Source organism: Symphalangus syndactylus, chromosome 2 (assembly GCF_028878055.3).
Source record: "Symphalangus syndactylus isolate Jambi chromosome 2, NHGRI_mSymSyn1-v2.1_pri, whole genome shotgun sequence".
Taxonomy (NCBI): Eukaryota; Metazoa; Chordata; class Mammalia; order Primates; family Hylobatidae; genus Symphalangus; species Symphalangus syndactylus.
The window spans coordinates 142,287,442-142,359,530 of record NC_072424.2 but is presented as its reverse complement, the minus strand read 5'-3'; the positions used below and the strand labels follow the sequence as shown (position 1 = coordinate 142,359,530).

The window sequence follows — 72,089 nt, the reverse complement described above, 5'->3', positions numbered from 1 at the left end:
AAGGTTACACATGGAATAAATCTAAAGGAATATTGACTATATAAAACAATCATAATTTTATTTGTGTTTAATGTTTAATCTTCAATGGCAAAAATCATAGAACATAAACATTTAAAATTTTCTAAATTTCAGCCCTGAATGTGGAAAAAACACTGATGTGTGTATATATATATATATATTAGATTTTACCAATTTATGCATGCTAATAAGGTAACCAATAAAATAATGAAAGGGTAGAGTGATATAATAAAAGTAATTAAAAATTTTTATTTTATTTTACTGTTATTTTTAGAGAGAGGGTCTCACCCTGTCACCCATCCTGTCACCCATCCTGGAGTGCAGTGGCATGATAATAGCCTGTTGCTACCTCAAACTCCTGGGCTCAAGTGATCCTGCCACCTCAGCCTCCTGAGTAGCTGGAACTACAGGCCTGTACCACCACAAAAACATGAATTTTGTTTTTATCTAAAACAAAACAAGAAAGAGAAAAAGAAATATAGAACACAAGGAACACAGAGACTTAAAAGAAATGTCAGTAATTTAAATGTAGATGCAAATAGATTAAATTCTTCAATTAAAATGTAAAGTTTATCAGACTAAATTAAAAAATCCAGATAAATATAACTTGCAAGAGTTACTCTTAAATACAAAAGTCACATGAAGCTTGGAAGTAAGGAAAAATAAGCAAATCAAACACTACCTCAAAGAAATCTGGTATAGCTTAATAATATCAAAGTATACTTCAAGGGAGGTAAAATTAGTATAACATGGAGAATAATCTTTTATAAAGTTATATATCACCTTACTAAGAAAGAGATCAATTATGAATTTGAATGAACCTACCACTATCATTTTACATCATAATATAATGATAGAACTAAAAGAAAGGAAAAAAAATCATAGCCAAGTTGGAGTCCTTTAATGTACCTTTCTTATTATATAACAGAAAGATGAGATTAAACAAAATCAGTATGAATTTGAAAGATCTGAAAAATATCAATAAATTTGATCTAATTGACGTATAGAGAACGCTGCATAGAACTGACCACATGCTGGACCATAAAAACTCTTTCAACCTAAGAATGAAAATCATTCACAGCACATTGTCAAAAACAGCAAAATTAATCTAGAAATCAATAAGAGGTAGGCAAGTAGAGTTCTGAATGTTAGAAAAATAATTAGTATGTTTGTAAATAACCCATAAATTAATTAAGCAATGACAATGGAATTGATAAGCTATTTTGAACTGAAGATGATTAAATATGCCATATTTAAGATTGCTAACATGAAAAAGACAGCATATGAAGGGTTGGCATAGCTGTGGTGTAACTGGTCATTTCACAAACTTCTTATAGGAGCTGATGTTTTACAGTTTTAAAAATACTTTGTATCAACTAAAGTTGGATATATTTATACCTTATTACTCAGAAATCTACGATTTACCCAACACAATTTCAGTAATATGAACCAAAGACATGTAGAAGCATGTTCATAGCAGAACTGTTCTTACTAACTAAAAAGTATAAAGATCTAGTTGCTAATTAGATAAATAATGGCCTAAGCTGGACACAGTGACTCACACCTGTAATGCCAGCCATTTGGGAAGCTGAAGCAGAAGAATCGCTTGAGCCCAGGAGTTCGAGACCAGCTTGGTTAACATAGCAAGAACCTGGCTCTGCTAAAAATAAAAATTAGCTGGGCGTGGTGGTGCACACCTGTGGTCTCAGCTACTCGGGAGGCTGAGGCAAGAGAATCACTTGAGCCTGGGAGGTTGAGGCCGCAGTGAGCTGTGATTGCACCACTGCACGCCAGGCTGGGCAACAAAGCAAGACCCTGTCTCAGAAAATAATAGAAAATAAAAAAATATTGATGGCCTATTCACACAATGATATATTATACGACAACAACAAATAACAATGATAATCATAAATATATAGTTGAGTAAAAGAAGTCACATACAAAAGATTACCAAGTCATTAATAAACATATTTAAAAGGTAAAACTCATTGATAGTGTATGAATTAATAGGGTGATTCCTTTGGAAAGGTAGTAGGGGCAGTAAAGATGCTGAGGATAGCTCTGGGTGCTGGTAATATTCTATTTTTCAAATTTCATGGTTATCAGAATGTATTCACTTTATGAAAATTCATTTAGCTGTACATTTATGATTGTTATACTTCATTATATTAAGATGAGATCAAAAAGTTCACCCAAAATTATGTAATGCAAATAAGTATTTTGAACAATACTTTTTGGTTAAAAAATGAGAAAGCCAAAATGTCATTGCATTTTGATATTTTTATTCAAAGTATTAATTATATAAAAATTTTTTTTTACATCAATTACCCTCATGTGGACACATGTATAAAGTTTTTCAATGTTGATACTAACTAAGGTTTTTGAGAAACTGGTAAAAGTTTCAGTTTTATTAAAGCATAGTGTCAGTATTATTAAATTGTCGTAAATAAATGAGAGAATTGTTAAAATGACCATAAAGTTTAAATGTTTAAGTATTACGTGTTGAAAAAATGACTTGTCATTAATAAAAGGACAGCAACATTTAAACCTGGTTAGATAAAAAAATAAATATTCAGTAGAATTAAGTGGGTCATATCTGATTAGTCTAAAATTTAGATTTGTTTTCATTTTTATATTTCTGTTGTTTACTGTGCTGTATTAACGATGAGTAACAGGTTATTTGAATACTTATAAAAGCAAAATTTGTTGAAGATACAAAATATTTGGTTAGTGAAGAATTTAAGAGATTTTGAAAAACTCCAGAAGGATGTAATAAAACTAGATAACTAAACAATTTGTTGTCAAATGAAACGTAATATACACAGTGGAAGATATAATACACTATAAGAAATATTTTAATGTACATCCACTATTTTGTAATGACTGTAATCACTGAAAAATTAAATATTAATATACACTTGTACAGATTATCCTTAACTTGTGGTGGTTTGAGTTATGATTTTTTGACTTTATTACAGCGTGAAAGCAATATGTATTCAACAGAAAACCCATACTTCAAATTTTGAATTTTGATCTTTTCCTGGGCTAGCAATATGCAGTAAATACCCAGCTCCCAGTCATCCACAGGACCATGAGGGTAAACAACTAATAGTGATGCCAAATGATTTTGCCCAACTCTAGGCTAGTAAATGTTCTGAGTATGTTTAAAGTAGGGTAGGCTAAGCTATGATGGTCAGTAGGTTAGGTATATTAAATGCATTTTCAACTTACAATATTTTCAACTTACAATGGATTCATCAGGTTGTAACCCCAACCTAAGTCAGGGAGTAGGTGTACTTATTTCATTCTCAATATTTTATTTAGATAATTAGGGAGTACCTATTATGGTCTTTAGATTCCATATCTCTCATATTTCAAAATTATGTGGAAGGATCAAGGACCAGGAATAACCAAGACACTCCTTGGAAAAGAAGAACACACAGGACAAGATTTGTCCTATTATATATTCACCTCGTTGTAAAGCTGTATTGCATTTTATAGGCAGTATTGAAGTAGGGATCAATAAATACATCAGTGGAAGATAAAAGAAACATATTCCAGAAACAGATTCATGCATATGTGAAAACCTGATAAATATCAGAGCAGTTGTGTCATATCAGTGGTAAAAATAGTTAACACAGAATAAAGGGAAAGCAATTGACTATTCCAGTAAGAAATGAGAAACAGACCCCATTTCAATTGATAAGCAAAAATTTATTCCATACTGACATTTGAATATAGTCTTGATTTTAGATAATAGTATTATAATGACATCAATATTCTGGTTGTTACACTATGGATTTATAAGTTATACTATGGATTTATAATATGTTAACATTAGGGAAATGTTGAAGAAGAAAATAAGTGAACTTTCTGTGTTGGTTTTGTAACTGTTCTGTAGCTCTATAATTCTTTCAAAATAAGAAGTGTTTTTTAAAAAGGTAGTACAGATAATGTGATCAGTAAAAATTGAATTCCATGTTGATCATGAGTTTTAATGTGAATAGCAAAATTTAATATTCTTTTGAAAATAATATATAAGAATACTTTTAACACCTTGTACTTGGAAAAAATTTCTTAAATAAGACTTAATAAATACAAACCATAAACAAAAATACGGATAAATCCAACTACCTTAAAAAACAAGATTTTCTGTATATCATAATTTCTATCTCATTACCACAATTGTTACAATATTTTTAAGAAACAGAGGTTCAAGAGGTCAATGACAGCTCATAGAAAATAGTTACTTAGATATGGAAATCAAATTTAATCTCATTTCTGCCTAATTCCACATTTTTTTCCTTTGGGTGTTATAGTTTTCTCCTTCTCAAAAAATATATTTTAAACAATAAGATAATTAACCTATAATTGTAAAAGAATGTATGGATAATATAACCTGCATTAATGGCGTAGTTGTATGCTCACACCTACCTAAATTTACAAGAGAAGACAGCTTTTAGTTTATTAGAATCCATTTTTTCTTTGGTTTTGACATTTTGAAATGAGGCATAAATAAGGATATCCTTATATAAAAACATGTCATGCATATTGCAATTACAAATATAGATTGGTACAAGTATGTTGGATTGGTGACATACCATGAAAGGTGTGGCTATTGATATTAAGATTTTCTGAAATTGTAAACAACTTTTAGCAAAAGTCTGAGCCAAAGTATATGTTTTATTTAACTTACATGATAATTGTATTTCTGAATAAAACCATAAATATTAAATCCCAGCAAAAAACACTTTATGTTTCAAAAGAGTATTAGGTTTTATGCTCAATCATCCACCAATAGGAATATTAATGGGACATTTGATTTTCCAGTAGAAAAAACTTAAAGAACTTTTTATTGTACAGGCCTGTCCTATGAATTTCAGTATATCTAACTGATGGGACCCAACCAATTATATTCAGTGCATTGCTTTTCTTTGTGACAATGCAAAATCATTCATAGGAGGGGTCTTCAAAAAGTTTGTGAAAAAATGCATTTTATGAAAAAACTAAGAAGAGATTCTAAAATTGTTTGGACCCAAATAAACTCATACTAACTTGTTATAACATGTCTAAGCAGGATCTAGTTTGAGGCACTAAGAAGGATAAGACATCAGTTTGAAAAGAGCCCCTATCAGAGCAACATGAATTCTGCTAAAATTAAAGAACACACATAAATTTATGGTGATGCTAAAGTGGAAAAATGGTAAAATCATTGATGTTTTACAAAAAGTTTATCAGGGCAATGCCCTAAGGAAATCAACAGTTTACAAATGGATAACTTGTTTAAAGAGACAAGAGGATGTTGAAAATGAAGCCCATAGTGGTAGATCATTCTCATCAATTTGTGAGAAAAAAAATCATTTTGTTCATGCCTCAACTGAAGAGAACAAAAGATTCACAACACAAACACAAGCCAACACCATAGACAGCTCAACTAGTGCAGCTTGCACAATTCTGACTGAAAAATTATAGCTGAGCAAATTTTCCAATTAATAGGTGCCAAAACCATTTCACCCAGATCAGTTGCAGACAAGAGAACTTTCAGTGGAAATTTTCAACAAGTGGGATCAAGATCCTGAAGCACTTCTTCAAAGAATTATAATGGGAGATGAAGCCTGGCTTCACCACTACAGTCCTGAAGACAAAGCACAATCAAAGCAATGGCAACTGAGAGGTGGAAGTGGTGGCATCAAAGCAAAAGCAGACCAGTCATGAGCGAAGTTCATGGCAATAGATTTTCTTTGTTTTGTTTTATAAGCTTAAGGTATTTTGCTTGTTGACTTTCTGGAGGGCCAAAAACAATATCATTTGCATATTTTGAGAGTGTTTTGAGAAAGCCAAAGCTTTTGCAGAAAAACACCTGGGAAAGCTTTACCTGAGACTCCTTTTCCACCACCACAATATTCCTGCTCATTCTTCTCATCTAACAAGGGCAATTTTGTGAGTTTTAATGGAAAATCATTAGGCCTCCACCACCAATCATTACCATCCCAATTTAGCTCCTTTCAGCTCCCTTTTGTTTCCTCATCTTAAAACATAAATCTGTAAAGTGTGCTCACTTTTCTTCAGTTAATAATGTAAAAAAGACTGTGCTGACATGTTTCATTCCCAGGAGCCTCCACTGGTATTATTGCTCACAAAAGTGTTTTGAACTTGATGACGCTTAAGTTGAGAAATAAATTTATATTTTTCCCTTTTATTTATTAATTCCATTTTCCACAAACTTTTCAAAATCCCCTCATACATTTTGAAATAATTTAACACCTTATTGGGAACCACTGGCTAATTTATATCAAGCTTCAGATTAGTGTAGTCAGGCCTGGCAGTTTGATGTTTGAAACAACAGAACAACAGTTCCTTGTGTTTGCTGGTTGTTCTACCGCCTTCCAACAACTTTCCAAAAAACTCTTCTCAAAAACTTTAGAAGGTAACCATCTCTTCATCTTAGACAAATGTAAGTTAAAAAGGTCTAGTGCACTTTTGGAGGCTGAGGTGGGCAGATCTCTTGAGCTCAGGAGTTCAAGACCAGCCTGGGCAACATGGCGAGACCCTGTCTCTACAAAAATACAAAAATTAGCTGAGTGTGATGGCACATGTCTGTGGACCCAGCTCCTCAGGAGCTTGGAGGATCACTTGAGCCTAAGAGGGAGGTGGGAGGATCACTTGAGGCTAGGATGCAGAGGCTGCAGTGAGCTGAAACTGCACTGCTGCACTCCAGCCTGTGTGACAGAAAAAACAAAACCAAACAAAATTCTAGAGATTTGCCCCAAGTCAAACACAATTAAACAGCTAGGTAAAATGGATCTCTTATTTAGTTGTGAGTTTTTATTATGACAACCAGTGGGAAGTTCAGCCTTCTAAGATTTTGGTATGGAGTGGATCCTTTCCCATCACAATGTGCCATTTTCTTAGCTGAATTCAGCAAAGGATGGCGTGGCAGTGGCCGTGGCTCTCTGCAGCCTCCTGCCTTGGCTCTGCCACAGGCATCCATGGGCAGCAATTGTTTCTCCCTTGCCTGTATTTCACAGGGCAGCCAGCCGGTCTTTGAGATGTGCACCCAGCACTTCTTGAAGTCTGTGTGATATATTAAGGAACTTTGTTCACTGTTGAAGGCAACCATCTGGTACAAAGTGCTGACACATTTGTTCTGACAGCACACTGGGAAGAAACCTACCAGAGCTGCTGTGGGGGAGATGAGGACAGGCGCAGCTAACAACCCTGCAGCCCCATGAGGACACATGGGAAGACTCTATGGGAGCTGAGAAAGACCAAAAACACTCCTGTGCAAGCACTCATGGTTGAGAGACCTGAAGTATCAGCAAAAGCACAAAGTGCTTCTCTCACCCAGGGAATGTGGGGAGATGTGGGACAGTCCTGGGGAAGCATACACAAGCGTGTGCAATCTCAGCCCTCTCTTTTGGAACAAACAATTACCTTATAAAAAGACAGTATCAAATTCTATTATTAGAGACCCCCTCTTATCTTCTTTTGGAATAAGCTAAGAACTAACCCGTTATCTGGTTGTTAACAACACAATGGTGCCACAGGTGAGAAGTTATATATTAGGGAGGCCCAGACAGGCTTACATGGAAATAACACCTAATCAGGCACAGAAAGGGGGTGTAGTAGACAGAATAGCCTCACCTACCCAAAAATGTCCACATCAGAATTTCTGGACTCTGAAAATGTTATGCTGTATAGCAAAAGGAAATTAAAAATGCATATGGAATTAAATTTGCTAATCAGATATCATGAGATGGGGAGACCATCTGGACGATCTGGACAGTCCTGATGTGGTCACAAAGGTCCTTTGAGTGACAGACAGGCAGAACAACAAGTTTCAGAGTGGTGCAGCTTGAGAAAGACTCCAGCAGCCATTGTGGGTGGCTTCGAGGATGGAAAGGGGCCATGAGCCAAGGAATGTTGACAGCCACTAGAGCTGGAAAAGGCAAGAGAATGAATGGACTCCTAGAGCCACTAGAAAGGCATGCAGCCCTGCTGAGACCCATTTGAACTTTGGACATGCAGAACTGTATAATGACATCTTTGTGTTGTTATAAGCCATAAAGCTGTAATAATTTTCTACAGCAGAAATAGGAAATATAGGGTGGATTAGCTAGTGCCTTTTTACTTTATTTGTGTGATGGCAGACTTAGAGCAGCAGATCGATAAATTTAGCAGCAGTGACTTAGTGATGAGAGAGAAAGATGTTTCATGGCTGCATGTCTTTGCATCGTATGTTAAATTCTATCCTAATTTGAGCTCTCCCAATGTAGAGGTAATAGGGACTAGAATCAAACAGTTTCTTTGGAAGTAATTCCAGTGTTCTGCTGAGATGAAATTATGAACAGTGCCCAGGTACACTGATTTTGGCTATAGTATGAAGGATTTTGTGCCACGCATTGCATTTCACATTTGTCAAAGGCATAGTAATTTTGAGAAGGGAAGATTCAAAGAATAATGCTTTAAAGAGGCATATGAGATTAACTGAGGGGAACTGAGGCCAGCTAATGTCCTTTGCTTTACTTATTCATTTACCAAATGTGTTTAGGAGCTGTACTCAGTGTAGAGACAATAAAAAAAATGGCCAAACTTAGTTTGTGTTCTCAAGAGGTTAATCGTCCATTGAATGAGACAATCCTATGGATGATTAAAAGATGACATAGCAAATACTTCCCTGGAGGCATGGACAGGATGTGGGGAAGCAGGGCAGGGTGTTGGAGTGTCCCTGGGGAAAATGACCAGCAATATTTCGCTGTGTGATTATCTCGCCTGAGTATTCTTATTGCATACATGAGCACTCTATTCTTGCAACAAATGTCATATTGGACTGTTTTAATTATTTACTTGTCTGTCTTCCCTAGTTGTTTCTTATGTCCTTAAAGAAAGGGCTGTATATTTTCCCATTTGAATTCCTCATGAAAACCCTAAACAATGGAGAGAGAAAGAGGCTCCTGAAAAGAAAATTGTATGTATTGTATTCCAGAGTAAGCATTGCAATGGGAATACAATGGGCATATTCACGGAAGCAAAGGAAGATGAGGGTTTAAAAAGGAGACATGAGGAGGATTACATAATTGTTTTTGGATAATTATCCCTGGGTGCAAGAATCGGTACCAAGGGGAGCACCAGTCTGAGGATGGACAGGAAGTTGCTGGGCACATGTCCTCGCAGACATATTATTTTGTGTAAGGTAGCAGTGGCCTTTGTGCAAGCTTGTGGTTTTTGCAGAGTTCTTATTATCAGGCGTACATGAATGAGAACCCTCCATCATGGCCTTCCCTGGCTCCATTCGTCAGGGTTTTAAAACAAGTGACTTTGTGAGTCTAACAACTTTTACACTAACAACTTGCTATGGTGTGAATGTTTGTGTCCCCTTCCCCCACATTCATGTGTTGATACCTAGCCCCAAAGGTGATAGCGTTAAGAGGTAAGGACTTTGGAAGGTGATTAGGTCATAAAGGTAAAGGGCTTCCTGCCATTAAAAAAAAAAAAAAAAAAAAGGAACATAGTGGTACCAACTGAATATGCAACAAGAAGGCACTGTCTGTGAGAAATAAGCCCTCATCAGACACAATATCTGCTGGTGCCTTGATGTTGGACTTCCAGCATTCAGAACTGTGAGCAATAAATGTTTTCTCTTTATAAAATTCCTAGTCTGTAGTATCCTTTTATAGCAGCCTGTAAGCCTGTACAGACTAAGACACAACTACTTCAGATTACTCACTTGCAGGCTCAGTAAATGAGTGAATGGTAGAGTGAGTGAATGAGAGGGTGAGTGAGTGAATCAGGTGACATTTGATCTGAAGGATCTTGAAGTACAAGTAAACAATCAGTGAGATGGGATATATATACATATATATATATATATATATATATGCCAGGTGCCAGGTAAAGACTATATATATATATATATATATATATATATACACACACACGTATACATATACATATACAGAGAGAGAGAGAGAGAGCAGGTAAAGCTAACAATATTGTTCTACTTGGATTTTAATTTCAAACACATCTTTAACACTTCACGATTCTTATATACAAATCCCACTTAGACCTGGGTGCAGTCAAACCTGAAGATACTAGCAAGAACTGGTGCCCCTGGGGTGGCCCTGTAAGCAAACTGTCCTCTTTCTCCCTACGCATAGTCACAACGGCTGACACAAATGACTCACAACTGTGGACCCCATATCGAGGCTCCAGGACAACATGGCATATGGAAAAGGGGCCCTTGCTTTGTCCCTGGACTCGGAAATGCCCTGCCTTTCTCTCTCTGTTGTTTCCCTTGGACCACTCACTGTTCTTACTTTTCCTCCATTCTTTCTTTTGTTCATGTCAGCTCTGGCTAAAACTAAAGTCGCTCCACGGTCCAGAATCAAATAGCTAAATTCAAGCATTTTCCTGTGTTTAAAGGGCTATGAGGACTAAAACAATCAGAACGAGGCTGATCATAACCCATTTCTACCACTTCTAGAATTCACATCTATCGTGTTGTTTTGTATGTTTGTTTGTTCTCCCATCTTTCAAAGCTACATGAGTCATTTCCTCTCATTTTTCTTGTTCAAGAGAAAATTAGAAAAGAGAGGCTAAAATGATCAAAGACAGGAGGGGGGTGTGTACTCACCTCTTGCTGTATCAGAGCTTGTCAGAGAAGAAAAGTTTGAAGTCCATAGTTTTTAAGGAATAAGTCATAACCAAGCCGTGTGAGCTATTTTCCCACCAACAACTTAGAGTTGAAGAAGGTTTTGTTTAAGTATTCATGTAGCAAAGTTACTTCAATTGTATTTTTGATAGTAACATACTGTGGACACTAATGAGGTTTTTTGATGATAGGTAATAATAAGAGGTGTTTCAGATGGCTTAACACGGTAATTTTTGAAATTTTAATTATTAACTAGTATTTATATGTGGTTCTTAAAAACATGATTTTTGCATATATTTTATTGGAGAAGAAAGAATAAATTCTATAGTTTGAGAATTTTATTAGGAAATTAAAATTGCTATTCTTTAGATTTGCATATATCCAAATGTACTAAAACTATCTCTTGGATTTTCTTGTTTATAATATTCCCAATGGTTTACAGACTTGCAGAGTCATCATTCCTAGAGTTATAAAAAGGCAATTTTCTGCCTCACTAGTTATTTTCATATAAACAGTTGAGTACATTTAGGGGTTACATTGGAGCCTATTAATAGCAAAATAGACTCTTCTAGAAACAACATTAAAACATGTTACAAAGTCCCAGCATTTACATCACATTGTATGGGTGCCTTTGGAGCCAAGTGGTAAGGGCAGGGGCATAGATTTGGAGCTAGTATTAATTTCTTAAATTTGTTATAAATATTATAGATGGCGATATATACATATATACAATGCAATCCAGATTTTATAGAATTTGTGTATATATATATATATATATATATATATTTTTTTTTTTTTTTTTTTTTTAGGCAGAGTATCTCTCTGTCACCCAGGCTGGAGTGCAGTGGCAGGATCTCCGCTCACTGCAAGCTCCACCTCCCGAATTCCCAGCCATTCTCCTGCCTCAGCCTCCCGAGTATCTGGGGACTACAGGCGCCCGCCACTACGCCCGGCTAATTTTTTATATTTTTAGTAGAGATGGGGTTTCACTCTGTTAGCCAGGATGGTCTAGATCTCCTGACCTTGTAATCCACCCGCCCCGGCCTCCCAAAGTGCTGGGATTACAGGCGTGGGCCACCTCGCCCACGCAGAATTTGTATTTTTTAAAGGCAGTGTTAAGCTTTTGGGAAGGGAATGATGATATTAATAGCTCCATTTTACAGATGAAAATGCAGAGACTGGTTAAAACAAGTAAGCTACCTATTGCAGAAGAGAATGCAAGTGTACGTCAGATTCTCAAGCCTATGCCACATCACACACACACACAATCACACATTCAGCACAGACTGAATGAGAGAAGGAAAATCACATGTAACCCAGAAGATCTGAATATAGGGTCTAAATATCCAGAAGGAAATACAAAGGAATCTGGAAGAAACACTATAAATATCCCATAAAACTCAGATCATTTACTATATAAATTCTGATATATGGCATAATTGCATTTTTTGGACAATCATGTAAAAATTGTACATTTTTCATTAAGATTGCAAATGGCAAATCAAACTAATTCATGGAGAATGTTGCAGCTATTATGTTAATTTTTTCCATGGTACACTTCCTCTCTCTCGTTTTCTCTCTGTGTTTCCTCATGTGGGAATGGGAGGCTGAAGTCAATGACATACCTTTTTCAAAACTGAAGCCTTCTGATACTATGGTTTTAAAGCAGCTACAAAATTATGCTCTCTTACTTTTTCATACAGACAACTAACAAAAAAGTCTAAGAAGTGGAAAACATACATTAAGGAAACTCCTACATCCAACAGTCTTGAGAAAACTAACCGTTTTTGACTTCGAGACTTGAATTTGTCTTGATGTGACCTTTAGTTTCTTAAGAAATTTTCCCAGAGTTCCTTACACATGAAGCTTAACAGCAAGTGGCAAGAGAAGATCAATAGTGGGAAGGTCCTGAAGCAATGAGGCTGGGCATCCTGACACAGTTCTGTCCACAAGATGATTGACAACATGACATTTGAGCCACTCCTGTGTGTCATCAGATGAAGATGGGGGTCACCTCAGGATCATGAGTTAAAAAAAATGGCATGTGACCTATGGAACCATGTCTTCAGACAGAGCTGTAGCAGCAGGCATGCATCAGTGTGCCGGGCAGCACTGTGAGAAGGAATGATTCATTTTCGTCCAGAAAGGCAGCCATCCAAGAGGCAGAACCCTAAACAACGACAGGTCTCAAAGCTGAGGCTACCACTGTGCTCCAAACAATATGTGTCTGTTCTACTGAAATAGCTGCTGTGCACGCTGTCAGGAGTGACATTTGTGACAGTACTCAGCGAAGGACAAATTCGTCGAGATGGCACCTTCTGGGAGGTTGTCAATACAGTGGACACTTAATGTCACTGCAACAGATTTGATAAAAAATAATTTGTTTATTAAGGATTTAAAGTCACTTTTCCAGTATCTTAGCTTCTGATGATCTATGGCAAGGTAAACAACTAAAATAAGGAAAATGAACTACAAATGAAGATAAAGTCCAAAGAGATGGGACCTTAAGCATTTCACTACTAAACTGGGCCTGTAGCGTTAGATTGATGAGTAACATCATCGAAATAATAACAAAGTAAGAGTGCTTTTCACACAAAACTACAGAAAATTGGTAACAATTCATTGGGTGCAAGAATTCAAACAGTGGGCCTCTTTGACACATCTTCACTACCAAAGATAACATTAGAAATATATCATGATACCATGACACTCCTCTGAGAATAAGAGCTGTCATGAGAGAAACATATCTTCAGTATGATAACACACACACCAGCGTTTTCACACTATTAGGAAAGTCTACAAAAATCAGATTTATCCTTTTATGCCATATTTTAAGTACATGCCACATGGAGTGAGAGGACAGTGCTAGACATTGATGGTATAGGGATAGAAAAGTTCTAATTCCTGTACCTGAAGCAAATCAGGCCAGACCACCAGATACTTTTCAGTCCTGAGGAGTAGACTGTCAAACATGCAATAATTAAAGCACACTATGGTAAGTACTATGATTTAACTTATAAATAATATGCTAAAAAAGCAGAGAAGAGAAATGCCTTTTGCTGTTTGGGGAAAGAAGAATGTGAGGTGTATTAGTCAGAGTTCTCTAGAGGGACAGAACTAATAGGATAGATGTATATACGAAGGGGAATTTATTAAGGAGAATTGACTCATGCGATCATAAGGTGAAATTCCACAGTAGGCCATCTGCAAGCTGAGGAGCAAGGAAGCCCGTCTAAGTCCCAAAACCTCAAAAGTAGGGAAGCTGACAGTGCAGCCTTCTGCCTGTGGCTGAAGGCCCAAGAGCCCAAGACGCCCTGGTAAATCACTGGTGTAAGTCCAAGAGTCCAGAAGCTGAAGAACTTGGAGTCTGATGTTCCAGGTCAGGAAGCATCCAGCACAGGAGAAAGATGAAGGCCGGAAGACTCAGCAAGTCTGCTCATTCCACTTTCTTCTGTCTGCTTTCTCTAACCACGCTGGCAGCCAAGGGGATGGTGCCCACCCAGACTGAGGGTGGGTCTGCCTCTCCCAGTCCACTGACTCAAATGTGAATCTCCTTTGACAGCACCCTCACAGACACACCCAGGAACAATACTTTGCATCCTTTCAGCCGAATCAAGTTAACACTCAATATTAACCATCACAGGAGGCTTTCTGCAGAATAAAATGTAAAAGATGAGTCTTGACTATCCGCAAAGAGTTGGCTATTTGCAAGAAGTTGCAAGGAATTTGTTGAGAAGAATTCCTGGAAGAGAGAGTAGCTTATTGGTTATTAAGTTAGTGTGAGAGGTCTAATGGGTTTCAGGTACCGCTTTTGAAATATTTTAGTCTCAGGACACTTTCTGGTCTTAAAAGTTACTTAGAACACTAAGCAATTTCTGTTTTTGAAGATTTTACTTATTAATAAATACTGTATTCAAAATTTAAAAATAATTGTAAAATATATATTTATTAATATATTTTAAAATAGCAATAATAACTAATTGTTGACATCAGCTTATTTTATGAAAAATCACTATTTTTATTAAAAGAAAGTAGCAGTTAGAGAAGTGGCATTGTTTTCCATTTGAAATCTATTAATATCTGTCATAATAGAAGACAGATGGATTCTCATCTGCTTCTGCATTTCTTCCATTGAAATATGTAGTTTTAGTAGAAATTTATAAGGAAAATTTGGTCTCACACAGATATGTATCTGAAAGAGGGAGAAGTATATGTAGCTTGCCTAGAAAATTGTGGCTATTCTTCTTTAATATTACACCAAAACTCAGCAAATCGTAGTTTCTCAAAGTTGAATTGCAATGTAGAATATATAGCAATATCAACAAGCTTCTCATTTATTGTTCTTATTTTGATCTATCTTGTAAATTTCAACAGATCTTTACCTATGCATAATTTTGGTCATTTGGAAAATACTGGCTTTAGTTAGGTCTACAGATCTTTAAAACATGGTATATTTTATTGTAGAATTTTTTAAAAATCACATTTGTTAAATATCACCACAGGTCTTATCAAATCTCTGAAATATTAAGAAGTATTTAAGCTGATGTTGATTGATAGTTATTTTCCAAAATACTAAATTAAACTTGAAGGCTAAATTTTAATCATTGGCAGTAAATACTATCAGTTGTTTTCCTTTGATAAGAACTTTTATACTAATTAAACAAAATGCCAGTTAAATAGTCAAATATTAATACCTGCAATAAATGACTGGTTCATTCTGTTAAGTATTCATGAAAAAGCAGGTAGTTCAATCTGCCTCTCAAACTGTTCTGTAAGTGCTTTACCTTGCGATAAATGCTTTAGGCATACTTCTCATTGCATTTTCCAGTATTACAAGATGGGATGCAAAGATTGAGATTTAATAAATTGATACATTTTGACTCTTTATCAAAGACGTTTAGCATTTTCTTGAATCATAGGTTGTGGCCATGGAGAATTCATTGAGTTCAGTTTGGTGTTACTGACTTGAGTCTTGCTTCTAAGGGATGGGCAAATTCACTGCGACTGCTTCCAAGGGCAAATGGCAACATAGTGTTAATAAAAAGGTGATAACTTATCATGACTATAAAATTAGTCTTGATGCACAGCACTCTTGTGCATGGATGGAGTTTCTATGGGCAGCCCCCATGGTTCCATAGTTGAGTCCTTAGGATCTGTGAACATGCTGAAATTTCACTTCCTGGATTGTGTTATGCAGACAGTAAAATAGAAGATGGCCTGGATGTGCCCAATCTCATTACAGGAGCTGTGGACAGGAGAGGAGAGCAGATCTCAGAAAGTTTGAAACATGAGAACTTTGCCCACTGTTGCTGGCTTTGGAGATGGAGGAGGTCACAGCCAAGGAAGGTAGGCAGCAACTAGAAGATGCTAGAACTAACTAGAAGTGGAAAACAGCCCTGGATCAACAGCCATCATGGGAACAGGACTGTAGTCCTATGACTGTGTGAAACTGAATTCTACAAACAACATGAATGAGGCTACACATGGCTTTCCCCTGGAATATCCAGTAGGCAGACCTGCCAACACATTGATGGTGGCCTTGGGAGACCCAGGACAGGGACTGTTCACATTTTACTGGACTCCTGACCCATGGAAACTGTGAGACCATAAATGTGTGCTGTGTTAAGCCAAAAAGTTTGCAGTAATTTGTTTGACATGAATCGAAAATTTAGAAATAGAAATAAATACACCATAAAAGGGTCTCTGGGACTCTCAAGGGCCCATAGCCTATACTTTGAGAACTGCTGGCTTAAGACATCATTTGGTACACAAGCAGGGGAGGACTCATCTGGGACCTGTGCTACCCCTGCATTTTGTACTTTCTTACATTCTGTTTTGGCACAAATATCTTTCGTAAGCTGAATTCAGGCTTTTCAAGTTCAACTGAATCAAGTTTCAGCATTGTGAGATGAAAACTTGGGCACTCATGGCTACATTTGACCTACAGATGACAGTGTGGCCCACATACACTGGACCAAATCGTTTTTTAAGTTAGGTGGCAACATTTAAATGTCAAGAAATACAAATGGTCGCTGGGGGCAGTGGCTCACGCCTGTTATCCCTGCACTTTGGGGAGCCAAGGCAGGAGGATTGCTTGAGCCCAGGAGTTTGGAGCAGCCTGGTCAACACAGGGAAACCTTTCTCTAAAAAAAAAAAAAAAAAAAAAAAATTAGCTGGGCATGGTGGTGTGTGCCTGTGGTCCAAGCTGCTTGGGGGCTGAGATGGGAGGATTGTTTGAGCCTGGGAAGTTGAGGCTGCAGTAAGCTGTGATCACTCCACCACACTCCAGCCTGGGTTACACAGCAAGACCTCATTCAAAAAAAAAAAAAAAAAAAGGAAATATAAATGGTACATATACACAATAAAAACTATTCACCATAAGAATAAATGAAATCCTGTCTTTTGCAGCAACATGGATGGAACTGGAGGCCATTATCTGAAGTGAAACAAGTCAAATACAGAAACACAAATATCGCATGTTCTCACTCCTAAATTGGAGCTAAAAAACGTGTACACATGGACACAGAGAGTTGAATCATAGACAATGGAGACTCCAAAAAGTGAGGGGGTGAGAGGGGGTGGATGATGAGAAATTACTTAAATACTTAGTTATTACATCAAACACCCTGATTTACACATTACACAATCTATGCATGGAACAAAATTGCACTTGTACCCAATAAGTTTATACAAATAAAAAAATCCAGACTGCTTTAAAATCCAGGCTTCTCTAAAAACTCACAACGTACACCAAGGTGAACCCTGATTCTGTTAGGATAACGTTCAGTTGAAGCACACCTATTCTTCCAAGAATGTGCCTTCCAACGAATCTGAGGCTCCACACCTGCTCAGGTGCTCCGCGTTCATCTTCTCGTTCACCTGCGGCATCTTTCACTTCACCTTCCTGATGCCTGTATCCAGTATCTCCCAGTTAGCTTGGGAGATGGACTGAGTCAGGGGCCAGGTGATTTCCTTTTGGGGAGTCCCTTCCCTTTTTCTTTTCCCCTCTATATCCCTGGGGCTATATTTCTCCTTGGCTATAGCTATAGACTGTTTGCTAGAAGGCTGGACTCCTGCTTCACTTAGTGAAGCTTGATTTGCCCAGAGAAGGGGCAAGAGAAACAGAAAGAGAAGCAGTCCAGATGAGAGAGAAGGTGCTTTAACTTTGATTGCTGCAGATTTTCTTGGCATTTAAATGATGAAGCAGGTATGATTTGGGAAAGATGCTTGCAAGGTTCCTAACTGGAAATTTTTAATTTTTTTTAAACTTTTTTTTGCTGATTTTTAGATCCCGGGGTCCAGGTCCAGCCCATGCTGTGGTCTGAAGGGAGTGGGTGGATGAGCAGAAAGAACACTGGGGAAGGGAGAGGGAGGCCGTATGCAGGTGAATATGGTTTTATTCAGCATCAGCCCTCATCAGCAGCTTTCTTACACTAGCTCTTTACACCGTGTACCCCGTCTTGGCTCTGGGTGCCAGTGTGCCTGCCACGTCAAGCCATGTTGAGCTGAGCCAAGCCCCATGCACAGCATCAGCAGGGCAATTATACCTTCTACAGACAACAGTGGCTCCAAGCCAAGCAGGAAGTTACATAAAGAGGTTATATAACAAGTGGAGGTGTGCTCCTGGATGCCAAACTCCCTGCATCATGCAGGCCTGGATATTCACCTCGGCCTATTCCTTGACCAGAGCACATCCATGTACCTTACAGTGACAGAAGCCCCTTTTCAATGTGCATATCTATTGTGAGACTTTGGGACATTTCTAAGCATGAGGAATGTGATAACCGTGAGGGGCTCTTAGCTGCCCTTGTATCAGAGTGTTAATTGCAAACACAGAGAGTTTAGAGCTGTTTTAGCTTTCACCAGGCACGCTACACTTGTGGTCAGGTAACACCCTGCTGCTCTTTTCAAGGGGCAATTTATAAAGTCATTTTGTTTTTTTTGTTTTTTTTTTTGAGACAGAGTCTTGCTCTGTCACCCAGGCTGGAGTGCAGTGGCGCGATCTCGGCTCACTGCAAGCTCCGCCTCCTGGGTTCATGCCATTCTCCTGCCTCAGCCTCCTGAGTAGCTGGGGTTACAGGTGCCTGCCACCACGCCTGGCTTACTTTTTGCATTTTTAGTAGAGATGGGGTTTCACCGTGTTATCCAGGATGGTCTCGATCTCCTGACCTCATGATCCACCAGCCTTGGCCTCCCAAAGTGCTGGGATTACAGGCGTAAGCCACCGTGCCCAGCCGATACAAAGTCATTTTCAAATAGATTCGTCAAACCAGATAATTTTTTAAAAAGTTTCTTGGATTGCATTATAAACAGAAAGGCACACAAATCATAACTAAACAGTTCAATGATTATCCCTAAATCGACACACTCATGAACCACAATTCACTTCCTTGCAATTTTTACCTAACGAGGTGTCTGATGTGATAGCCATCCTGAAAATCTTTTCTTCTGAATATACTCTCATTGATTTGAGTTTGTGGTTATAATTATATCCATCATGTTGGAAAAAAAAAAAGGGATCTGCAGTAGATCAGAAAACAATTGTTCTTTTTCTGTCCCCACTGAGCTTTCAAACCCACTCTGTGGGACAAGTTTTTCTCCTGCGTGTGAACAAAGTAGAGCACAGATGCAATACATTTTCAGTTCACTCTTTAGTGATAAACAATTTTCCAATCATTTTTATCCATCCACGAATAGCCTCAGTTCCATCATTAAAATGTTTAAGTCAAGTGAAAAAAGAAAACATCTTAAATTCACTGGAGATGAACTTGATTGGTTTAAGCTTGCTAGAAGACAGGGATCCTGTTGTTAGGGAAGGGATTTTGTGGTCTAATATTCCCCACCCTATTTAAGAACTTTGTTTTCAGATTCCTGTAAAGTTACTGGTGTAGAACAGAAAAAAATAGAGAATGGGCCGGAAACTGATCCTGTCCTAAAAACTCTCTGGACATGATTATCACCCGAAGGTGCCTCTGTCTAGGTTTGACATAATCTACTGACTCATTCTCTTTGCTCATTTGTGAGTCTTGCAGGGACCCTGCTGCCCACAGCTGAAGAGCTTTTGCCTTCAGCATTCTTGACCCAACCATTTGTGCCTTAGCCTTTTGTGATCCATGCATCGGTTGAGGTCATCTTTCCATTCCAAATATTTTACCCGGAGAAGATCCAGGGAAAATCCAAGTTCTCGCTCACATCCACTACCTCATGACACTGTCAGATAGATAAGATTCCAGGGGATGCAATATTGATCTCTGCAAAGGGGTCCTGGCAACCTCTGTTCATAAAAGTTTACAGGAGGCACTCCTTGCTGAGGGGCACTGCAGAGGAAACAGAGGGGACGTTTTCTTCAAATAAATGATCCTTCTAATCACTTATTCCTACCCTCATGTATCCTTAATGTAGTGATAGCTAAGAATATACAAAACGTGTTTCTGGGACCCCTTTGGAAGTCTAACCTGGTGAATATCAACCTAATTTTGGAATATGGACACAGTAGGTGCCTATTAACATGCAATTTCACTGGAGGTGACTCAGAAAAGAATCCTATTATTGTTTTGTGATACAGTATATGAAAATCTTTTTGAAATCTTGCTGTCCATGTAAACGTGCTGTCCTCTTTAGCTTGGTTTTGATGCAGGAGACGTCCTGCTCCTTGTGAAGTGGGGCTACCCCATAGGTAGTGTGCCTGGAGCAGCAGCTCAAAGGCAGTTCTGCAGTCATATTTACATCCACTTTTAATCACATGCAAATGAAAGGGCAGATTATGCAGAAATCTATAGAAAAGGGTGGCAACTTCTGGTCATCAAGTCATTGCCATGAAAAGAGGTGGTAAAATCTGGATGTTGCCATGGCAATGGTAAACTGACATGGCACACGGATGGGAGTGTCTTGTGGAAAGCTGCTTTTGCTGTGTCCCTGTTTTAGCTAGTCCTCAATTTGGTTTGATGTCTGAGCCCCACCTCTGGAGTCAAGACCTACCTCCTGTGCCGAGTCCTGCCTTCTACTTCAGTTTCACCCATAGATCTGTGTGCATATCTCTGATGCCATTAATACTTTAATTAGCAGTTGTCAGAAACAGGCATGATCAGGGATCAAGTGCACAGAGTAGGTGAAGATGACTGCTTCTGAGTTGGCATAATGTGATCTATCAACACTGCTCATGTATGAGCGAAACTGCAGTGCCATCTAACCTCACTATTCCATTGACATCTATGTTATGTTCAAAAGTATGTACTATGATTTTTTCCAAATATTTTGTATAAATCCACAGAAATTAATTGTATTTCTTAAGAGAAGTTAATTCTAAAGAACATACAAGAAACACAATAAAAACTTGGCAGTAAAAGGAAAACTATTTTAAAGTTGAGATTTCTTGGCATGAGCTTCTGAGATGCTAGAAATTGATAAACTAAGTTTGAAGATCATTAGAAAATTATCAGTGTGAGTAAAAGGCAAATTAAAAGCTGAGGAGAATATTTATGACATGAGAGGACAGTGATTAATGCTTTTATTATTTGAAAGTCTTCATGAAATCAGTGAGCAAAAGACAATGACTGCATTACAACTGAACAAATGTATAAAGAGCAATTCATAAATTACCACGATAAAGTCCAAAATTGTTAATAACCTAAGCAATGCAAATATAAAAAATTAGAAGCCATTTTTCATCTTTCAAACTGGCATTGGTAAACAGTAATACACAGTGTTGGCAAAGATTCAAGATAGTCTCATGCAAAGCTGATAGAAGAGAAAAAAGGGTTATAGGTCTCAATATGGAAAAGTAAATAAAAATACTTAAAATATGCATACCCTTTGACCCATTAATCTCATATCTAGAAATTTAAATCAAGGGAATATTAAGGGATGGGTGCCAAGATTAGCTACAAGAATGTAGAGCATTGTGTCAATAGTGAAAACTTTGAAAACAAAATCAAACATAAAACACTGGATCAGTGGTTGAATAAATTTGTATTTCTTCATAGTGGTATACCTTCAAACCACTAAGTTACATAGAGCAAATTAAATGAAAAATAACTATTCTTTCGGAACTTATATTTACTGAACGTCTGCTTTGTGTGTGGAACTCTTCTAGCTACTGATGATAAAGTAGTGAGCAAAACAGTTAAAATCCCTATTCTCACATAGCTTACCTACTAGTGAGTGCAAGATAATTTCCTATAAGTGCTTTAATAAAAATAATACGGATTAACGCAATAGAATAAACCAGATTATGAAATAGTATATATAGCATGAACCCATTTTTATTTTTTAATTTTTGTGGGTACATAGTAGGTATATATATGTATGGGGTACAGAAGAAGTTTCGATAGAGGCATGCAATGTGTAACCTTCACATCGTGGAAGATGGAGTATCCATCCCTTCCAGCATCTGTCGTTTGTGTTACAAACAATCCAATTATACTCTTTTAGTTATTTTAAAATGTGCAATTAAATCATTATTAACTCTAGTCACCATTTGTGCTGTCAAATACTAGGCATTATTCATTCATTCATTCATTTTTTTTTTTTTTTTTGAGATGGAGTCTCGCTCTGTCATTTAGGCTGGAGAGCGGTGGCGCAATTTCAGCTCACTGAAACCTCTACCTCCTGGGTTCAAGCGATTCTCTCGCCTCAGCTTCCTGAGTAGCTGGGATTGCAGGAGTGTGCCACTATGCCCAGCTAATTTTTGTATTTTTAGTAGAGACAGGGTTTCACTATGTTGGCCAGGCTGGTCTCAAACTCCTGACCTCAGGTGATCCACCTGCCTTGGCCTCCCAAAGTGCTGGGATTACAGGTGTGAGCCACCGTGCCCAGCTCATTCTATTTTTTCGTACACTTTACATAGCCTCACTTCCCTCTCACCCCCGACTGCTACTCTTCCCAGCCTCTCGTAATCATCCTTCTACTCTCTATCTCCATGGGTTTAATTGTTTTAATGGTTAGATCCCACAAATAAATGTGAACAGTCAATGTTTGTTTTTCTGTGCCTGGCTTATTTCACTTAACATAAAGACCACCAGTCCTCCAGTTCCATCCATGCTGTTGCAAATGACTGAATCTTTTTTTTCATGGCTGAATAGTACTTCATTGTGTATACAGACCACCTTTTCTTTATCCATTCATCTGTTGATGGACACTTAGGTTGGTTTCAAATCTTGGCTATTGTGAACAGAGCTCTAACAAACATAGTAGTGGCAGTTATCTCTTCAATATATTGATTTCCTTTCTTTTGGGTATATACCCAGCAGTGGGATTGTTAGATCATATGGTAGATCTCTTTTTAGATTTTTGGGGAACCTCCAAACTGTTTTCCATAGTTGTTTTACTAATTTACATTCCCACCAACAGTGAGTGTGTGAGGGTTCCCTTTTCTTCACAGCCTCATCAGCATTTGTTATTGCCTGTCTTTTGGATACAAGCCATTTTAACTGCGGTGAGATGATATTTCACTGTAGTTTTGATTTGCATTTGTGTGATGATCAATGATATTGTGCACGTTTTCATATGCCTACTAGCCTCATAGAATGAGTTTGGAAGTATTCTTTCCCCCTCCATTTTTTGAAACAGTTTGAGTAGTATTGCTATTATTTCTTTAACTGTTTAGTAGAATTCAGCAGTGAAGCCATTAGGTCCCAGGCTTTTCTTTACTGGGAACATTTTTATTTCAGCTTCAATTTCTTTACTTGTTATTAGTCTGTTCAGGCTTTGGATTTCTTCCTGGTTCAATCTTGGTAAGTTGTATGTGTCTAGGAATTTATCCATTTCTTCTAGATTTTACGATATATTAGCATATAGTTGCTCATAGTAGCAACTATCTTTTGACTACCTGCAGTATCAGTTGTAATGTCTTCTTTTTCACCTCTGATTTTAGGTATTTGAATCTTCCCTCTTTTTATCTTAGTCTAGCTAAAGGCTTGTCAATTTTGTTTAACTTTTCACAAAAACCAACTTTTTGTTTCATTGATCTTTTGTATTATTTTATTTCAATTTCATTTATTTCTGCTTTGTTCTTTATGATTTCTTTTTTCTACTAATTTTGGGTTTGGTTTGCTTTTGCTTTTCCAGTTCTTGAAGATGCATTGTGAGGCTGTTTATTTAAAGTTTTTCTTCATTTTTGATGTAGGCACTTACAGCTTTGAACTTTCCCCTTATATTGTTTTTATTGTATCCCATAGGTTTTGGTCTATGTTTCCATTATTATTTGTTTCAAAAACCTTTTCAATGTCCTTCTTAATTTATTCATTGATCCAATGGTGATATAGGAGCATATTATGTAATTTCCATGTAATTGTGTACTTTTCAAAATTCTTCTTGTTATTAATTTCTAGTTTTATTCCACTGTCATTAAAGAAGATTCTTGATATTATTTCAATTTTTAAAAATATTTTAAGACTTGTTTTGTGACCTAACATATAATCTATTCTTGAGAAAGAACCATGTGCTGAGAAAAAGTATGTGTGTTCTGCAGCCATTGAGTGAAATGTTCTGTAAATGTCTATTAGACTCATGTGGTTTATAGTACAGATTAAGTCTGATGTTTCTTTGTTGATTTTTGGTCTGGAAGATCGGTGCAGTGCTAAAAGCAGGGTGTTGAAATGTGCAACTATTATTGTATTGGGATCTATCTCTCTCTTTAGCTCTAATAATATTTGCTTTATATATCTGGGAGCTCCAGTGTTGGGTGCATCTATTTACAATTATTGTATTCTCCTGCTGAATTGACCTCTTTATCATTATATAGGACCTTCTTTGTCTCTTCTTATATTAATAAATGTCTTGAAATTTACTTTGTCTGATGTTAGTAAAACTCCTGGTCTTTTTTGGTTTCCATTGGCATGGAATATCTTTTTCCATCTCTTTATTTTCAGTCTATGTGTGTCTTTATAGGTGGAGTATGTTTCTTATAGGTAACAGATCAGTGGGTCTCTCTCTTTCTCTTTCTTTTAAATTCATTCAGCCACTCTACGTCTTTTGATTGGAGATGTTAGTCTATTTACATTCAGTGTTATTATTGGTAAAGAAGGACACGCTCCTTCCATTTTGTTATTTGTTTTTGGTTGCTTTGTGGTCTTCGCTTCCTTTCCTTTCCTTCCTGTCCTCCATTAGTGAAGGTGATTTTTCTCTGGTGATATGATTTAATTTCTTGCTTTTTATTTTTTGTGTATCCATTGTATGTTTTTTCTTTCGAGGTTACCCATGAAGCTGGCAAATACTATCTTATAACCCATTATTTTAAGCTGATAATAACTTAGCACTGCTTGCCTAAACAAACTAACAAGCAAAAAGAAAACTAGTAAAGACTCATCACTTTAACTTCGTTATTCTTCTTTTTAACATTTTTTGCCACTATTTATATCTTACTATACTGTCTATGTCTTGAAAAGTGTTGTAGTTATTATTTTTGATTGGTTCATGGTTTAGTCTTTCTACTTAGGATAAGAGTAGTTCACACACTACAGTTACAGTGTTAGAATGTTCTGTGCTTTTCTGTTTACTATTAGCAGTGAGTTTTATACCTTCAGGTGATTACCTATTGCTCATTAATATCCTGTTCTTTCTGATTGAAGAGCTCCTTTTAGCATTTCTTGAGGTATGAAAGCCCTCAGCTTTTCTTTATTGGGGAAAGTATTTATTTCTCTTTCATGTTAAAGGATAATTTCACCAGATATACTATCCTAGAGTAAAGTGTGTGTGGTTTTTTTCCTTCAGCACTTTAATTATGTCATGCCACTCTCTCCTGGCCTGTAAGGTTTCCACTGAAAATTCTGCTGCTGCCAGATGTATCGAACTCCACTGTATTTTATTTGTTTCTTTTCTTTTGCTGCATTTAGGATCCTTTGTTTCTCTTTGATCTATGGGAGTTTGATTATTAAATACCTTGAGGTTAAATCTGCTTGGCGTTCTATAACCTTCTTGTTTTTGGATATTAATATTATTCTCTAGGTTTGGGAAGTTCTCTGTTATTATCCCTTTGAATAAACTTTCTTCCCTTACCTCTTTATCTCTTCTTCAGGGCCAATACCTCTTAGATTTGCCCTTTTAAGGCTACTCTCTATATCCTGTAGGCATGCTTTATTTTTTTTTATTCTTTTTTCTTTTGTCTCCTCTGTGTATTTTCAAATAGCTTGTCTTCAAGCTCACTAATTCTTTCTTCTGCTTGATTAAATCTGTGATTAAAAGACTCTGATGCATTCTTCAGTTGCATTTTTCAACTCCATAATTTCTCCTGTATTTTAAATTATTGCAATATCTTTGTTAAATATATCTGATAGAATTCTGAATTCCTTCTCTATGTTATCTTGAACTTCATTGAGTTTCCTCAACACAGCTGTTTTGAATTATCTGTCTGGAAGGTAACATATCTCTGTTTCCCCAGGATTGGTACCTGGTGACTTATTTAGTTCATGTGGTGTGGTTATGGTTCCCTGGATGGTGTTGATGCTAGTAGATATTCTTCAGTGTCTGGGCATTGAAGAAGTAGGGATTTCTTTTAGTCTTTGCAGTCTGGGCTTACTTGTCCTTCTTGAGAAAACTTTTTGGAAATTCTAAAGGACTTGGCTATTGTGATCTAAGCTGTATCTGCTTTAGGGGGAAACCCAAATCCAGAAGTGCTGTGGTTCCAGCAGACTTGTAGAGGTACTTCTTTGATGGTCTTGGACAGGATCCAAAATAATTTTCTGGATTACCAGACAGAGACCTTTGTTCTCTTGCCTTACTTTCTCCCAAACAAGCAGAGTCTCTCTCTTTTTTCTGAGCCACCTGGACCTAGGGGTGGAGTGACATAAGCACCCGTGTGACCATCACCCCTAGGACTGAGTTGAGTCAGACCTGAAATGAGCACTGCACTGAGTCTTGCCCGAAGCCTGCTCTAATGACTCCCTAACTACTGCCTATGGTTGCTCAAAACCCTGGCACTCTAAAATCAGCAGATGACAATTCTAGTCAGGCCTATGTCCTTCACTTTGGGACAGCAAGTTACCCCAGGCCCTAGGGGCATAACGAGGTGCCAAGCGGGAGCCAGGAGCTAGAGCCAAATACCTTTGAAGTCTACCTGGTGTTCTGCTGTACTGCAGCTGAGCTGGCAGTCAAACCACAAGGCACAATCCTTCCCACTCGTTCCTCCCCTTGCCAAAGGCAGAAAAGCCTCACCTCATGGCCACCACCACCTCAGGCCCATTAGAAGTACAGCCAAATGGCCGGGCGTGGTGGCTCAGCCTGTAATCCCAGCACTTTGGGAGGCCGAGGTGGGCGGATCACGAGGTCAGGAGATAGAGACCATCCTGGCTAACACGGTGAAACCCTGTCTCTCCTAAAAATACAAAAAAATTAGCTGGGCGTGGTGGCAGGCACCTGTAGTCCCAGCTACTCGGGAGGCTGAGGCAGGAGGATTGCTTGAACCCAGGAAGCGGAGGTTGCAGTGAGCCGAGATTACACCACTGCACCCCAGCCTGGGCGACAGAGCGAGACTCCATCTCAAAAAACAACAACAACAACAACAAAAAGAAGTACAGCCAAACCACTGTCGACGTTCCCTTTAGGCCCATGGGTTCCTCAGTTAGCTTGTGTTGGATGCTGCCTGGCCTGGGGCTCACCCTGGCTCCTCTCTAGGCCAGAGTTGGTCCTGAAATGCCATCCAAGAACCAAGTTCTGGAACTGGGGACCTTAAAAGCCTGTTTGCTGCCCTAATCTGCTGTGGCCAAGATGGTACTTAAGGTACAAGACAAAGTCCCCTTTACTTTTTCCTCTGCTTTTCTTAAGTAGAAGGAGTCTCACTCTGTAGCCACCACAGTTGTGAATGTCTTCAGTTTCACCTGAGGTCAGCAAGTTTCAGCATCTCACCTAAGGCCCTCAACATAATACTTGGGTGTCACTGCTGGTTATTCATGGCCCAAGGACTTCTCACTTAGCAGGTGATGGATCCTTCCTGAGGGAGTTCTTTCCTTCAAGACAGTGGGCTCCTTCCTTTGGTTCTCTTCTGGCCCAGGGTATGTCTACAAATGTTCGGGAGCTAGGGCCTGGAACAGGGGCCTCACAATTCTGACTGGTGCTTTATCATGCTGTGACTCAGCTGGTACCCGAGATGCAAGACAAGCTTATACCCACTCTTTGATATCCTCTCCTCAAGAAGGAAAGAAGGGTCTGTTTTGGAGCTGTGAATTGTGCAGCCTGGGGTTAGGGGAGGAGTGATGCCAGCACTCTCTTAGCCACCCCAGTTGGTATCTCAATAGGTCATGTACTCTCCCGGTCCATTGTCTCAGCCCAGTTCAGCCCTAGGACTTGCTTAGGTGTTGCCGTCCTTGTGGTCTAGACTGCCTTTCAAGTTTATTTGAGGCCCCATTGCATCTTAGCCCATGGTGGTGAGGCTTGTAGATTTTTGCATTATCATTCTCTCATTAATTTTTTTTTTTATGGACATCCCTCCTGGCATGCTATTCACAATGAATTAGTCTCTCTCTCTCTCTCTTCACTTATGTACTATATCTATAGTACTTCATATATATATATGTATATAGATTATATTCGTATACATATTCATTTTGTTTATTCTTTTTCTAATTCAAATAATTTTGCAAGAAACCTCTTTACATTCTAGGACTTAAATTTCTATGGGCTAAATCAAAGAGTGAAGTTTTATTGTTAAAATATAGGTATATATATTATTCTTTATAATTTGATAGATACTGTCAGATTATTTTCTAAACAAAAGTAGTATTGTTTCTCACTCTCATCAGAAATGTTTGAAAATATTCTTTACCACACATACCCTATTGGAAATAGTTTTTGTAGCTTATATATTTTCAGCCTGACTGATAATGAAGTTATATATTATTGTATATTTATTTACATTTGTCTGAATACTAGTGAATTTGATCTTTTCGTACATTTCATGGCCTTTCAATTTGCACTTCTATTGATCATTATGTTTCAGTTGCTCTTGCATTATTTGTTTCCTTCTTGCAAATCTGTAGTTGTCATTTTATAACTAGTAATATATTATCATCTTCGTAATAAATTTTTCCAGCTCACATGTTTTTCTACTGGCATTTTTCACAGTAACTTTTGCTATATAAAAGTTTAAATTTTCCTGTAATTCAGTATGCCAATTTTCCTTTTAAAAACGCCTGGGCTTCAAGACTTGGTTAAAAAGAGAATCACTCCGACCCTTACTTTTAGTCCCCTAGGTTTTCTGTAAGCATTAACTTTTCTGTTGGCATTTAATTTTTTAATATTCAGCACCTTTAATTTATCTAAAATGTGTTTTAGAATATGGTTTAAGATATGTGTGAATGTAGAGTCCCGTATGTGTCTTCTGGATAGACAGCCAACTGTGGCAATACCATTCATTAAACAATCTATTGATTTTTGATTGAATTATGCTAATGCCTGTTCGACATACTGACATCCACATGTGTTTCACTGATTGATTTCTCTAATTTCATGTTTCAGTAGCAGTCAACTAGCTTATCATGTTTTACAAACACCCCAAAATGTCCTTGTTTTAAACCAACAAATGTTGATTTGCTGCTAATTCTGGACATGTGATGCACCTATTTTGAGATCTGTGGTGAAGCAGTCTCCATTTACGTGCATCCTTCCACTATCACACAGCAAAGAGAAGGGACACATGGTGAAGCACTCACTTGTGTTTCTGCCTGGAGATACACTCAGTATCTATGCTCGTATTACATTGACTAAAGCAAGTCACATGGTCATATTACCTTAAGAAGAATGGGAAAATACCAGAAGAAGTAGAATAATTATTAACAACAATAATGTTTACTCTTCCATACAAATACCCTACTGATTTGATTAGTATTTTGATAATGTGAATCGGTCTGTTTTATCAGTTTGAAAATTCCTTAGTCTTTTTCTCTTCAAATACTGCATCCACCACCTTTTCTATCTTTAGTCTCCTACTGGGGAAATAGACTGTGTCTGACTTTCTAATTTTATCTCCATTTTTTTTATTATTTTCCATTTCAGCCTCTTTGCCCTCTATGCTACAAAGAGGACAAAATAAATTATTTTGAGGTATTTTTCTATCCAATAATTTCTTTTCCAATTATGTCTGTTTTAAAAAATATATAGAAGATTTTACTTCATTTTTAGCATTTTTCATTTGCAGAAGTTCTGGTTAGTGTTTTTGCAGGATTGCTAAGATATTTTTAATAAGTCCCTATTTTCTGAAGTTCTTTCAAACTTAATTTACATTTATGCAATCAGAGTAAGATAATTGCTGGTATGGTTTGGCCCTGTGTCCCCACCCAAATCTCATCTCAAATTGTAATCATCATGTGTCAAGGTGGGAAGTGATTAGGTTATGAGAGTGGACTTGTCCATATTGTTCTCATGATAGTGAGTGAATTCTCGTGAGATCTGATGGTTTTACAAGTGTTTGGCAGTCCCCGCATTGCCCTTTTATTCTCTCGCCACTAGGTAAGACTTGCCTTGCTTCCCCTTTGCCTTCCACCATGATTGTAAGTTTCCTGAGGCTTCTCCAACCCATGCAGAACTGTGAGTCAGTTAAAACTCTTTTGTTTATAAATTACCCAGGCTCAGGCAGTATCTTTATAGCAGTTTGAGAATGAACTAATACAGATAATTGGTACCGGGAGTGGGGTACTGCTATAAAGATAACCTGAAATTATTAAAGCAACTTTGGAACTGGGTAATGGGCAGAGGTTGGACCAGTTTGGAGGGCTCAGAAGGCAGAAAGACGTGGGATAGTTCAGAATTTCATAGAGGCTTATTGAGTGCTTTTAACCAAAATGCTGATAGTGATATAGATAATGAAGTAGTGGATAAGGTGGTCTCAGATGGAGATGAGGAACTTATTGGGAACTGAAGCACAGGTCACAATTGCTATGCTTAGGCAAAGAGACCAGCAGCATTTTTTCCCTGTCCTAGAGATTCGTGGAACTTTAAATTTTAGAGACATGGATTTAGGATATCTGCCAGAAGAAATTTCTAAGCAGCAAAGCACTAATTTTGAACACATTCAGGTCTATGCATCATTTACAGAGATGATTTGAAATTGGAACACATTTTTAAAAGGGAAGCAGAGCATAAAGGTTTGGAAAAATTTGCAGCCTAACCATGTGGAAAAAAAAAAAAAAAAAGAAGAAATTTTCTGGGGAGGAATTCAAGCCCAAAGAACTTTGCATAAATAACAAGGAGTCAAATGTTAATACTTAAGACAATGGGTCAAATGTCTCCAGGGCATGTCAGAGTCCTTAGTGAGAGCCCCTTCCATCATAGGCCTGGAGGCCTAGGACAGAAAAATGGTTTTGTGGGCTGGGCCAAGGGCCCTACTGCTCTGTGCAGCTTCATTACATGGCGACCAGCTGCTCCAGCTCCAGCTCTGACTAAAAGGGACTGTGATGGTTAATATTAACTGTCAAATTGATTGGGTTGAGGGATGCAAAGTATTGTTCCTCAGTGTGTCTGTGAGGGTGTTGCCAAAGGAGATTAACATTTGAGTCAGTGGACTGGGAGAGGCAGACCCACCCTCAATGTAGATGGGCATCATCCAATCAACTGCCAGCATAACTAGAATAAAGCAGGCAGAAGAAGGTGAGAGAAGTCAACTTCTTGAGATTTCTGGCTTTCATTTATCTCCTGTGCTAGATACTTCCTGCCTAGAACATCAGACTCCAAGTTCTTCAGCTTTTGGACTCTTGGACTTGCACCAATGATTTGCCAGGGGCTCTTGGGCCTTTGGCCACAGACTGAAGGCTGCACTGTCAGTTTCCCAACTTTTGAGGTTTTGAGACTTGGACTGGCTTCCTTGCTCATCAGCTTGCAGACAGCCTATTGTGGGACTTCACCTTGTGATCCTGTGAGTCAATTCTCTTTCATAAACTCCCTTTCATATATGCGTCTATACTATTAGTTCTATCCCTCCAGAGGACACTAATACAGATTTTGGCACTGAGAGTGGTTCTAGAGGAACAGAATTTTAAGAGTGGATTTTTTTGTTGCTGGTTTTGGGATTTCTGAAGTTGGCTGCTTAATCTGATTAGACCCAAAATGCTAGGGTCTCTATTTTTAATAGTATGCAGAACACTGATAGTCCCTGACATGAACTGTTTAAAGAGTTATGCAAAATAAATGCATTTAAAACTTCTGATTTACTGCTCTTGAGAGGCAAGAAGTTTAGTGATTGTATACTTAGTACCTTCAACCGTATGTGGAGAACCAAGGAATATAATGAAGTTTGATTAATTGCTCCTAAATTCGCTGAACAAAATTATGAAAGAAAAGGATGAGCTCAGGGATTCTCACTCCCGGTTCCAGAAGCATATACTGAGCCTCCAGTCTTCTACAGTTTCCTTGAGTGAGAGTCTTATTTCCTGTAGAAAAAGGACTGAAATTGTGGAAGATCAGACACAAGCTCTTTTCATGCGAGTGGCTGACCAGCAATGAAAAGTGCTCTCTCAGTCTTGCCAGGGCATTGGTTGGAAAAGAATGGGACCCTGCAACTTGAAATGGGGGTGTGTGGGAAAACCCTAATGAAGTTGAAGACACTGAGCTTGTAAACTCTGATGAGGCCTTTTTGCCAGAGGAAACAGGGGCTTTTTTGCCCCCATCCCCAGTGGTGGAAACATACCCACCCCACACATGCTGCCATCAGCCTTTTCACCTCAGTCTGATAAGATAAACCATGCACTGCTTGAGGCAACAGTGATGGCCTCCTCTGAGGCAGTTGCTAGATGATTCTGCTCAGGATTCACCCTCAACACACCTATTTGCTTATAGACTAGACTCAAGTACTGGCAGGTTCCTAGAGGTGAGGTTCAGAGTGTGACTCATGAGGACGTGTGCTACACTCCAAAAGAACTTCTTGAGTTTTCTAATGTATATAAGCAGAAATCTGGAGAACAGGCATAAGAATGGATATTAAGGGTATGGGATAATGATGGAAGGAACATAAAGTTGGATCAGGCTGAATTTATTGATATAGGCCCACTTAGCATGGACTCTGAATTTAATGTTGCAGCTTGGGAAGTTAAAAAAAAGTTGAATGACCCAAAAGGCTGTCAGTTTTGTGTGGGTCTAGAACAGGAGAAGGCTCTGCAACAGGTCCAGGCTGCTGTGCAAGCTGCTTTGTCACTTGGGCCATATGACCCAGCAAATCCGATGGTGCATCCCTCAGGCAGACAGGGATGCTGTTTGGAGTTTTTGGCGGGCACTTATAGGTGAATCACAGTTGAGGCCTCTAGGATTTTGGAGCAAGGCCCTGCCATCTTCTGTAGATAACTACTTTCCTTTAGAGAGACCACTCTTGGCCTGTTACTGGGCTTTGGTAGAAACTGAACGCTTGACTATGGGTCATCAAGTCATCATGTGACCTGAACTGCCTATCATAAACTGGGTGCTTCCTGACCCATCTAGCCACAAAATTGGGCATGCATAGCAGCATTCCATCATCAAGTGGAAGTGGTACATACGTGATCTGGGCTCAAGCAGGTCCTGAAGGCACAAGTAAGTTACATGAGGAAGTGGCTCAAATGCCCATGGTTGCCATTCATTCCACCCTGCCTGCTCTCCCCAGCCTGCACTGATGGCCTCATGGGAAGTTCCCTATGATCAGTTGTCAGAGGAATAGAAGACTAGGGCCTGGTTTGGTTCTGCATAATATGCAGGCACCACCCAAAAGTGGACAGCTACGGCACTACAGCCCCTCTCTAGGACATCTCTGAAGGACAGTGGTGAAGGGAAATCTCAGTGGGCACATCTTCTGGCAGTGCACCTGGTTGTGCACTTTGCTTGAAAAGAGAAATGGCCAGATGTGTGATTATATACTGATCCATGTGCTGTAGCCAATGGTTTAGCTGGATCGTCAGGGACTTGGAAGAAGTATAATTGGAAAATTGGTGACAAAGAAATTTGGGGAAGAGGTAGGTGGATGGACCTCTCTGAGTGGCCAAAAACTGTGAAGATATTTGTATCTCATGTGAATACTTATCAGTGGGTGACCTCTGCAGAGGAGGATTCTAATAATCAAGTGGTGATAATAAGCACTGAAGATGGGAATGTGAAATAAAATACATTTCTTTGAAATTTCCTATATTTTACCTGAAGTAATTAAATAATACCTCCGAGATGACTCTAAGTTAAAAATGCATATTGTAATTCTTAGAAAAACTACTAAAAATGATTTTAAAAATAGCTAAAAATTCAATACACTAAATCAAATGGAATCATCAAAAAAACTTTTAAAAGAATGACTAAAGGAGAAACAAAAAATAGAAAGGAAACAAATGGCATAATAGCACACCTAAAAACAATCATATCAATAATGATATTATATTTAATAAACTGAATAATCCAATCCTATGACAGGAATTATCAGGATAGATTTGGGAAAAGTCAATTGTGTTCTGCCCACAAGAGAAGAGTTTACAACACACAAACATAAATGGGTTGAAAATATAATATTAGAAATAATATTTCCTTAAAACAATAAACATCAGAAAGGAAGAAAGGAAGAGACATTTTATTAATAAGATTCAAACTAGACTTCAAGGCAAAGAATGTTACTAGAGAAAAAGTGAGAGAGAGGTCTTAAAATGATAAACCTGCCAAAACATAAAGAAGTTATAAATACTGTATTTTGTGCCTAATGAGAGAGCTTTAAAACAGGAAGCCAAAACTGTCAAGATTTAAGGGAGAAACAGGCAAATCCACAGCACATTTTGGAGGTATTAATAGACATGGGTGGTGATATTCATGCATGTTTCTTTGTAACTAATTGGACAATTAGAGAAAAAAATAACTCATGATATAGTAGATCCTAAGGACATTATCAGCCACCTTAACCTAGTTGACATTTCTAGAACTGCTCATCCAACAATTGCAGAATACATTATTTTCAAGTGTCATATTAAACCACATCATATTCTCCCAATACTTCCTCCTCTCTGAACTTCACAAATCCTTGTCTCTTTAGCTTTGTATTTTTGTTTCTTCATTTGGCTAGAGCTTTCTCTCAAACAGTGTTCTATGAGGAATATCTTCATTGAATTTTTACGTACTCTAAGGTTAGATTTTTTTCTTTTTCATGATGATAGTTGTATATGTGATCCTTCACTCTGAAGCTTCTATTATAAACATTTTGTTTTCCTGACACTACCCTACACTATCTTCTAAGTTTCTTTTATGTCCTTCAGATGTCCCTTTTTTATGCTGTATGCCTCAAAATAGTTTCTTAACTTGATTTTGCAGACCTCAGTCTCAACGGTGACCAAGCTGTTCTCCAGTGCATTTACTGAATTATATAGTAAGAAAATCTTATTTTTTTGTTGTTTTTTAAATCCCTAGAAAGATGTGTGTGTGTGTGTGTGTGTGTGTGTGTCTGTGTGTTACACTCAAGCTCCTTCAGTTTGTGCATGGTCTCTTTCTCTCCTCTCTCTCCCTCTCTGTCTCTTAGATTTGTGGCCCTTACCTGTGTCTTCTTGGGGGTCAGTGTCCCATTTTTTCTCCATGGCCTCCCTCTCTCTAGCTGTTTGGCTACCCAACCCAACCTAGATGGTAGGCTGGTTGTGTTGTATACTTGTTTTGTGACTCTGTTCCTTGCCCCTTCCGCCATCACAATTGCATAGAAGCTGAAGAAATGCCCTCCGTCTCCTGCTGAGTATTGGGAGAAGATTTTAGCTCTCTGGCTAAAATTTCTGGCACATGGAAGACTCAGCTCCTCTCATCAGGTGATGAGGCTCTTGGCTTTTAATATAACAGAATAGAATAGAATATTAAATTTCTATTCTATTTTAGTAGAATAGTTTCATAGCAACTGCACTAAAACAATAGAGCTGATAGAATCTGTCATGATCACATCATAGAGGAAGTGACTTTAAGGCCACATCTTAGGTTCCTTTTGAGTCCTTTCTCTGGATATGATATTGTTTTCCAGTGTTTCTCTAGGGGGATGAATGACCATAACACATATCTCGTACTCTCTGCTAGGACCTCCAGGGACCCCAGACATCATGGTCCTAGTGGAGCTTTTTTTCTACCCGACATGCTCCAGTGTCACATGACTCTTTTACATGCCCAGCCCCTTTGGACACAATGCCACCTTGAAACTGAAGTTAAAATAGATTTGTGAAAAATTTGACACAATGAGGGGCAACCCTCAGCACATATATTACACAAAATTCTTTAGAATCTTGTAACGCTTCAAAATCTACAAGTAAAAGGTAAACCTTTGTATTATCTTGACCAGAAGTGGGACGATAAGAAAGAAAGAACAATGAAAGTGTTTTAGAAGTTAGCAAAGTCTCATTTCAAATGATGGTGGAGCTGTGAGATGTGGGGAATCGCAGGAGTGACCACAAGATGAGGCAGGGCATTGCATTTCGAAACATAGTGGAAGTTTGCTCAAGAAAAAATTCCAGCACAACTTTGATAAGGTGTCAAGAACAGAGCCAGGACCATTAAATCCTGAGCTTAATAAGAGTCATGAGTAACAAAGATATTGAAAGAAAATCAAATATATATTTTTGGTTTAGGATTGAAGAAATAGATTTAAATATTACATAAAAATAATCTAGCATTTAGTATAAATAACTCTAAATGATTGGCAGTTAATCATACTATTCACATGAAATAGAAATAAATATGTACACATATTCCATGTAAGGTGTTGAAATGATCTGAGACAATTTACCTCTCTTAATAAATATTCCAATTAAACTTCTCATCTCAAATATAATAAAAAGTAATGTATTAACAAGAAATTACTTTCTCTTTTATTCAAATTTTAGTTTGTATCACTGGCTGTTAAAACCTTCTATAGAAAGGTTCTTCTACAGAAACCTTCTCCAGAAATAGCATGCATATAGACTCAGGACAGAAGGAATAAAAGATACAATATTGCTTTTCTTGTAAGAAAAATTTCTAGGGAAATGCCAAGTTGACATCAATGTAGAAAGAATATAGCAGGTGTAATGCATGTCCATTTAAATAAAAGGTATTGATCTCTACTTATCGTCAACTGAAAAGCCCAAGGATTGTTCACATTCTCTCTATTGGCTTTTTTTTTTTTTTTTCAAAATCTGTTCTAGAAGATAGCAATTTGTTATGACAACCTATTCTATTCATCATGACTAGAAAGGATCAGGCATTTGTCAATACACATTCTGAGCAGTGTTCTCTTTGTGCAAGGGGCATATTGTGGATGAAAATTAGTCTGTAAAATCAGCTACTTAATACACTAAGTGCAATACCACATTTATACCTCTTTTATTGAAATCACAAAATGCAAGAAGAAATTTTGCTATTCGCTGTATGCATGTTTAGCCATTTCCTTCATTACATTGTATGCTGGGTTGTACTTTGGGAAGCATGAAATGTAAATGACAATAAAATGCATGCACATAAATTCAGACAACCTTACTTTAATTATAGAAAGTTGCCGAATTTTCTCTAGATACAAGTTGTATGAGGAGTCAAAATAGTCTACATTATTCTGTAATAATAAACACTCTCAGTGAAGTAGCCTCAGAAATAGTGTGGTCTCACATAAAGATAGACCATGTTGTATCTTGTGAATCCTCGGGACAGCTGTCTCACATTCACAAGATGTGTTAGCAGGATATTCTAGGCTGCTTCCATTGAGTGTTACTGATAGGCACCTCCATATCAGTAAGTGCTTCCATGGTCACTGAATCTTGGGAAGAGTCAGCTGAAGAGGTGAGCACTGGCTCATAGGTGCTTCCACCTGGGAATGGCTTATGTCACTTCTTGGACATGTCACTTCTAGGAAATAGGATCTCAGCTGCCAGGACAAGTCACATGCACTTACCTTCAAGGAGATGAAGGAGTACAGGAATCCCATGTGCCCCAGTATAAAGGAGAGCTGGATATTGATGAGCAGTACTTACCTACTTTCTTTTATGCTCTTCTGAATTTTTCTGTCTCTCAAGGTCACCAATAACCATGCCCTATCACCTTCAAAACCATAACAAAATAATAGTTAACTTTTTCTCAGGTTTTCCTAAGAGTATAACATTGTGCTAAACATTTTTGTTATATTGTTTTACTTAGTCACTAAGGAAATCTATGAGGCCCATGTATCATCATCTCCATTATGCAGATGATAACCCTTTCATATCATTTAGTGTGCATGCAATTAGGCTTCAAATCTACCTTTTTCTGATTTCAAGGCTTAATGTCCATGCCATATCTCCAACTGTAATTTGCTTCCATTTTCCAATTCTTAGCTGCGTGAGCTATTTCATTTTAAAGCCTAGCATAATAAAGTGCTTAGGAAATGATATTTGAAAGTGAAGAATGGGAAAGAAAGGATTAGAAGCTGATCTATAACCTATTTTTTCTATCATATGAACACCAAGAGTGAGAATACAAAGAAAAAAATTACTAATAGGTCTTTTTAAAAACATGCCAACATAAATTATTGATAGCATTTACTAGTATAAGGAAGAGGCATTATTGAAAGAATGCTTTTAGCAGGTTATATCTGGTCAACTTAGACTTTTTATAGTGAACCAAACTGAAATTCATGAATTTCTGGAGCGTGACCCACTAAAAATATCAATGACAATTATACATCTTCGAAGGTAAAAAGTGGAGATATTTTATGATCAAAATAGTTCCCTTAGTAACATAATATCTTATGCAACATCATCTAGAGATGTCATGTATTTAATTTGGGCTAGGGAACATTCTGACCCAGTGAGGTGTGAGTGCCAGGTGGTCTCAGACTTCATACTTCATTGTGTCTCAAAGTTAGTTACGCCTATCCCTTGGTTTATAGGAAGATCTGATACAGGTTAAAATCTCCAATTCTTGTGTGTCTGATTTAACCATCTCATACTTTGTGTATTTTAACATCTAATCAATTTTTATTGCCTCTCATATTATTAACACTTAAGAAATAAGGTTATTTTCCTGTTTTGGAACTATCTAAAGGTAAAAAGCCAGACTTTTTGGATTTCTAAACAGGGCAAACCTGAAATCTTTGGGCTGTATCCTGGGCAGACCTGGATGCCTGTTGAACGATCTGGGGAGTTACGAAAACTGAACAATTGAAGTAGTGGAGCGTAGAATATTTTGAGTCAGGGAACTTGCTTATGTTCTAGGTCAAGGCAAAACATCTTTTAAAACATTACTTTTATTTACAATGAGTAGATACGTAAAACTTACCTCACAGAGTTCAGCTCCCTGAAACCTGAACAATTCCCTGTGTTTTGCTCTCTGTCCTATGTTTTGCTGTCTGTCTGTCCTGTATTTTGCTGTCTGTCCTGTGTTTTGCTGTCTGCCTGTCCTGTGTTTTGCTGGCAATGTCTTAACATATGTGCATGATATCGATTCCATTCATGTGATGATCAAAACTGAACAAACATGTTCCAAAGAACAGGCAGAGCACTATTCCCACAGCCAGGGCAAGGCAAACCTCCCTGGTGACCTTTCCTGGGCCACAGTGTTGGTGCAGGGCTTTATCTGGCAGCTCTGGAACTCTCACGTGCCACTTTGCATTGTGCGCTGGCCCTGCACACTTGGCTGTTTACTGCCCATGGAACACTCTGCAGACCATGCTCTGGGCATCAAGATCACATCCCACACTCTCTCCCGATCTCTTACATATGTTCTTTTCAGCTCTTCTTCATTCCCTGTTCTCTCTAAAGCCTGACATACAAAAGATACAAGAGTTTTGTAGTTCTTAGCAACACTTTGAAAAGTCTGTTTACCAATCCCTGTGGATAAAGAGATGCAGTTCTTAAAACTGAGATGCCTGATTTCCTGTCTTTGTAAGGAAGGGCACTTCTTTCTCTACCCCATCCCAAAGGCTGTGTGCTAGAAAAAAGAGAATAAATCCAAATTTAATTATTGGCTTTTGTTTCTAATACTGATGTCTTTGAGAGATACCATTTCTACACTTAAAAAAATGAGTCTTTTATTTCTTGAGATGATTGTGAACTCTGAGCAGACAGAGGCACTCTTTTGCATGATGTCATTTTCCATAAAGAGCTGCATCTGGGACCTGAATGTAGTAAGTTGTCTTTATGAATTCCTATAAAGGTACAGAGAAAACTTCCTTTAGTTGAATAACAATGCACCACACTTCATAATAACCTTGAATATATCATAAAGCCTGCCCAGGAGGAAACTCCATATGGTCAAATAGTTTGGGGAAGATGCATAGTTATAGTTATAATTTATTTATAGTTATAATACCTAATAGCACATTGAAGCCGTGAGAGGGATTGAGTGAAAAAGCGTTTTTCTGTTTTTACTTACTGTATCCTACAATTCTTTCAATATGGACCACTTTTTGTTACATCAGTGACCAGTGAGTTCTTTCTTAAAGGGCCAGAAAATAAATGTTTTAGGTTTTGCTGTCAAACAAACATATACCAAAAGCAGAGGGATCGTGTAGGTACTAAAATAACCATTTAAAATAAACCCTTTGAAAAGATGAAAACTGTTATGGGCTTGTGGGCCATAGGAAAAGAGGGAGCCAGTCAAGTTGGGCTCACAGGACATAGTTCACTATTCGTTGGAGTAGAAAATACTCACTGGCATATTGGAGTAGAGTTTTTGGAGCGTGCACCATGGGATAGTTGCTAAGTACACCTTCAGTCATGAAACGTTAGGATTTAAGTCAAAAATTGCTCAAGTGTTTGGAAAATTCTTGCACGAAAAGTTGATTTTAATTTTAAGATGGTTAATTCTCCTGACACTTGAGGAAAGACATTCTCTACTTTCTTAAAATTACATATTGCCCATCCAATTATAAAAGGATTACACACAAAAGAATACAAAAAGAAAACAGTCCCACATCACAGAGAGAAACATCCTTAATGCAGTATATATTTTTAAGCTTTTAAATTCGTATTTTAAATGCCAATACAGAATCTTTTGGAAGTGCACGATCCATGTACTTGCAGGTTTTGATGATTGGAATAAACTCTGAAGGATGATTTACGTATAGGTTAGAGAGGGGCTGTAAGTCGTTAGCTCAAGTATAGTGGGGCTGCGGTAAGAGATGCCAGCGACTGATTTTCCATTTTGATGAATTTTTTTCACCAGTTTTAATCTTTTTCTCTAAATTTCTGTTAATCAAATGAGATGTGAACTGGAACAACCATTAAGCAGACAGCAGTGATCAAGGTGAAATCTCTTTTTATACAGTATACTATAACTGATGAAACTCACTCCTTGTACTGTATCCTCTGAACTGACATGTGCTATCAGCTCAAGGTCGCCCCCGGTCAAGAAATTGACTACCCTTTTAGGACACATGATTTAATTATTAGGGAGCAGCTTCTTCTACCTGATTTGCAACACATTTTCTTTATAATGAGCTAAAACCAAATGCAACAAATACTAGAGTTCACTGTCATAGCTGCATGTTGCCAAACTCTTCTGCATTTCAAGGCATTTTGCGTTTTGTCAAATGCGTTCTGCCTCCTCATGGCCTCTCAGCCACTGGTTCACAGTGAGATTCTGCACATTGCCACAAGTGTCTTCTGAAGATTTTTACTGAGACATTATGCAAGTTGCAAATATATGTTGTGTTTTTAAGATTCAAAATTTATGTGCACGTCAGTAATTATTAATGATTATTGTAATGATTAATTACAATAAGGACTGCTTCTTGGCCGTTTGATGGAACAGGGTCGACTGGTGAGTTTTACATCCGTGGGTCTAAAAATGGACTCTTGAAAAGCTCTCTAAATAAATTTCCGTGCATGTTCAAACATGAGGGAATAGTGCCAAGGGAAGAGAGACCAAATCCTGCCAAGAACCTAAAACAGACAAGGCTGCCAACAATATATTAAGCACAAATAACAAAGAAATATGGTGTGGATGGCTCTGTCCTGCCAGCTTTATGCGGGCCCCAAATTTTTTTCAAATTCTAATGTTGGCAAAGGGGGAAAAACACATAGAGCAGATTGAAAAGACCTGATTCTCCAGGCCACATTTCAGGAAAGCAAAGTGAAGGTTAAGCATCTGCGACGGAAAATAGTTCAGAAAACGAATTCTAGTTAAAAGAAAGGGATGATAGACAGAAAAAAAAGAATAGTCAGGGAAATACTGAGGCAGCAAGCGTGGGACCCTTGATTACTCACTGATTGTTACCGCATTTCCTAGCACGGACAGTTTACATTCAGCCTCTCTGTTGAGAGGGTGGGGTATATGGAAGCTTTAGTTTTTGAACTTGAAGAAACAGGGAGCTGGCTACTTCCAGGGGAAAATGCCTCCGAGTGATGCCTGTGATGGGCTGGTGATAGGCCCTGTGAGGGGCTCCATTACCAGGCCACTCAGACATTGCTTGAGTGCTTGCCGATAGGTAGATCTTGACCAAGCCACATTTTCCAGGCTCTTTAGTTCATTTTCTGCTTTCCTGTGGAGTTCACATTGAAGGATAATGACACTGTATTTCTGTCACAAAAAGTGACTGAGCAGCTGGGAGAAAAAAAAAAGAGCCTTATTTACTTTTTAAAAGATGGGCTGATGACTTAAGATTGTAGCCATTTGTAATTTCTCCATGTGTCCTTTGAATAGTGACAATGGCATGGAAACATTAACTTCCATTTAGATGGCCAGTAATGGGCCACCGGGTTGAGATCATCTTGCAGGGACCACATGCGCACCATGCGTGTCGTATGGTGAGATTCTTAGGACTTAGGTCCTGGTTTCTGTGTCTAGACTCAGTGTAGCTAATAATTTGATGACCAGATGAATATTGGCAGGGAAGACTTACCACCGCACAGGGAGAAATCTAAATTGTTAACTTAGGTAGAAGTTGGTTAGAACTTTCTGTATTATCCATTATTTACCTGTGTAATTGATAACTTTATTTTAAGTTGTTTTTCTTTCAATGTCCTTGAGCTAATGTTTGATGCATTTTTCTGTTGATGTTCTTATGTCAAGGTTCTTGGATGCTTGATGGAAATAAAGATTTGAGAAACTGAGAACAAACAGGAATATGCAGGAAATCATTGAGGGCACAGGAGATGAAGTCAGTCTGTGGCCGAGGGAGAGGGAGGGACATGAGAAGCTTTGTGAAATATGTCAGCACAAACCTCAGGCAAGTGCCACCCAACTTAGAGCTGTGGGTTGAAGTTTGGCGTTAGGGTGTCAGCCTGTGATTTCCTGATCTCCAACTCCACTCCTCTTAAGTCATCCGGCCTAAGGCACTGAACCTTGTCATCAGAACCTCAGAGTCCAGCATCTTGATCATAGCCTTACAACCCCACTGTTAGGTGAGCTTCAAGTTCTCACTCCCCATAAACTTCTTCAGACCACTGTTCCCTCGAATGACTTTGTTTCCTCCCTGGTCATCAGTTTCCTTAGTCAATTTCCAAGTCCTATCAGTTGTAGACACTACGACTGGTCATCCCATCCGAGTGACTATTTCACTTAAACTTGCCTTTCCTCCTTTGTTTGCAACAACTCTCATACACAGCTCTAACTTAACATCCACGTTGCCTTCTCTGTTCTTATCTCCAGGAAAGCAGAACACTAAACATTCAGTTCTTCAATGCTAAAAAAAATCCTGTAATCACGAAAATGAGCCCAGTACAAATTCATGCTCACTACACGTGGTTCTCAGCTGCTGTGGGGCCTCTCTCTTCCCTTCAGTATCCACAGACTTGCAACGTTCTTCTCAGCCTTCCTTCGCACCTCTAAATTATCTCATTAAGTCAGGACCATCTGGTGGGAACTCCTTTAACTTCCCAGGGCCCAGGAAAAATAAACCACGTTTATCCATGCCTCCCTCTTTCTCCATGCGCCTTTTCAAGAAGAGAGGCTCTTCTCCCAGTGTCTCTCTCCCTGATTCCATATCACCCTCTCTTCTTTGGGATACTTCTCCAAAGAGTGTGGTCTTTCAGGTGTCCTTACTGTCTTATGACTGAGTCATTCCACTTGGCTTATGAACCTCTTTGTTGCTTATTCCAGGCACTCTGAGTCTCCCCTGCGTTCAATCTCCCTTCGGCACACAACACTGTTCATGATGCTTTTTGTAAAGCCCTCTGCTTCCCCGTCCTCCTTAGATCTTCTGCTACTGCTCTGGCCAGTTTTTCTCTGTCTGCTGCTTCTCCTTCCCTTGACCTATTACTTCCTTCCTCCTCCTGAAGAAATCTGATCTGCAGCTCCTCTTCTCTTTTCATCAGTGTGCTCACTCTTGATGCTGCTGCTCCTGCAGCTACTGCCAAGTCTCACTTGATAGACAGTACCCACTCCATATGCGGCAAGAATAAAAATCACCAAAAATAGACAGTTATAAACAAATGTCCCTGCCCGTGAGATTTATGTAATCGTACGTTATCCGTGTGTTATATTGCTAAGGACATGGTGACTATGACAGATGTAACATAATAGATGCAATTGACATATACAGCATTTCTTATAGCTAAACTACATCTAAGTTATTGTATTTGAAACGTAATATATGAGATACATCAATAATTGGTTTCATTGTTAAAAAGATACACACAAAGCATCTTAAAATAATGTAAATATAACAACCTGATAACTATAATAAATATAAACAAAAATTGTAATATAAAGTTTTTTTAATTTTTGAAATTTAAAGGATATCTTAAGACTTTAGTTAAATAATGTCACAAATATATGCAAGATAATTTCAAATACTGCTCTCTTTTTCTTTTGAACATGTTATAACAAAAGACTATACAATATTATTTACTTGAGAATATAATGGTTGCAAATTAACTACTGAATGAGACCTCAAGAATACCTGAACAGGTAATTTGTAGAAAAAGAAATAAGGCTAGCCATGAATATAAAAAGATTTTCTATCACAGAGAAAATAGAGAATGTGTCACCTTAAAACTATGAGATTGTTAGTATGTTAGTGTGGGAGCATGCTTTAGCAGTAATGGGTAAAGCAGCATACAGGGTATGGTGATGCACCAAATAAATCTGGCCCTGCTGATTCTTTTAAAAATATTTTCTAAGAAAAATATACATAATACATACAAAAATGCTTATAACAAAGATGCTTACCACAGCATTATTTTAAATAATGCTTTTATTATTTATAAAATTTAAAAACTACCAAATATTCCTTTGACCTTAGAACTTCATCAAAATCTAGTATGTTCACAATACACCATTTTTACTAATGAATTAGTTACTGCATGTAACGCGCCTGCCTAGCATAATTTAGACAATGAAATGCAGCATATATAATAATAGTCATCATAATACTTAAAGTAAAACCATAGTCAACATTTTTTCTTATAAATTTAGTGTACTTCATGCAAGTGTTTGAAAAAAGAATGAGTATGTTTATAAAGGAGACTTGTATACTGTCAAAACTATTTAACGTTGGATATTTTTCTCAATCAAAATTATAAATGCAGCCCTTCATAATATTACACACATATAAAGCTTTCATCTTCTCTTTTATTGGCTGCTATCAGAATACTCCACAATTCACTGAAAAAAGTCCTACAACAATGATCAGCTTATTCATTTTGACCTTAAGTTGTTGCTTTTGTAGTGCTGTATGGAATCACTAAGGTAGGCAGAAGCAGTGGCTTCATGGATCATACATGTTGCGTTTTTTTATATTTAACTATTTACAAAATGTATAGATAAAATCAATAAAAGTAACATCTTAATCAAGAATAATAAGAATAAATTAATAAGAATAAACTATAATCAGTAGGAATAAACTATAAATATAAATATCTTAATAAATATATACATTAATAAATGTTCAAATGAGTGAAATTAAACATGTGGCACACCCTTAAATAGGATTATAGAAAAATAGGAAAATGACAAATATTTAATATACATACACTTAAAGATATAATCATAAATAATGAATAAAGATTTTTTAAGTTGTATTTTCATCATATAAGAATGTGAAATAGATACATAAAGCAATAATGCAGTGAAATACTATTTGATATAATACATCAGGTGATGAAAAAGTGCTAATATAAAGTTTGTAAGATTATAGCCAGAATGCTCATATATCTTTATCATGATTGGCAGTTTCCCAAATGAAGAAACCAAGAATATACTTACATACCTATTAAGTGTTGGGCTGTATGTTTTACACACACACACACACACACACACACACTTCTCATGAAATCTCTTAGGTTTTTATTATTTGGCCCCGAAAACTAGGCTTAGATTAATGAACTGAAGGAAAATCATACACCAAGTGGAAAAGTTAATATGAAAATCTAGTTATAACATTGCACATTTATGCATTATTTCAAAATCGTGCTGAGAATACAGAAGGCATCCAATAAATATTTGTTGAGAGTATGAATAAATGAATGCTAATTTTAGTTTGCTCTTATTTGCCTTATTGGAGTTGTTGGAAATCCATTTATTTACGTCAGGTCCTGGGGAGCCTGAGGAGCAAAGGTATTAAGGGTACGGCTGAAAGTTACATGTTTCGTTTCTCATTTCTTCGTTTGGCCCGGAGAAACTGAAAGACTAAATATAAATATCCCCAATTTACATGTTCTTTGGTTCCTAAAGATAGAATAATGACTCTGCCTTATGAATCATGATTTGGATTATTAATACAGTACTGATACCTCCCTCCAAAGCAAAAAAAAAATCACTCAGAGATGACAAGGTCTTCCAGAAATAATTTTAAAGATCTAAATAAAATTAGTTCTAAGACTGTGTAAAAATCTAAGTGTTGGAGTAAATGAAAAACAGATAACACATCAATGATACTTTCAGTCTTAATTTTCAGGGAAAAAATCCAATTATTAGGAAAATGCAGAACTCAGTGCCTATCAACTAAGCTCAACTTACTTTTTGAAAAGTTTATAACATTTTCTCAAATTGACTAAAAGATAATATTAGGACTATAAGATGAGGACAAATATCCAGAAAATATGGCATGAAAAAATACTGTAACTTTTCTTTCTTCTTACTTTGACCCAAGATCTAAAGCACTGGCCATAAACCATTTGAAAGACCTTTGGTTCTTAAAGCTCTTACTTCACAGACATATAACCAAGTGTTGGTTCTGTGCACTTGGTTTGTTGATTTAAGTCACCCATATAGAATACTGAGTAGAAACATACCAGTCTATAATAGATTAAGTTGATTGTTTTTGCTGGCAGATGTGAGAGAGCATCATTGCTCATTATATGGTTGGCTTAATTGGTTTTCTCCTGGAATACATGGATGGCATTCTTTTAATCTGTTCCAAACAGAGTACTTAAAATCAAAGCCTCTGAATTATTGTTTAATTGTTAGTATATTTTAGATCATGGTTACATTCTGGGATTGGTTTATGATAAAACACTTGTTTGTCCTTTACACAGGGATTAACGTGGGGCAGAAAAAGGTCATTTCTGTTGTTTTCAAGCATTAGCCACTTGTTATTAGTAAAATGTTGAAGTGAGAGTTCACTGATTTTAAAAACCAAATACTGTAATAGGACACAGAATTTAATGAGAATATTATCTCTTTGGAGCATGATTTTTGTTGTCATCTTATATACAGTAGAAAGGTTAAATGATGGATGTGACTATTACAAATAGCAGTGATTTATGATGGGGTATCTGCAAAATAGGCTTTGCTTTGAGAAAAAAAAATCAAAATCTGTGTTTTAAAGTAGCATTAATATTTTTGTTCTGTAACTAGAAAATTAATAAACAATGTTTGCAAAGGACTTTGAGTGGCGATTTTTGTGATTATGGTTTAAATCGTAAGAAATAATCTAGGCTAGAGAAGAACACTTTAAAATTGTGTTTTAAAATCAAATTTGGAAAACAGCCTTTCTTTAGTTTTCATTAAAAGACGGATAAAGACAATAAAACAAAATAAGAACTCAGAAGAACCCTAAACATAGACCAACAGATAACCTATACTCAGAACTTAGAAGGACAGACTTTCTGCTAACTTGAATAAAACTGGGCTACCTTGTAACCTGTCTCGAAACGATATCACATTCAAAAGAAAACCAGTATGATACAAACAGAAGAATCAAACAGCAACTTAAATGTTAACTGCAGCTTTACCAAGGGCATCTCAATAAAATAGCAACTTATGACTCACAGAAAAATGACCTACAATCACCTTTATTCACCTGAATGTCCCTGAATCTTCACAGAAATAGTTCATGTCTCTCCGATATTTCCCTCATCCTCAGAAAACCTGCGGTTCACACAGCCCATGCAAACCTGGGCTCTCGCTCTATGGACTATCTGACTGTCATTAGATTTAAATATAAATTAGTTTAGTCTCTCTTGGTCATTTAAATGTTGCCCTGTATTCAATAGTCCACATTCAAACAAGGACTAGGAACTAAACAAATAAACATAATTGAATGTCTAAAAGGCAGAGGAAGGTACACTTCTGTTCTTGTTTCATTCCAGTGAGCATAATTGATTGAGAATCTTCCCAACCAATGCTCTACCCAAGTGTAACCTCACGAAACAGATAAACTTTGTTTACCTGCAAGAAGGAGAAAATAGAAACAAATAAAATATAATATGCTTTAAAATCTGATCAGCGAAGACTTCTTTTTCGCTTTTACAATTTTACTCATCCAAAATAATGAAGCATTTATTTGTAGTATTCTACCCATACCCAGTAGATTATCTGCCATTGCCAAATGCAATATAGCCTTAAAGTATTAATTTCGTGTGCCTTTCTTATAGGTTGTCCTACTTGCTAGTCATTCATCATAGCAATGCCCTTATTTCAAACATGTCTAGAAGAATAGCATTAGTGTATTGATCATGATAATGTTTGGAGAGCTTTGTAACTTAGGTTTTTATTGATACTCTAATTATATATTGAGATATTTTGCTAAAAATGTCTTTCAAGACATAGTCTTTTATCAGCCCCTTAGATAGCTTTTTTTTTTTGAGACAGAGTCTCCCTCTGTCACCCAGGCTGGAGTGCAGTGGTGCGATCTTGGCTCACTGTAACCTCTGCCTCCCAGGTTCAAGCAATTCTCCTGCCTCAGCCTCCTGAGTAGCTGGGACTACAGGTGCATGCCACTATGCCTGCCACGCCCGGCTAATTTTTGAATTTTTAGTAGAGACCGGGTTTCAACATGTTGGCCAGGTTGGTCTTGAACTCCTGACCTCATGATCCACCCACCTTGGCCTCCCAAAGTGCTGGGATTACAGGCTTTATTCCATATAATCCTTTTTCCATTGTTTCCTATTGTTCCATATATGTATATGTGTAGGAATATATGTATGTATACAATTTTTGAATTTTTATTTTTGACATTGTTAACCATATATAAAAATAAAGCAAATGTATAATTAATCCATATGTATCAAATAATTTAAATTCAACAACTATCCACATATTTCTGTTCTTTTATGTATTACCTCAATTGTTTTTGCTAGAATATGTTAAAAGAAATCCCATATAGTTTATAATTTCATCTTTAAATACTATGGTATGTACCTCTAATGGGTGGACTTGTTTAAGAAGCCCTAAATTGTTATTACATCTAACAAACTAAAATTCTCATTTATCATAATCTATAAAAAAGTTTATATGAAATTTTATCCAATTTCTTAAAATATAATTGTGTAGTCAATTCATATGAATCAAGATTCAAATAAGTTTATTTATTGCATTTGGATGACAGGTCTCTTAAGTCTCTTTCATCCATGTCAGTTCATTCTATTACTCCACTAGACCATTTATTCATTAAAAAATGTGGTTTTTTCAACACACAACTTATTTTTTTGTTGTCTCCCAAGTAACTGAGATTACAGGTGCCTGCCACCACACAAAGTTAATTTTTGTATTTTTTAGTAGAGATGGGGTTTCACCACATTGACCAGGCTGGTCTTGAACTCCTGATCGCAGGTGATCTGCGCACCTTGGCCTGCCAGAGTGCTGAGATTATAGGTGTAAGCCACTGTGCCTGGCCCACGGTTGGTGTTTTTTTACTTTCTACTTCATTGTAAATGCTTAATTTTTCTAACTTTTGTGATCTAACTATTGCTCGTTGGTATACCAGCCAGATTTTTCTGCATAACAAAATAATTACACGTTTACTTAATTAATAATATTGCAAGGCAAGGATAGGCTGAAAGTTCTAACATACACTTGGCTAAGGTCTCATTGATCTTAAATGGCTTTCTTCATATGTGTAGTTAGTTAGCTTAGTGCAGGTTTTGGTAAAATTTTTCTTCAAGGAGAAGTACATGTTTAGTTTGAAGAGCCATGCAACATATCCCACAATTATTCGACCCTTCCATTAAGCTAAAAAGCATCCATAGATAAAAACATAAATAAATGAACAGGGCTGTATCCCAATAAGAATTTATTTATGAGAGCAGCTGAATGGTCTATGGCTTGTAGTTTACCAACCTCTGATATAACAGAAAAGGACAATAGGAATACATGGTGCTCTTCAGAAAAAAACACAGATGAGAAACTAAGGTAATCTAATAAAATATAGTAACAGACATTTAAAAATGCCTGATAATCTTATTATAAAATTTTGGTATATTTGAAAAAAGAATCATTGGCTTAAAGATAGTGCAACAGAAATGACACAATTTAAAAAACAAGGTGAAGGTAAAATAAATTAAAAATTTAAAAAATGAAAAGAACAGGCTGGGCATGGTTGCTCACACCTGTAATCCCAGCACTTTGGGAGGCAGAGGTAAGCAGATCACCTGAGGTCAGGAGTTCAAGACCAGCCTGACCAATATGGTGAAACTCTGTCTCTACTAAAAATACAAAATTAGCAGAGTGTGGTGGCACATGCCTGTAATCTCAGCTACTCAGTAAGCTGAGGCAGGAGAATCACTTTAACCTGGGAGGCAGAGGCTGCAGTGAGCTGAGATCATACCATTGTACTGCAGCCTGGGCAACAAGAGCAAAACTCTGTCAAAAAAACAAAAACAAAAACAAAAACAAAACAGAGTACAGATGATGTGTGAAATAACACAATAACACAAAGGGTCTAACTTTTGTATAATTGAGATCCCAGATAAAGATAAGAAAGAATGAGGCAGAAAAAATATTTGAAAAAATAATGGTGGTTCTTTTTTTTTTTTATCAAAATGAAAGATATGAATCCACACATCCAAGAATGTCACATAACATCAGCAGGAAACAAAGATACAGGTAGAAAAATATAAAATACAGCCAGTGAGAAGACACATTACTCAAAGATCGATATTGCAGCAGACTTTTTATTAAATACTATGTATACCAGAAGACAATGAGTGCCATTTTTTTAAATGCTGAAAGAAAACACCTCAAACTAGAATTCTATATTCAGCAAAAAATGTGTCTTAGAAATCAAAAGGACATTAAAGCTTTTCAAAAAATCGATAACAGAAAGACCTCATATTATTGAATTTTCACTACTAAAATTGGTAAAGGAAACTCTTCAGGCAGAAAGAATAAGGTGTCATATAGACACAAGCATTGCAGTAAGAAAGTTGTAAAATTGAAATGATTATACAATTCATTTTCTCTTTTTTTATCAATCTAAAAGATAACTGACTGTGTATAGAATAAATAATACCAACATATTGTTTGTTTCTATATCTAAAATAAAACGTATGAAAGCAATAGCACAACGCTTTGTAGGGGGAATTGGGATGATATTGTTATGAGTTTCATACATTATATATGAAGCACTGTGATATTATTTGAAGAAAGATTGTGATTACTTATAAATTAATATTATAAATGCTAGTATACTCAGTACAATTTTAAAAAGCAGAGTGAGAAATAAAGCATAAATGAAGTTAAAAATACAGTAATTTAAAAAATCATATAGTATGAAAGAAGGTATAAAAGAGGAAAAAAGGAAAAAATAATAAAAGGAAAATAGAAAATACCTAGCAGCATGATAGATTTTAATCCAAAATATGAATAATCACATTAAATGCAAATGATTTGAACCTACCAGTTAAAAATAACTCAGATTTTATTAAAAGCAAGACCCAGCTATATATATTTTATAAGATCTCTACCATAAGTAAATAAACATCCACTTAAATATAGATCGAAAGTAAATCAGTGGAGAAAGATATTCCATCCAAACACCAAAGAAAGCTAGATTGGCTATATTAACATTTAAAAAGTAGATTTCTAAAAAAAGAATATTATCAGGTATAAAAGATATTTAACAGTCATAAATATGTCAAATATTATATATATATATATATTCCCATTGGCATAAATCTAGATAATAATGTTTGTGTAGGAAGATACACTTCATTTAAGTTTTGAAAAATTTTATTCTTACATTATCGTAAAAGAAGTCTCTTATAATGTATTAGAATTTCCTTCATTTGGTAGTTATTTGCTCCTTGTCATTTTCTTATTGAGAATGTATGCTTCCATTCCTTCCTATTATTTGAGTCAATATTTATGTATTCTGCTGAGTTAAAAACAAAAGTTTGAACTTCTTGATTTATTCTACTATTTTTTATTGTCTAATTAAATAATTTGTATTTCGGGTTTCTGTATCCAGTGAAAATATCATTTAAAAGATAAACATGAAATAAATGTTTCCAGCTGGACTACACTATATAAAAATGAAGTTATTTGGGATGAAGAATAATGACACACATAGATAATCATATTTTCAGTAAAAATGAGCAAAACCAAAAGTAAATAAATTGATACACGTACGTTTGTTTGTGTGTATGTTTTTACTTCTCATAATTTTATTTAAGGTATCTAATTGTCTAAAACAAAAATTATAAATCTGAGATAGCTCATAAAAAGAAAAATATCACAACAATAGCACCAATTATAATATGGGAATGAAATTAACCCGTTGTCAGTTCATTGCATTTGTAAAGTAGGAAACAAGCTTTAAGTGTGAGGTGAGAAATAAAAAGGAACTTTCAGATTTGAACTGAGAAGTGTGAAGTAGGACATGCAAAACGCCAATGTGTGATGTGCTACTGACTTTGTTAAATGATACTTTTCGCATATAATATGCCTAACTTTGCATATTATACGCCTAAATCAATCAGTTAAAAAAGGGGTAAAAATGAGAGGCAGCCAATAGTACTTTCAGTAAATAAAATGGAGTGCAAAAATAATATTTAATCAACTCAGAGGATGCAAAAAAGGAGTAAGAGAGAAAAAAAGTCATAGAAAAAATTGAAAAATGATGCAATTTACACTGAAATATAACCATATCGATAATTATATTAAATGTCAATTGATTAAATATACCAATTAAACACAGAGAGTGCCAGATGGGATACAATCACTTACTATATTCTGGCTAAAAAAGACATATTTAAAATTTATAGACACGTGTACTAAAATTAAAAATATGAAATATTTACCATAGAAAGAGTAAGCATAAAAATAGTATGGTACATTAATATCAGACAAAAGCAATGGGAAGAACTATTGTGTATAAAATACAATGGAGACATTTTTAAACAATAAAACTGGAAATTTAACTGGAAGCACATTCATAATTGGAAATGTAAAGCCGTTCTTTAAAGAATGGATAAAATAAACAAACAAAAAGCATGGATACAAAAGGGTCAAGTATATGGATATCCAGATCCTCCTTGGCTTACAGTGGTGTTACCTCACAATAAACCCATTGTAAGTTGAAAATACTGTAAATCAAAGATGCGTTTTATACACTTCACCTATGGAACATCGTAACTTAGCTTTGCCTACCTTAAATATGCTCAGAACACTTACATCAGCCTACAGTTGGGAAAATTATATAACACAAAGCCTTTTTATAATAAAGTGTTGAAGATCTCATGAAATTTATTGAATACTTTAGCTAAAGGTGGAAATAGAAGGATTATATGAGTACTCAAACTACATTTTCTACTGAATACTGACCATTATAAGTCAGGGAGACAGGGACCATCTGTAATTTTTATTTACTCTGAACCACTAGAGAAATAACATGGATGTGTCCATAGCTTCTTAGGACTTTAGCATAACTGTTACTATAAAACATGACAAGAACAACATAAAAAATAAAATTTCTGACTAATTTCTCTCAAAAATTAACAAATATTAGAAACTTAAATTCCATAACACATATAAAGGATGCTACATTACAACCAAATAGGGCTTATTATAAAACTCTCAAGTTGGATAACAATTGGTTATCAATCAATGTTTTCTTTAACCACATTAAGAATCAAAGTCATAACAACCATATTATCTAGATAATTGCAGAAAACATTAAAAAATTAATACCCATTCTTTAATGAAAATTACTATTAAACTAATAATATGAGAGTCCTTTTAAATTATTCAACTAATTAATTAATTAATAATTTTGAGGCAGAGTTTCACTCCGTAGCCAGGGCTGGAGTACAGTGGTGTGATCATGGCTCACTTCAGCAATCCTCCTCCCTCAGCCTCACAATTAGCTGAGACTACAGGCATGTGTCACCACCCCTGGCTAATTTTTAAATTTTTTTGTAGAGATGAGATCTCACTATGTTGCCTAGGCTGGTCTCAAACTCCTGGGCTCAAGCAATTCTCTCACCTTGGCCTCCCAAAGGAGAGTACATTTTTAATTGAAAAAGAAAAACTGTTAATAAAGCCATGATTTTCAATACTGGGATATTGAAAACATCCCTCCACCACTTCTTAGATCAAGAAAAATCAAGAGATGCTTGTTATTCTTCTTATTCAACAATGTTCTGAATTATCTAGCCTCTGTTACAAGGTTTTAAAAAATATCCACATGAATTTTAAAGGTGAAATCAAGCCTGTCATTATTTGCAGACAACGTGATGATATATCTAGAACATCCAAGGGATCAACAAACTATTTAAAATTAATATTTAGAATTAACATGTCACATTTAGAATTAATGACAATGTGTCCAGCACACGGTCATTAAAAAAAGTAATTGTATTTTATGTTCTAGCAACAAACAATTGGAAAATGTATATTTCTAAAAGTTGCCACTTACTATTGCAAAATCCATATAATATTGCAATAATAATATCAAATACTAGAAACAAATCTAATGAAAAAGGAGCAATATTTCCCAATTGTATGTTCACAGATTGAAACATTCAATATTGTGAAGATGTCAATATTTCCAAAATTTGTCTATAAATTCATTTAAATCTCAACCAAAATTCAAAATCCAAGAAAGTTTTTTAGAAATCGATACAATGATACTAAAATTACAGAAATGCAAAAGCACAAGATTAGTGAAGATGGTCTAGAAGAATAAATCTGGGGAATTTATATTCCAAAAATCAAGACCTAACAAAAATCTATATTAATTAATACAGTTCAGTGGAAAAATTGGTGGTTGGTGCTATGTAACTATATTCTCTTCTGGAAAACAAAGTTGACATGGAATCCTATTTCAGACAAAACACAAAATCAAATTCCAGATGGCATTCATATTTAAATTGATATTAAAATGAAAACTATTTTAGCAGGAAACAAGAGAACATCAGGCTGATCTTGGAGTTGAGCTGATTTCTTAAAGAAATAGGAAAAAAGCAGTAACTACAAAAGAGGAAAAATATATACTGAAATATATTACAAATTATTTAAAGTGATTAACATATTGCAAAACAAGCCCCATCACGGGAGAAGATCTTCTAAATACACACAGTCAACAAGAGGCTGATCTCTGGAATACATAAAGAACTCTAACAAGCAAGTAAGTCTAAGACGGACAATCCAATTAAGATGAGCAAAACTTGAAAAGACACCTCACAAAACAGAATACTCAAATTACAAATAAACACATTAATTTGCTCATCTGTGAGTCATCAGGGAAATGAAAATGATAACCATAATGGGATACAATTCCACTTCTACCGTATTAGGTAAAACGGAAAATACACTAAAATAAATTACCAAGTGTGTCAAGGAGATGAGGCAATTAGAACTGTCCTACAATGATAATGGGAGGGTAAACTGGGAAAACTACTCTAGAAAATTATTATTATTATTATTATTATACTTTAAGTTTTAGGGTACATGTGCACAATGTGCAGGTTCGTTACATATGTATCCATGTGCCATGTTGGTGTGCTGCACCCATTAACTCGTCATTTAGCATTAGGTATATCTCCTAATGCTGTCCCTCCCCCCTCCCCCCACCCCACAACAGTCCCCAGAGTGTGATGTTCCCCTTCCTGTGTCCATATGTTCTCATTGTTCAATTCCCACCTATGAGTGAGAACATGCGGTGTTTGGTTTTTTGTCCTTGCGATAGTTTACTGAGAATGATGGTTTCCAGTTTCATCCATGTCCCTACAAAGGACATGAACTCATCATTTTTTATGGCTGCATAGTATTCCATGGTGTACATGTGCCACATTTTCTTAATCCAGTCTATCGTTGTTGGACATTTGGGTTGATTCCAAGTCTTTGCTATTGTGAATAGTGCCGCAATAAACATACCTGTGCATGTGTCTTTATAGCAGCATGATTTATAGTCCTTTGGGTATATACCCAGTAATGGGATGGCTGGGTCAAATGCTATTTCTAGTTCTAGATCCCTGAGGAATCACCACACTGACTTCCACAATGGTTGAACTAGTTTACATTCCCACCAACAGTGTAAAAGTGTTCCTATTTCTCCACATCCTCTCCAGCACCTGTTGTTTCCTGACTTTTGAATGATGGCCATTCTAACTGATGTGAGATGGTATCTCACTGTGGTTTTGATTTGCATTTCTCTGATGGCCAGTGATGATGAGCATTTTTTCATGTGTTTTTTGGCTGCATAAATGTCTTCTTTTGAGAAGTGTCTGTTCATGTCCTTCGCCCACTTTTTGATGGGGTTGTTTTTTTCTTGTAAATTTGTTTGAGTTCATTGTAGATTCTGGATATTAGCCCTTTGTCAGATGAGTAGGTTGCGAAAATTTTCTCCCATTTTGTAGGTTGCCTGTTCACTCTGATGGTAGTTTCTTCTGCTATGCAGAAGCTCTTTCATTTAATTAGATCCCATTTGTCAATTTTGTCTTTTGTTGCCATTGCTTTTGGTGTTTTAGACATGAAGTCCTTGCCCATGCCTATGTCCTGAATGGTATTGCCTAGGTTTTCCTCTAGGGTTTTTATGGTTTTAGGTCTAACATGTAAGTCTTTAATCCATCTTGAATTAATTTTTGTATAAGGTGTAAGGAAGGGATCCAGTTTCAGCTTTCTACATATGGCTAGCCAGTTTTCCCAGCACCATTTATTAAGTAGGGAATCCTTTTCCCATTTCCTGTTTTTGTCAGGTTTGTCAAAGATCAGATAGTTGTAGATATGTGGCATTATTTCTGAGGGCTCTGTTCTGATCCATTGATCTATGTCTCTGTTGTGGTACCAGTACCATGCTGTTTTGGTTACTGTAGCCTTGTAGTATAGTTTGAAGTCCGGTAGCGTGATGCCTCCAGCTTTGTTCTTTTGGCTTAGGATTGACTTGGCGATGCGGGCTCTTTTTTGGTTCTATATGAACTTTAAAGTAGTTTTTTCCAATTCTGTGAAGAAAGACATTGGTAGCTTGATGGGGATGGCATTGAATCTATAAATTACCTTGGGCAGTATGGCCATTTTCACGATATTGATTCTTCCAACCCATGAGCATGGAATGTTCTTCCATTTGTTTGTATCCTCTTTTATTTCATTGAGCAGTGGTTTGTAGTTCTCCTTGAAGAGGTCCTTCACATCCCTTGTAAGTAGGATTCTACTCTACTCTAGAAAATTGTTAGGAAATATCTATTAATGTGGATCATGAGTAAGTCCATGACCCAGCAATTCCATCATGAGGTATATGCTCAACAGAAATGTTCACTTGATGCACAAGACTACTCATAGCAAGACTGACTGTAACAGCTAGGAAAGAAATTTGATCATATGCAGTAATGCCTTATAAGATCCATACTCACTCATAAGCACTATCTAAAAAAAATCTACCATATATAAAAAAGTATGGAATTATTTATATAAACAAAATCTAGAATATAATAGTAAGTGGAGGATTATGATGGGAGATTTATTCTTAAGATATTATATAGTCATTAAAATCATACTCACAAATATTATTTAATATCAAAGATTAATGGTTTTTAAAATGTGACCTGAGAACCCCTGAAGTAAGCGCAATGGACTTGCAGAGTTTCCTCTTACTCTCTCACAAGTGTACAGGGTTTACTGCCATGGTTCAAGATTCTATATTTGCAACTGTTTTTTTAGAGATAGAGTCTGTCTCTGTCTTCCAGGCTAGAGTGCAGTGGCATGATTTTGGCTCACTGCAGTCTCAACCTCCTGGCCTTTACCAATCCTCCCACCTCAGCCTCCCAAAGTGCTGGGTTGTGAGCCACTCCTGCAGGACCTAACATTTAAGAAACTGCTAACTATCGACTTCGGGTTATTTATACACATCACAATTATCTAGAAAGGCAAATATAATGCTCCTTCCTTTTCCAAAAATGTATCCGTGTGACGCCAGTTATTTTTAGTATATGTATTAACAAAAGCAATATATTGCACTACATTGAATGCAGAAGCAGACATGGAAATTCAGCTGTCTTCTTTTAAGCCAGATATTAAAGAGATTTGTAAAAACTTTAAAAGAATGACCCCTTCTCAATAATATTTTGCTTTGAGAAGCATAGGTATCAGAAGATATATTATTTTGGTTAACATGTAATGGATTTATTATTATTCAATGACTAAATACATATTTTAAGTTTTTCTCATTTCAAATTCTGATATGGTAAAGTCTTTGATATATCTTACATAAACCAAAGTTCTTGGTGGACTCAATAAATTTTAATAGTGTGGTTACAGAGTTAGAATGATTAAGGGCTACTGACACAGGTAGCAATATTACAAAAAACTTATGTAAAAACACAGAATATAATTTGAAGTCCTGGATCTTGCCAATGTATGGCAGGTGACCTGGGGGTAGGTTGCTCCTTGATGACTCTGTTTTCCCACCTTTGAAGTATGAAAAGAAACATATCTATCTTGTGTGTTTTTTGTGATAATAAAATAAAGTAAAATTTGGCATATTACAAATGCTTATTTTGTATCTCTAGTAATAATTAGTATATGTTAGATTAGAAAATATTTAAAATTAATTTTGCTTTGTACATAAAAACAACTTTTGTTAAAATGAGAATAGTTAGACTGGATGTGGTGGCTCATGCCTCTAATCTCAATATTTTGGGGGGCCGAGGTGGGAAGATCACTTGAGGTCAGGAGTCGGAGACCAGCCTGGGCAACATAGTGAGACTCCATCTCTACCAAAAATTTTAAAATTAGCTGGGCATAGTGGCACATGCCAGTAGTCTCAGCTACATGGGAGGCTGAGGTGGGAGGATCACTTGAGCCCAGGAGGTTTAGGCTGCAGTGAGCCATGATCACGCCACTGTACTCCAGTCTGGGCACCAGAATGAGAATCTGTTGCAAAAAAAAAAAAAAAAAAGGATTAATTGAGGGGATGGGTCGATCACATTTGCCACAACTGAGCAATTAAATACTTAATATCTAATCTTAAAATAACCACTAAGAATATGCTAATCCATTTCATTTTTAGTAAAATAAATGAATACGCTATTTCCATATATTTAATGAATATGATAATTTATTTCATTTTTAATTTTATTGATCGTCTTGATTAGGACATCCGGAATCCTTACTTAGAAGGAAGTCACATAGTCTCATCAGAGCTACTCTGCTGGTAATATAAATAATCCTTGTAGTTTATCTTCACCCCAAACTCCAGGTCAAGTGACTGCTTTGAACCTTCAACATCACATTACTAACATAAGTACGGCCAACCTACTGCAGTTATGGGAGAAATAAGGAGTCTCAGACAGAATGTCGATAAAACGAGTAAATTTAAATGCATTGAGCAATAAACGCAATAATGCCGAAACTGAATGTCATGTTTTTGCCCTGATTTGAAGAGAGATCTTCTGTATAATGATCTGAAGAATGTGGCAAATCCTTCTCAGGCTCAAGGAGGCAATGTGAGCCTCTTGCTTGTTGCAGTTGTTCTTGTTGTAAAATTTCTTCCATACTAGAGAGCTGTACCTGTTGAATGCTTAATGTTCCTTTCTTCCAGATCTATGATTCTTCCACCGTGTGTTCCCCAGATTGAAAATAGATTTCATTTTTTTAAACAAAAATTCTTTTGACATCTTAGCTTTCATAACCTAATTTACTCAGCCAACCTTCCTTTTCAATTATCCTATGGGTGCTAAGATGTCACGTAAAAATTTTTCATTTAATTTTGAAACTGCCATTGAACATACTTTATAATTAAAGTAAAAGCGTTATTAAAATTGAGCTGGAATTGTGTTTGCTTTGCTATGCTCTGTGTAATATTTCTTGAAACAGGCTGATTCAATTGCATATTTAAAGACAGAGTTTGTCAAGTTAGCAACATGGAAGAATGACAGGTCTAAAACAGAGTAATCCTGGTTTTAAAAACAGGAGAGAAAGAGAGAAAGAGACGCTATGGATGTGTTGTGGAAAGGGAATCCCACTAAACAATCCCAATATATTCTTTCCAAGTTCTTTTGTGGCGTAGAAAGTGGTTTTATCCAGATGTGTTTAATTTATTTGGAAAGAAAAATGATGAGCTTTGGATTATGACTTTTTATTAATAATTTGGTATCTTATGTTAATATTGTATGTACTTACAGGTTATGAAAAATTACTTTCTTGCTGTGAATTTCACAGTAATTGTGAGGATCTCTGAACAGGAGCTATTTGTACATGAAGAGACAGACAGAAAATTCAGTTAAATTGCTCTAATTGATGTGCATAGTAAGTTGAGCCAGGTATTTTTTTGTCTGAGGATCGTTTCTTTCCCTTGTATCAGAACTTCTTCCTGTCTCCATAGGGAGAAAAAAAGGAAAATGAGACATTATCCACAGATTTTCCTGGAGATTCAGTAACATACACTTGCTAGAATGTAGTGGACACATTATTCATATCTACTGAAATATGCACCCTATTGGTATTGGCATTAAGAGACGTAGAATTGGTTTTATGGTTTCTCAATAAGATATTCTGTTAGATTATGAATTGTACTGGAAAATCCTGGTATTTATGTAAGTTGGGCAAAATTAGATATGTAATAGTTTTATGCTTTTAGCAATGGTTTAATTTACAAACCCCCAAATAACACACACACATTTTAAAAGGATAGATGTGAATGTAGATATATAGATACAGATTTTTAGCTGAAACACTGTTGTGCACCCTTGTGTATGGGTATACACATATGCAGTATGTGCAGTTCTTCTTCTACTTTTATACTGTCATTGCAATAATTGTTCCTAACTTCTATTTTATTAACTCATACCATACTCTGCCTCATAAGGGTTTATCAGAACTTAGCAGAAATACACATGAAAAAACAAAATGTAAAATTTAAATCAGATGGATGAGTGAGGAGGGCAGGAAAGCAAAACTAAGAAAGTGTGGGGTAAGAAAAGTGAGAAAAAGATAATGAGAAAAAAACTAAGATAAAGCCACACAACATTTATGCTGTAAAATTCCAGCGACGCCTCTCTTTTTCCGCTTACCTCGAAAGACTCTCTAGGAGAGGGCCAGGCGTTTGGTTTCAGATTTCTTAGAGATTACTACCAAGTCAAATGAAGGTCACATGCCTAAGCAGTGTGGTCCCTTGGCTAAAACCTAACTGGTAGCCAGAAGAAACGTAGTCACTCCTAGACGTCGGCCAAGTCCAGCGTAGCATGTGCTTTGGACATCGTTGCTCTGCCCATGAGGATGTCCGTGCTCTTCCAGTGGGGTTTCTACCACTCCCTTTTCCCTGGCAGGCTTGACACATCAATCCTGTACTAAAGGTATCTTCCCTGCCCACCCTCACACCTTAAAAAGTCATTTCAGGTATCTACTCCAATACACGTATCTCCTCTTGAAGTTACGTCAGTCCGTGTGTCCATCAGAGGAGAACAAGAGAAAAATGAATAAACAATAGAAACAGTGTCAGCAACAACAACGAAACAAGCATCTGGACAGTACTTGCTGTTTCTGAGCTCGCAGTCATTAATTTTTCTGTCACTCTTTTTATATCAAGCAGCTGAGGGAATGTTAGGATTTAGAGCTTATTTTCCATCTGTTATCGTGGCTCAGCCCGTCATGTGCAAGAGCTTAACTGGAGCTGCTCGAGATGCCTGGGTCTCACAGTTGTCTAAGCGTGGGAGAGGAGTTGAGGGGGTTCCTAATAAGAATGAAGTGCCCACTCTTTTACTCTCCCTCCAGTCACCCAGTACCACGACTAAGTGAAATACTCTATTTTACCAATAAGGGATATTTCTTTCTTTCCACATGAACAGTTTTATTCAACAACCATCACCAAAAACGAAACAAACAAACAAACAAACCCACACCGTTTTAATTTTATTAACCTGGAATTACCTGAAATAACCATGGTAACAAGTACTGACGTAACATAAATTGCTTATATAACCATAGAAACAGTACTACAAAATGGAAATTACCTGTAATTTATCTCAGTTTCTTACCACGACAATAATATAATGTGTATTTTTCACAAAACACGTATTTTAGCTACAGTAGCAATCAAGAAGTTATTCAAAACTTATTTAAGCCTTTCCAAAAGGTATCAGTTGTTATTTAGTTGCTATGGTTATTTCTTATTAATAATTTTCTAGGTAAATGACACATAAAATGAATTAAAATATGACTTAATGCAAACTACAGGCAACGAATTAAAACGAGAACAAATGTTTTGTGAAGGAAAACCAGATACTTCTGAAAGATGCTGATACAAAGAGTGCTCTGATCAGCCAAAAGATGGAACAACTGCCTGTGTCAACTCTGTTTAGTTTCAGGTTTCTTTTTCTTTGAACAATATTTGATATTTCTATTTTTCTATATGTATTTATAAATCTACAATGGGCCATGTCTGTTTTATATACCCCACCGAGTCAAAACTGGCCCATCAGATCCCTACCTACATATACTGGCAGAGTGCAGGAGGCTGGATCCAGGCCTTGGTTTATTCCTACCCAGTTCCTGCCACATGCAGGCCAGAAGACCCAGGAAAGCCACTCAATTTCTCTAACTCCCTTGAGTCAGAGAGTCACATGTTGGGCCCGTGAAATAACTGAAACCACCTAATGCCTCAGGCTGAAAGGACATACTCAGAGGGGCGGGTATATAAGTTCGCAGGTCACTTCACGGACTTCACCAATATTCTCCTATTTATTTTGACAATGTAGCCTCTCTGATGATCTAGAATAGAGTCCTAGCACACATTAAGCCCACAACCTTTCATTTGATTTCATTAATAATGAAATTCTTTCACCTAGTACTCATGTATAGTATTTTTAAAGAGTTTTATTAAGATATAATTCACATACCATAAAATTAACTCATCAAAAGTGTAGAATTTCGTGTTTTTAGTATACCCACTGAGTTGTGCCACTCAAGACCACGTTTTAATTCTATACATTTTTACATCCTGCTCAAAGAAACCCTTTATCCATCAGTACTCAGTTCCCATTCTCACTATCCCACCCACAGCTACTAATCTCCTTTCAGAATTTATATGTACCTATTCATCCTTATTCTACTGCTGAAGCAAATGTGGTAAAATATTTGCATTTGGGAAATTCAAATAAATGACAGATGGAAATTCTTCAAACAATTCTTGCAACTTTACTACAAGCTTTACATTGTTTCAACATGATACCAAAGCCTATTTTGCACTCTGTCACGGTCTTTTCTTATTTTATGTGTTTTAATTTCCAGTCATCTCTTATTCAACAGAGACTGGTTTCAGTTATTTTGAAATATGGATATTATATATTTACATAATTATGTTCTTATACACAGGACATGTAGTCCTTACTAGGTGCTGTAGATCAAATATGGTCACAATTTTCTGCATAACTCCCCTTAAGAGATACAGTCTGTGTCACTGACCATTAGATCTGTTCCCTGTGATTTGCATTCACCAACAGAACCTGGCAGAAGTGACACTGTGGAAGATTCAGAGCCTGGGTCTCAGGAACTTGCAGCTTCTGCCTTCAGTTTCTTAGATTGTCCTGCTGCCAAATACAGAAGCCTGGGCCAGCCTAGTGAATAAATGGAGAAGGATGCAGGGAGAGAAAGGGCTGAGAGAGTGGTGGGAGAAAAGAGAAGAAAGTTCCAGCCCCCAACCAGTTCCCACCACGAGTATGTGAGGCCACCTTAGAATTCCATCCGAGTCTGAATGGCTGGCTGATGCAGTCATATGTGAGCCAAGCAAGATCAGCAGAAACATTATGGTTGTTTTGAGCCACTAAGATTTAGGGTGTTTTGTTCTGTTTTGTTTTTACAAAGCAGTAGGTTTGGAAACTCAACCATTCTTTACTATTATTACTAGTTGTCTGCTTATGTATGGATACGTTGATCCTTCAGCTAGTCTCTTGTCTATTCTGTCTTCTGTGGACACTTTTACCCTTCCCAATCCTGGCGCACCACTGTCAACATCGTATTTGGTCTTCTTTTTCAAGCCCTCTTCTGGAGATCTCTCAAATGAAGAAAACATGTCTTAGACTGGTTTTGAGACAAACAAAAACTTCAGGGAAAAGCATATTTATCTTCAATGAATGCTGATACATCAAAACTGCAGGACAGTAGGCCAGCAGGGCGAATGGGAGCATGCCTCCAGCTGAGTGGTTTCCCACTGTTCAGTTGCTGCTCAGGGAAAAATGTTTCTGGCAACACATTACATATTTATTACATATTTAGCTTTGAAACCTAAAATATGTAATTATATATTTAAATATAATAACTACATATTACATATGTAAATCCTTACATATTTAGCTTTGAAATCCACTGACCATTAGCATCAAAACCAGCCCTGGCCCATCGTAAGTAGTCAACACATATTTGTTAACGGAATCAATAAATGACCTCGCAGTACTAACTAACTCTTTGAATGGCAAGATATTAATCCACAGAGTTGAGCCCTTGAAATCTGAAATAGTCTTTGTCTCACTAAAGCACCTGGATTTTGAAAGCTGGTGCCTTTTTGTTGTTTTTCTGATTTGAATTACTACACACACACACACACACACACAGACACACACACACACATATGAATGTCCAATGGTAAAAATTAAGGAGACTTTTGGGATTCAGGAATTCCCCACCATCTTTACTACTTCTTGGGTTCGTTTCTTTACCAAAACATGATGTGTTTAATTTGGTCATTTAACAGCATGTCTAATTACCCTACATTACTGCAAACCTGTAAATGCAGAGAACAACATAACGGTTTTAAACTTTTGTTTCTGCATGGTTGAAAATTTTGTCTATAGCAAAAATAATAACAAATGCAACAAAAGGATGGAGTTAGTGTTGCACACTGTTTATGGAATATCTGCAGAGATAGTAGATAGAGAGCAATTATAAAAATAGTTGGAACAGAGGCACTGGTTCTCCACTCCACCATTCTTTACTATTATTATGGTATCTGTATGCATAGTGTCTCTGCCTGCTAACAGACCACAACCAATCCATTCTGTATAATAAAACAGAATGGTCTGGAGCTTTATTTTATGAACCAATAATCTGTGTCTTACATTTCCCTTTTTCTGATTATCAGGCTAAGTATTACAGATATTTTTCCATTGATTAAGGAGAAAAAAGAAACAAATTGAAAATAAATCCTTCTAACTGGCTCTTTCAGTGGTCCCCCTGCTGCTGTTCCGCAGCAGTGCGTTGGGCTTGCCAGCTGCCACACTGAAACCTCTGGCCACCTGTGGGGATCAGGAAGCCTTTTGAGTCACTGCTATTTTTCAGGAATAATTCTACATGAAGATGGAGTCCAAGAGAGGCTTTATGCTGCATATATTTAATATTTATTCTTTCCTTTCTGTTATAAACAAGAGTAAGAAACAGCTTCTACTAGAAGTAAAGAAGAAGAATTTTTTAAGTACTCATTGTATCAGTGCCCACAATACACACCCTAAATATTGAGGACTTTTGTTTTTCATAATTATAAGGCTAAAACCGAAATACAATCAATATAGGTATAAAGTACATTATATTTTTTTAATCTAATCTCCATGCTTAGAATGGCACCAAGGAAATAAAGGGCCCTTAATAAATATTTATTTATTAAATAAGTGCAGATAATTCAGTAACTTATTTAAAGAGTAAGCATTTAAGAGAGAATGCTGAGTAACTATGACCAGCCCACAAATGATTGGCTAATTAATCACAGTTGTATTAAGCCATTAACTGACACATTTTAGATAATTTCCAAAGACACCAAAACCCAATGTCTTAGGCCCAGGATTTTTGTTTGTTTCTTTGAGATCAAGCCTTCGTGTTTGCCAACCTTTAGGTCATGATTTTGCATTCCTTGTGAGTTTTTGTTTGCTACAGTATTTTTGTGTTTACTTTGTATCATGACTACATTTACTGCACACAGCTGAAATAAAACACTCAATGGAAGGCTTGACAGCTGAATGGAGGGGTGCATGCTGGCTGTTGTCTTAGTCTGTTGGCTGCCCTAACAAACTACCACAGACTGGATGGCTTACACAGAAACTTATTCCTCACAGTTCTGGAAGTTGGGAAGCCCACAGTCCAAGTTCCAGCTGATCCGTGTCCAGCCAGGGTTCTCTTTTGGGCTTTAAGATGGCCACCTGCTTGCTGCATCCTCACATGGTCTCTCTTTGGAGCACTCACAGTAAGAGACAGCGAGCTCTCTGATGTCTCATCTTATAAGGAAATTAATTCTACCTGATAAGGACCCCACTCTTATGGACTCATTTAATCTTAACTATTTCCTTAGATGCCCCAGCTCTAAAGACAGCCACACTGGGGGTTAGCGCTTCGGCATATGAATTTGGGAGGACACAAACATTCAGTCCATAACATTCCATCTCCGACCTCCAGAAATTCATGTTCTCATTGTGTGCAAATATCATCCTGACAGCCCTGAATGTTTTAACTCATTCCAGCATCAACCCTAAAGTCCGAAGTCCAAAGTCTCATCTAAACTCACCTAAATCAGACACGGGTGAGATTCAAGGTATGATTCATCATGAGGTAGAATGCCTCTTGTATTAGTCCTTTTTCACACTGCTGATAAAGAAATACCCAAGAGTGGGTGATTTATAAAGAAAAAGAGATTTGATGGACTCCAGTTCCGCGTGGCTGGGGAGGCCTCACAATCATGGTGGAAGGCGAAAAGCATGACTTACATGGTGGCAGACAATGGAGAAAATGAGAACCAAGTCAAAGGGCTTTCCTCTTATAAAACTATCAGATCTCCTGAGACTTACTCACTACCATGAAAGCAACATGGAGAAAACTGCCCCCATGATTCAATGATCTCCCACTGGGTCCTACCCACAACATGTAGGAATTATCGGAGCTACAATTCAAGATGAGATTTGGGTGGGGACACAGCCAAACCCTATCACCTCTCTACCTGTGAACATGTGAAAACAGACAAGTATGTGCTTCCAAAATATAATGGCTAGACAGGAACAGCATGGACATTCCTATTCCAAAGGAAAAAACAGGAAAGAAGAAAGAGGTGATGGATCCCATGCAAGCCCAAAACCTAGCAGGTAAATTCCAATAGATCTGAAGACAAGAATAAACTTTGGATCAATGCTTCTTCTTCCAGGCCCACTGAGATGGCAGCATCACCCCCATAGTTCTGCAGGGAAGACCTGCTCCTTCAGCTGTGGTGGCCCTGCCTTTGAGACTTTGCCAGGTGGTTCTGCCTATAAGGACTTGGGTGACAGCAGCCAAGCCCATTGAAACAGAGGTGATAGCTCCCTCTTTGAAACTGAGGAGGAAGCCCTAATAACCTCTGAATCACCTTCAGGGACATTCTTTTCTTTTCTTTTTCTTAAAGGATGAAGCATGTTCACAGCTCAAAGCTTTATGGTCTCCTTCTGTAGATTTCAGAAATCTTGTAGCCTTCTTCCATTGTGTCATGCTTTCTTAGGTTCCTTTACTTCAAACTGGCAGTGTCTCTGCAGGGATAATCCCATCTCTACTTCTGGCTTCTGCTGAAGTGGTTGATTCCATTTGTGGTTTACAGAAACGTGAATCTTATTAAGTAGTTTTTCATCTACACCGGTAGTGTTCTCTTTGGAACATGTTTTCTCCTTTTTTGCAATATGGATAGTCTGGGAATTTTCTAAATCATCAAGTTCTGGTTCCTTTTTGCTGAATACTTTCTTCAATTTACCTCTCTCCTCTCATTTCTTACTCCTAATGTAAGGAAAACCGAATATGCTTCCTCAATATTTTTCTTAGAAATCTCCTCAGCTAAATATCCAATTTCATCACTCTCAAAGTCCACCTTCCACAAAATGCCAGGACACATTTTAGCCAAGGTGCTTGCCACTTTATAACAAGGATCATCCTTACTCCAGTTTTCAATAACCTGTTCCTTATTTCCACCTGAGACCATACTAGAATGACCATTCCCATCCATATTTCTACCAACAATCTGTTTATGACGATATATGCATTCTCAAGAAGATGAAGACTTTCTCTCCAGGTCTTCTATTTTCTTGCTGTCCTCCCCAGAGTCACCTTTAATGTACACATTTCCACCAATAGTCCCTTCATGGTAATCTAGGCTTTTTCTGGTATGTACCCCAAAACTCCTCTAGCCTTTACACATTGCTCAGTTCTAAAGCTGCTTCCTCATTTTCAGGTGTTCATTACAGAAACACCCAGCTTTTTAGTATTAAAATCTATCTGTTCAGGCTGCCATATAAAATACCACAGACTAGGTTGCTTAAACAATAGAAATATATTTCTCACAGTTCTGAAGAGTGAGTAGTCCAAGATCAGTGTTCTGGCCAATGTGATTTCTGGTGAGGGCTTGCTTCCTTGCTTGCAGACAGCTGCCTTCCCACTGTGTCCTCCCATGACTTTTATTTGGTACGTGCATAAATACAAAGAGAGAAGCAGGGTAGGGGGAAAGAGCGAGGGGGGGGGAGAGAGAGAGAGAGAGAGAGAGAGAGAGAGATGCCTGCACAAGCACAAGCTCTCTCTGTTAAGGATACAAATTCTATCAGATCAGAATTCTACCCTTATGATCTCATTTAACCTTAGTTACTTCCTTAAAGGACCCATATCCAAATACAGCCACACTGGGGTTAAGGCTCTAACATATGAAATTTTGTGGGACCCTAAATTCAATCTTTAACAATGGGAAAATTGAAGACAGGACATTAGAACTTACCCAGTCTGAGCAACAGAGAGAAAATAGACTGAAAATAAGCAAGAGAGCATCAGAGACCAATATGACTTTAACAAAATATACATTTATGTCATAAAATCCCAGCAGAGAAGAGAAAATAGGTGGAGCTAAAAAAGTACTTTAAAAAATAATGGCTGGAAGCTTCTCAAATGTAGTGAAAGACATAAAACCACAGATTCAAGGGGCCGAGTGAAACAGAAACAAGATAAAATCAAAGAAATTCATACTAAGACTCATCATAGCCAAACATCTGGAAACTAAAGAAAAAGAAAAAAATATTAAAATTAGTGAGAGAGCAATGACACCTTAACCACAGGGAAAGGGCTAATAAAATGACAGTGTATTTCTTACCAGGAACAATAAATGCCAAAAGAAAGTGGCACGTTTTTCACAGGCTGAAAGAAAACAACTGTCAACTCAACAATTTCATATCCAGTGAAAGTATCCTTCAGGAATGAAGGGGCATCAAGACATTATCAGTTCAAAAAAATAAAGAGATTATTTATTTTCAGAATACTTAACATGAAAGAATGGCTCCAGGAAAAAGAAAAAAAATTATAATAAATCAAAATATAGAGATACAATACAATGATAAAAGTGTCAATCCACCAAGAAAGATATAAAAATCCTAAACATGTATTTTCCAGACAACAGAGCTGCAAAATATTTAAAGTGAAAACTGATGGAACTGAAAGAAAAAAAAAAACAGACAACTTCACAATCAAATACCCACTTATGATAAAAACTCTCAAAAAATAGTCAAGAAAGGACTTCCTCCACTTGACAAAAAACATTTACAAAATAACTACAGATATCATTATACTTAATTAGGAAACACTGAATGATTTTCTCCTAAGATCTATATCAAGGCACAGATATCGGCTCTCACTACTTTCACTCAACATATACAGAAAGGTCTAGCCAGTGCAATTAAACAAGAAAAATAAATAAAGTGCATACAAATCTAAAGGAAAGAAATAAAACTATCCCCATTTGTAGATTGCATGATTATAGATGTAGAGTAATCCCCAAATACCTGTAAAAATATTACTAGAACTAATTTAGAGCTTACCAATGTCATAGAATATAAGATAAACATACAAAATTCAACTGTATTTTAATATACTAGCAACAAGTACAGGTACACTGAAGTTAAAAACACAATACCATTTATGATCATTACAAAAACTTGAAATGATCCAGATATCCCTCAATAGGTGAAGAGTTAAACTTTGATATGTCCATACTTTGGAATACTACTTAGCAATAAAAAAGGATAAACTATTGATATATACAACATGGATGAATCTCTTGAGACTTACGCTGAGTGAAAAAAGAAGTCCCAAGTGTTTATATGTAGTATAATTCCATTTATATAAGATTCTTCAAATGACATAATTATACAAACAGAAAAGATTAGTGGCTGCCAAATTTAAGGAGGGGATATGTGGGGCAGAAGAAGAAAAAGCAATATGAGAGATCTTTGTGATGATAAAAATTGTATCTGTCAGGGTTCTCTAGGGATGGAACTAATAGGATATATGTATATATATGAAAGAGAGTCTCTTAAGGAGAAGTGACTCACACCATCATAAGGTAAAGCCCTACGATAGGCCATCTCTGCAAACTGAGGAGGTAGGAAGCCAGCAGTGGCTCAGTCCAAGTCCCAAAACCTCAATAGTAGGGAATCCAACAGTGCAGCCTTTAGTCTGTGTCTGAAGGGCTGAGAGTCCCTGTTAAACCACTGGTGTAAGTCCAAGAATCCAAAAGCTGAAGAGCTTGGAGTCCGATGTTTGAGGGCAGGAAGTATTCAGCACAAGGGAAAGACGAAGGCCAGAAGACTCAGCAAGTCAGCTAATTCCACCTTCTTCTGCCTGCTTTTTCTAGCTGTGCTGGCAGCCAATGGGATTGTGCCCACCCAGATTGAGGGTGAGTCTGCCTCTCCCAGTCCACTGACCCAAATGTGAATCTTCTCTGGCAACACCCTCACAGACACACCCAGAAACAATACTTTGCATCCTTCAATCCAATCAAGTTGACACTTAATATTAACCATCACAGAAATGTACCATGTTGTGACTTTACTAATGTCGATATCCTGGTTGTGATATTGTCCAATGTTATACAAGATGTTACCATTGGAAGAAACTAGATAAATGGGTGCATAAGATCTCTCTGTGTTATTTGGTACAACTAAATGTAAATCTATAATTATATGTAAACAAAAATCTCATTAAGAATAAACATTTATCATCCTTGCACTTCTGGATGAGATGGAGTACAGGGATACAACCTCCCACTACAGACAATCTCCAGCAGACAAAATATGTGAAGCCATGGTTAGCAAGGCAATAGGTATCAGACAAGTGGATAGTGATCCATAAAAGTAGAAAAATAAAGTGAATCCTATGACTGTCCTATTTCACCGCCTTGAGAGGGTTTATAAGCCATATGGAAGGGAGTAGTAGACAGGAGGGGCTCCTGCAGACTCCCTGAGGTGAGAAGACCGGGATAAGAGTCTTGGAAGGAGAAGGTGCTTGAGTTCACAGGTTGGGGTAACACAGAAGAGGAAGCTGCACAGCATCTTTCCCAGGGTCCCCAGGGAGCATTCAGTGGCGTCCCTTACCACCACACGCATGCCAGGAAACTCCCTGGGGCCAGAGAAAGAGCCACCCAGAAGGAACAGTAGTCACAGTGCTGAGGATAGTGTCTCTTTCCACGGGTAGACGGGAAAAACTCCACATTCACCAGCAGCCTGTAGACTGTGCCAAAGTGTCTGGCTGCAGGGTCGGGAATAATTTGCACTAAACTGAGCAATGCCCTGAAAAAAAAAAGTAAATAAAAGTGTAAAAAATTTAAACTGTTTCCAAGTAACTGGACTGCTTTCCAGAATAAAGTTCAAAGATATTTATAGGAGTTAAAAAAAAATCAAGCACACAAGTTAAAATTTACAAACGTGGGCATCCAATAAAAAATTACCAGGCATGTAAAGAAATAGGAAAATGACTCATAATAAGGACTAAATTCTTCCATCCGTCCATCCATCCATCCATCCATCCATCCATCCATCCTTCAAAATTGACCCAGCCCTGACACAAATGTGAGAATTGGCAGAAAATTACATCAAAACAGTTATAACTGTATTTCCATATTTCAAAAAGTCAAGTGAAGACAGGGAAGACATAAAAAAGACCCCAATCAACTTCTAGGGATGAAAATTAC

General features: G+C 36.9%; 2 long non-coding RNA genes across 2 annotated transcripts; both read right to left on the bottom strand.

The window, feature by feature from the left end:
* Window positions 1–13,726: 13,726 nt before the first annotated feature.
* LOC134735905 (uncharacterized) lies at window positions 13,727–35,216 on the bottom strand. Its single transcript, XR_010119491.1, has 3 exons — window positions 35,118–35,216; window positions 15,364–15,914; window positions 13,727–14,320 (listed from the first exon to the last, which is right to left on the bottom strand). It is a non-coding gene; the product is annotated as an uncharacterized lncRNA (long non-coding RNA).
* A 4,290-nt stretch (window positions 35,217–39,506) lies between these two features.
* On the bottom strand, window positions 39,507–68,651 carry LOC129463523 (uncharacterized). Its single transcript, XR_008651210.2, has 5 exons — window positions 68,426–68,651; window positions 63,557–63,708; window positions 60,278–60,467; window positions 42,478–42,608; window positions 39,507–39,704 (listed from the first exon to the last, which is right to left on the bottom strand). It is a non-coding gene; the product is annotated as an uncharacterized lncRNA (long non-coding RNA).
* Window positions 68,652–72,089: the final 3,438 nt, after the last annotated feature.